Source organism: Liolophura sinensis, chromosome 11 (assembly GCF_032854445.1).
Source record: "Liolophura sinensis isolate JHLJ2023 chromosome 11, CUHK_Ljap_v2, whole genome shotgun sequence".
Classification (NCBI taxonomy): Eukaryota; Metazoa; Mollusca; class Polyplacophora; order Chitonida; family Chitonidae; genus Liolophura; species Liolophura sinensis.
In genome coordinates this window covers 9,315,634-9,387,722 of record NC_088305.1, presented here as the reverse complement: position 1 = coordinate 9,387,722, position 72,089 = coordinate 9,315,634, and the positions used below count along the sequence as shown (strand labels likewise).

General features: G+C 40.1%; 1 protein-coding gene across 1 annotated transcript; it reads right to left on the bottom strand.

The window, feature by feature from the left end:
* Positions 1 to 17,566: 17,566 nt before the first annotated feature.
* Positions 17,567 to 65,456, bottom strand: LOC135477840 (G-protein coupled receptor 54-like). The gene is made up of 4 exons (XM_064758045.1): positions 65,121 to 65,456; positions 26,718 to 26,853; positions 22,546 to 22,778; positions 17,567 to 18,067 (listed from the first exon to the last, which is right to left on the bottom strand). Exons 1-4 carry the CDS (start codon positions 65,454 to 65,456, stop codon positions 17,567 to 17,569), a joined length of 1,206 nt encoding a protein of 401 aa, XP_064614115.1.
* Between the last annotated feature and the right edge of the window lie 6,633 nt (positions 65,457 to 72,089).

The following is a 72,089-nucleotide window of genomic DNA, read 5'->3' as shown; positions in this document are numbered from 1 at the left end:
GCCTATATTCAGCTGTCTGTAAAATTAGTCATACTCGCTACCAAGATTACCTCGCCCTAGTGACACATAAGCACACAGGCCCTACGTTGGACGTTTTTATTATGGTAAGGAAAATGGATTAAACTCCAGGAAGTCATTGTCTCGGGTGATGTCATAATTAGTCAAGCTGGGCCTTGGGCAAGAAAAGTAATTTGTTTTACAATAGCTGTACCAACACGCGGTTAGCACAATCTCCACGCAGTAACTTAGCTACATGTACACTACTGTCTCAGCTAATAGAATACATGCGACTCTAAAACCTCACTACTGTGGGTTCATATACTACAAGAGATAAAATAAGACTCGTTTACGAATGTTATATCATACTAAAACGTATGATAGAAACAAGGTTTAAATTAAAGTCGACAGCAACTTAGGTAATTGACAAGTGATTTGGGTTAAGCTTATATGGTTTTGTTCGCCTACAGAGGGTCTGAATCTTGGACAAAACCTGACTAATGATTTTCACATAAAAATCCATTACCAACCTCTAGGAACTTGTGGCACGTTTGAAACGCCTTCATAGAATATTCTGTGGTGAAATAGGCATCGTTGGCTCTTCATTTGTATTTATACTCTTCCTGTGATAGGAAGTGAAGATAGGGGTAAGATTAGAGCGGTTGAGGGGTGGTAGGAGAACCCCAGCGACGCTTATGGCAAGAAGTAACTGTCACACTTTCGTCGCTGTTCTGGATTTACTCTCTGTGGTTCGTCTTTAATTATATTGATGTCAGTCATATCCGGTCTCCGCCCGAACTCCCGCAAGTGTAACAGGTGCGTGACATCTCACTAGACACCGACGCGACGTCTCACGGGCAGACAGAGTGTCGTGGCACCCTCAAGCCAAATGACCTGCCCTCAAACGGCGGATACTAAAGGTCACTGAACTATAGTATATCTACATCATAATGATGACACTGCATTTGCTGATCCTAAATAGCAATCAATGCCAACGAAGTCACAGTGGCAAGGCAGAAATGTCCGAAAATATGCCTTGTCTCAGCTATTCTTTCTGTTAGTAATTGATGCAGGTGCATTCTCTGCATCTAAAGAATGCATAACATGAATCCATAGATCACCCAAAAAATTTTGTTTTATTAATGAATGTTGATTATATGCCCACGCACGGACATTAACGGTGAGTCTTAGCCTACACAATATAATAATTACAGCAAAGAGAGAAAACCCAGAGCAGTGACGACAGTGTGATCGTAGACTCAGTAACGAGGATATTCGCCATTACTGATACAGATACTAGTAGTCTTTGTTTTGGTGCCCACTGATATAGATATATTTACACCATCCTTTTATCTTGGACTACAGTCCAATACGAATCAGTAGTTTCTGTATCAATATCCAAGTCAGTATTGGTGTCAGACTGACTGAGAGCAAAAAATAACATAAATTTTAGAATTAACCAGCAACCTGCTTTACAGTTCAGTAATTCACATAGAGATACCTCCCAATTGTTTGGCCACAGACCCCCATTAATTTTCCATCAGCGACAATGTTAACGTTTAGCGCTGTAGCTCACCCCCAAACATTCTATAGCCAATAAGCTTTGTTGCATACCTGGCCCAGCCTGTGGGAAAAAAGCCATAAAAATCATGACATATGTTGGCCGTCAAAATCTGGACCTTTTTATGTCGGCAGCTGAGAGGGGTGCCTAGCAACGCCAAGGGGACGTCACTCGAAGCCTCATCACCACCTGTCTCCTTGTGTCCTCTTGCCAAGAATTTCAAACTTTCATCACTAAAGCTCATACCTGTCCAAAGCTTGGACAATTTCCATCATTTTGATACCATGCATGCACCTGTACACCAAAAACGACAGGCTGGCAGTATTACATTCGTCCTTCCCGAAAAACCGAAGTTCTAATGGGGGTCTGTGTCCCTATCGATGTCAGAGTACATTTCCGCCTTTAAATTTGACACACAAACGTCATAAGAATATTCATAGATAGAGGTAAATTTAGCCACAAAATATAGTGGAAAGCATTACTTTGTTACGCATCGGTATCAGAAAAAACATACTTAGAGACGTCTGGCACACAGTTGCATGTCTGGGCTATCTGGATCCAGCCAAACGCCAAGGAGATATCTATGTCGAAAATGAACTAATATACACGAGACCAGAACAGGTAGCAAAGTTTGGTCACTACATACACCGGCCCTCTAAATGTGACTAGGACGGAGGCACAATTGCATCACCATGACTAAACCGGTCAAACTTATATAACGAATAACTTACCTGTTGAGATAAAAAAAAAGAAATACAATGTTAAAGGCTTAAATCTCATTCATCGCTTGGTCACAGGGCAATGAACAACCGCAGTTTGCGTCTTCACCTTGGCAATTCTCACCAAGCCTTTCTTGTCCTTAGTCACGTCTAGGACTCGTCCCAAACACCTTGGTTGTCGCAGAGAACTGTCAGTCATCAGTATCATGTCTTCAATGGCAATGTTATGTTGAGGACTGACGCATTTCTGCAAGAGTGGCAAGTAGTCTTTGACCCAGCGTCCCCAAAGCAGAGCTGCTAAATAATGTACCTGACGCCACCTCCTGTGCGTGTACATGTCCTTCTCGTCAAATGTTCCTGGGGGGAAATATTCTCCTGTACTTAAAAGAAGTAAGTGATTAGGAGTGAAAACCTGCAGGTCATGCGGGCTACTTGGTAATTCTGTTAACCCAGGAAAGTGCAGTATCGCCTCTACTTCACAAAATGGAGTCTGAAGTCCCTCATCATCCAGTTTAATTACCTGCTCGTGCGCTACCCAGTAGCGGATTTTTCGCACGGATCTAATCAACCTTTCCCACAATCCTCCGAAATGGGATGCCGCTGGTAATTTGAAATTTCCTCTGGACGGCCCGCTGAATGCGACCAGCATTCCATTTCTTCTATTTCTTCCCTGAGTTCGCGCTCAGCGCTTAACAAATTGGTACCGTTGTCTGAGAGAATAGACTTGACTAGCCCTCGTCGTAATATAAAGCGACGGATCGCGTTTATACATGAGTCAGTGTTCAGCAAACAAGCTACTTCTAGATGCACAGCTCCCACCGTAAGACAGGTAAATAGAAATCCATATCTCTTCACCACGCTTCTGCCTCGCTTGAGTTCAAATGGGCCAAAGTAATCCGTACCTATGAATGTTCATCAGGTGTCAATCGATCTCTTGGTAAGTTCACCATCTTCTGTTGTGCACATGGAGCCGGATACTTTCGGCACGTTACACACTGATGAACCATGTTCTTGATCGTTGATGTTGCGCCATTCATCTAATATTTCTGTCTCATCACAGCCAAGATAGAGTTTTTGCCCAGATGTTGGACATCTGAGCAAGATATGTATATATGGATATGTTCAAGTAGGCATGTTGATACTGGAGACCTTCTCGGCAAAATAACTGGATGCTTAGTGTCGTGTGGAATCTCTGCACGCTACAAACGCCCACCCTCACACGTGTTAGGCCATCTTCCAGTACTGGGTCCAGTTTGTACAACACAGACGACTTCTTTACCTTATTGCCCAAGCCTGTGTTTCGCTAGCGTCTCAAGCTCCTTTTTGAAGCATTGCCTCTGTGCATATCCTAGAAGCGGTTTCTCGGCTCTAACCAGCACGCCTTCCGAGAGAAAGATTGTACTCACTTTCTGCATTGCATCCCACGATCGGGTTTCTTTAGATCTGGCAATTTCTGATTCACCTGTTACTTTCTGACGAACTGGGTCAGGCTCTTGCGGTCCAGTTCTCTCAGACACTTCAATTCGAGAAGCAAGTGGACTCTTCAAGTTATCTATCCCAACTAGTAACCACGCAGTAGTTCTCTTTCATCTTTCCCAGTCAGAATAATAACAAAAAAAACCTGTCAATGGGTTCCTGATCTGCTGCACTGACCTGTGATTTCACCTCCATGTCTTCCTCAGGAATTTTATGAACATGAGTTGTCGGCTGTTGGCATTCTAACTCACTCTGCCAAAGAAATTTTGGTAGACCTCTGTTATCCCCGAAATTACACTGAAAATCTTAGAGGCCGGCAGCGTGCGTTTCGAACACAGTCTGTTCTATCTGGGTCCAACTAAACGCCGAAGAGAAAATATATCGAAAACGGACTAATATACACCAGACCAGTACAGGCATCAAAGTTTTGCCACTACAGTGATAGTTGGGCAACCGTTGAAATTCTTGTTTAAAGTGTATTCTGACCGTTCACATATACGCTTAAATAGTAGCACAGTGACCTAAGCAGGATTATGCGACTCATGCGACTCAACTGTAAATTAATAATTTTGGCTATGTATTGGTTGTCTGCGAAAAAATACGGCTCATGACGAATAAGTTTTTCAGCCAATGTAAGCTGGTCAAGTGAACTTGCGAGCGCCATAGACTGTTTACGGTCACCAAGGCACAGGGATGACCCAAAGAGAATGGATCTGCAAATTGCCCACGATCGGAACTGAACCCACGCTTCGTATGCATCGAGGCGAGGAGTCGCCCAGCTTACAATCCTGCGTAGTTATCAAAGACTCTGGATTATTGATGCAGTGTCGTTGACTCTGTGTCGAGTAGAATATATTTGTGTTTACTGAGGTATATTGAGTTTAGGTCAGAGCGGGAAGGCGAATTGACGAGTTGAGTGAATTGCAACATTCCCAGTACATAAATAGAAGGCTGAGAAACCCTTACAAGATATTACTCCTTCAAGCGACATTTTCCATAACAATGAATACAATTCCGGGCCATTACTCCCTTCCACATGTTCTCTAGTCCTACTTGTTATTGACCCTCAGATGATCTGCTTCCTGGAAACAGGGAGACAGGTTCGTTCACATATTAAAACACTCTAGAGTTTCAAAAGCAGAGTTTTTGTCCGAACATTTGGGTAAAGGCACACCATTTCCTCCAATCAGTTAAAAGCGCGCCTGGACGGTATGTCTATTTATTCATGCGGAATACAAACAGGGATAATGGTCATAATGTAACAAGTAATATGCAAGGATCGTCTAGTTTAATTATATAAAGGACATACAGTATAGAGAGTAAGAATGGTGCAAAGAGTCATGTACAGTGTAATGCAAATGGTCACGTATAACTGGTGAAATACGGCCTCTTTCAATTACCGGAAGTTATGTTTTCATATTTTCAAGTCATGAAAAACCTTGAATAGTGCCAAATTACACGACCAATTAGACCTAAGGTTAAGCAGAATCAGTTTAAAATCTGATCTCCTGATGTAACTGACCGACTTTTTGTTTTGACGTTGTCTACGTTTTGGTTTTCTTTTCCCATGGTGTTTACATGAACAGTTACAAGAAAATTCTCACTGGATAAAATCCTATCTGAGGTAAATATAAAAGAGGCTGTTTTCTACCGGTGACGTGTGACCATTTGCCAGCTATGACACTGTCGTCGCTGTTCTGTTTTTACTCTCTATGCTGTAGCCATATTTCACCGGTTACGCGTGACCATTTGCCAGCTGTCACACTGTCGTCGCTGCTTAGCTTTTACTTCAACCTGTAGGTGTTTGATTATATTAATAGTGTACCGAATATGATATCTATCGTCTGTTTCATCATTATGTCTAATTTAGAGTAACCCCGGACTAGGGAATGTATATACCTTCGTTGTGTTGAATTAGATTGCAAGTGAGTTACATATTTTATTATCGACAACTGATATACTAGCATGGTACACGATTTGAACACTGATTTCACTTATTCACCGAGAACATTCGTTGCGTATTTCCAACATCACTGAAAACTGTTGACTGCATGTCGTAATTTAAATACTTTCTTAGTTCTTTGCTGGTTTGTGCTGTGCGTCGTTTTGGGAAGTCGCCTTGTAATTATTGGCCGGAAACATCTTTTTTGGTTGACAGCTGATATACAAATGTCTGTCTCGACGCGTATACTTTTATTACCCGTGGTTCCAGACGAAAATAGTGCGAATACCTAAAACGACGCAACATTTTCAGGTTTCTGCGCAAACTTGAATCTGTTATTCTCGTGTTGCAGACAAGAACACGAGAAGAGAAGCGACGAAATAACTGCAAGTATGGAGGAGTAGAAATAATATGAGGATATTGTTCTTACACTTTTCATCTTGTAAGATACACGCTAGTAAAGCGATTTGTTTCTTACCGGCCAGTTACAGAAAAGTGTTGAGATCACAATCAATAGGCCCCAAATTACTATTCCATTCTCCTAGCATTACTGTAGCTGTAACTTTGTTAATTTCTTGGCATGTCGCTACGGTGCTATGTCAGCTTCCTTCCCTCCGGGAACAGCCAGCCTGTATCAGCATATACAGAGATAGTTGGTAATTATCCAGGAGAATCGATTGCTTGCAAAATCACTGTCTTCCTATTTCTCTAGTTCGTTCAGTTCCATTTCCAGACAGACAGACTAAATATCAGGTGGACGTCTAGATAGCTTAGCGTGACTGTGAAAGTAAGTGTGATTTACACCATCTACTCCAGTATACACTCACTGAAGTAGTGTGGCAATTACAAACTGTCTGATCGCTATATCCTGATATACGCTATGGTCAGTTTCGTCTGACCATAGCGTATTATGCCCCTTGGCGTATCAAGTTAGATTTTTTTAAAAATTAGATGGTTTTCTGGCGCCTGCACGGATACGTGATTCTGACAAAAAGCTATGGTCTAACCTATACATTTAACTCAGCGGAAATGACTCTAAACCTAGGCTTATGTGTAGGGCGTCGTTGGATCCGACTATCCGGCCCTGGTTCAAATCCAGGTCTTATTGTATCGGTTTTCAGTAACGATGTCTGTCGGGTATCTGGGCACATGGTTGGTTCCGGACATTCGGATTTTTTCTAACCATAATGTATACCGCCGCAAAGTATGTGAAAATCATTGAACTATAGCTTTAAATATCGATTGAGTAAGTAAATGTGTACTGGCAACGATTTGCAGATCTCTTTATATTCTTATTTTATGTTAAGAGTGATGACAACACAACATTTTCAGTAATTATAGATCAGTGAAGAGTAATAAATTGAAATTAAAAACACTCCATTTACACGAACAGTTAAAATAAAATCATAATTGAGATAATTTGACAAGAGACCGTATTTCACCGGTTACGTGTGACCATTTGACAGCTGTTCTGGTTTTCTCTCTGTGGTGTAGATCTACGTCTTAATTATGTTGCATTAATTAATTAAACCAGTGGCCGATTTCTCACAACCCTTTTTAACTTAAGTGAACATCCAGAAAAATCTGTACGATGCTTAGTTTTCTTTTTTTTTTTGGTACTGGAAGTTGAAATTTTGATGCATTTGTCTTAAGACACTATTGATGAAAAGGACAAAATTTTAATTTCTAAAGCCAAACATAAATTTTTAAGATCGTATTTCAAATTTTGACTTAGATTAGAACTAGCTTTAAGGAATCGGGGCAAGAATTCTGCTGGTGGACTAAGCATCCCAGAAGCCGGGTACCTTTACATTGTTTTAATGCTACTGTATGTTAAGCGTGATGACAACACAGCGTTCTGAGTAATTCTAGGCCAATGAATTCCAATTAAGCTCACCGCATTTTTTTACGTAAATCTGCTTAATCCATGGGGTTTGGGGTCGTGTAATTTGCCACTGTTGATGCATTTTCATGAACAGTTAGAATAAAACAGTAACTGAGGTAAACTGACAAAGGGCCGGTTTTCACAGGTGGCCTGTGAGCATTTGTCAGGTATCACACCGTCGTCGCTGCTCTAGTTTTTTCTCTATGCTGTAAGTCTTAATTGTATTCTTAATTGCCCTTTAATTGTTGTAGGTCAACTGATCCGAGCCTTCAGCCTCATTCTAGAAAATGGCGGCTTTAAGAACTGTGTTTTATCGTTGTTCCTAGGAATCGAGTGTTATTCCATTTTGCGTTGATTTCCAGATAGCCTACGGTTACCTTGTAATTCGGTTCGTATCCAATATCATGGACGAGAATGTTAGTGTTGAAAAGAACATCTGATCTGGCCGTTTCAGGTCGCATAATGGGTAAATAGGGTTTCCATCAAGATTCTGAAAAAAAAAAGAATCGTAATTTTGTTTGCTTGCCCTGCCTAGTTTACCTTGCCATAATTAGCTGTCCTGGGATCACGCCGTTCGCAAAAACTTCTTGTATAAGGGACGCAACCCACACATGTGTGCGATGGAAATGGCTCTTAGCGATTATTTCCCTTGTTCTCCATATAAAGTATACTTCGGTCGGATGGTCGAAACCTGGATAAAGCAGGATAATTACCACCTCTTCCATGCCTTGTTATTGTAATTTAATTTTGCCACAATATCCCAAAATAAACTCTACACAGGATTCATTCAACCCTTTATAGCTAGACTATTAGGGTTCGTCAAAAGTCAACAAGCACATATACCTCAACTCCCAGCACTTAACAAACCGTTACTAAATACATTTTAGAGAGAACGATATTGCCGTCTTCCAAACCGGGTTAGGGATGGTACACGTCAAATCTTTGCATATTCCAAATAGGTACATAATTAGGCTTTATAGCCATTCAAATACCCTAATTCTTCTAATTTTTCAGACACATGGTCTGCTCTTTTTAGCAAATATACGTATGATTGTAGCAGGAATGTTTAGTTAAAACGAACATAGTAGAGAGAAAAAGCAGGACAACGACGACAGTGTGATAGCTGGTAAATGGTCACACATAACCGGTGAACTACGGCTTCTTGTCAGCTTACCTCAGTTAGAGTTTTATTCTAACTGTTTATGTAAACCCATAAATAGTATCAAATTACATGTCCCCTGGCACCATCGCTTAAGCAGTTTTCGAAATAACGGAGAGAAATGGAATTCATAAATGGCTTTCAGGACTACTAAGATCTGTCCTTAAAATAATGAGGGTTAAATTACCAAAAACATCCCTGCCCAGGAAAAAAATTAGAATCTTCTAGTATTTGCTACAAAGCTTGCTATTTCACTGAACACTTTTATTCTGTGTTGGTGTATCATTTTACGTTTGCTGCCGTCTTACAAACAACTGTATTCTAACAACAGCGTATGGCGGGGGCGGGATACATTTTTTTAACGTACATACCTCAGTGCCGCTACCTATCGCCATCCAGCCACCACAAAACCGTGTGGGATGCATACTTCGTTTATGGCTTTGAGCAAATATACGAATTAAGGCTAATTCTTATATTTTTCCGGAGACAGTTAATCACAATATATTATCCAATCGAAATGAGAATTTGCAGTTTAAAGCCCTATGGAACTAGGTGCAGTAAAAATGACCCAGTAGCCTATCACCAATACGTTCTACGTGAGTTCAAATCCAGCTCATGCTGGCGACCTCTCCGGTCATATATAGTAATTTTTCCAGCAACTAGTTGACGGTCAAGCTTTTGTCCAGACTCTGCGTGGTTTCCTGACGCCTTAATGCTAACCGTAGTCGTATAAGTGAAATATAAATGAGTACGACATAAAGCACGGACCAAATAAAAATTCATTAAAAAAAAAATTTAAAAAAATATTATCATGATCATATTATATTATATTATATTACATATATAGGGATGCCAGTTATATATCAAGTGACCCCTAAACATAACCCATTGACCCAAACCAGTTTTATGTCCATGCCCGGCCATACGAAGCCAAATAAAATCATAATTGCTCTGTGCGTCGAAACAGAAATCCGGCTACCGCCCGTCAACCGAAATGGTCGTCCAGTTGAAAAAAACACACGACTAAGTCCAAAAACGACGTTAAGCACAAACCACCAAACAACTAAAAAAAAGTATATAAATTAAATGTTAAAATTAGCACGGAGGCATGCAAAGAGAAACAGTCAAAAGTTTCCGGTGATGTTGAAAAGACTATGATCAAGACTAATGAGTAAACTCAGTACTCAAATCGTGTACCTTCCTGTTCTAGGTGACTGAGTGAAATCAGTATTCAAACCGTGTACCATCCTAGCATACAAGTTGTCGATAATGAAATATGTATCTGTATGAAACACTGTACAGATAAATGCGTAGATGGTGACCATTTATCGAGCGAGGTGTTGTTTGCAGCAAGGAAGAACAATAAGTGGCCAATTCAGTCAAACCTTTGTCCTTCGAGATTTCGGAAATTGCCTCTCACAAATTTGATCATGTGAGCGTGACATAAATGAATGGCAGTGCTGTGGAACCATCTCGATCGTTGTATTTTCCTTGCACGATATTCCAAGATTGGTTCAAATATGCTTCAATGCACGCTTTTATTACAGCCCAAAAAATAGCGGTTGCTATTCGATATGTGGACGTTTGACTTGCAGTCTCAGGAGGTAATAGCATTTTTTCAAAATGTGTGATATTGAAACTGTTAGAAACCATTTTTTGCGCCTGGGATGGAGACTGACCTTTCCTGGTGTCTTTAAGGACAAGGGTCGTTTTTTGTGCCTGGTAATTTTACTTATTGAAGAGGCTGTAAAATATAATACATTCTAAGGCGTTGTCCCATTATATCCAATTGCTCATGATTGTAGAGATTAATGTCAAATTGAGGCACTGACATATGTTGCATGTATCCGCGTATAACCTGCGAGGTTTCGTCCTCACTTTCCCACACATCTCTATGTACAATGAGATCAACAAAGTAATCGGATGAGGCCTTGTACAGCACAATTTTCTTCGGACAGGTTAATAGGTTTCGCCTCTCTATTGCACTGTCGCGTGCTGCTAAGAATTTTTTTAGCACACATTCCCCAGGCTGTAGTGACTTTTTTGTCTTTAGCCGAAACCCTGTTACTGTCCTGTAGATGTCGTCTTTTAACAGTTCCCTTCATATAATTTACATCTCCGTACTGTGACCTTGACTTTTACCCTTCTGTTGGCTTTTTAAAAAAATACAAAACAGTTGTTTACGCTCAGTGTAGATTTGCATTCTGCTTTCCCTCTAAAGAAAATGGAATTTCTCTTAAGACAGAACCCTAACTGGTCACACGATTGTAAGTAAGTTTTTGAACATAAGTCTCATTGTATTGATTTATGTCACTTTGAAATACTTACGGCCATTCCTTCACCAGCTTCCTCCTACAATCTGCAAGTGCCATCGGGCAGAGTTCAATCCACCTCCTTCAATGGTAGTTTCATTGCGAATGTTTCTGATATACATGGATTTCTTTAGGTCTTCTCCTGTCTCTGTGTCGGATAATAATAACCTGTCGTCTTAGGGGAGTTTCGCAAAGAAGAATAAGTATATTTTTTCCAAACTAAGTGATGTTTTGGGCCTATTTTGACAAATCAAAACTCTTAAAAATATTGGTCCTTATTGTTGTTTTCCTAACAAGAAGAAACTAAGAGTTGATTGAGCTAGTCTCATCTTTCCTAACTGAGTCCAGTAAATAAGTTTAAAACGTATTGGTTAGGTATATCTTCCCTACCCCCCACACAAATATGTGACGCTTGGGGGGACTCCTGAAGAGCGTAGTTCCATAGGGCAGTTTTACAAAGGAGAACATCTCATTTTGCCTTGTTATATCGGGGATACGGGGATATTGGCAGTAACACTCTTAAAAGATAAGTGTTTAGTATGCCTTTTCCTAACGAGTGATGTTTGTTGGCCTATTGACTAAGGAGGACTCTTAATAATGTAGTTTCTTAGGCCAGGCTGTTTTGCGGACGAAATGAGGACGAATTTGAGAGTTAACTGGACTTAGCTTTATTGGGACAGAATGGGGCCAAAAATCCCACCATCCCATTAAATCAGTTTAAAATGCATTGATTAAATTTTCTACCAGTGGGGCCTGTTCACTATAGAAGACCCCTAGTAATGTAGTTGCTTGGGGATGTGTTGCAAAGAATAAAAGTATAGGAGCTGATTTTGCCTGGTTATACAGAGAGGGAATATAGCCATCAATTCTGTCAAAACATCATGATTCAGTGTGTATTATCCCACTGAGTGGTGTATGGGGCCTATTCATCCTCGAACACCCATGCAAATCCAATTCGTTAAAGCCGTTTTGGTAAGAATAGTATAACGGCTGACTGGACATGTGTAACTGGTGGCAGAATGACAGTATGGCCACTAAATCTATTTAAAGCGTATTCGTGTAGTTTAACGTTTTATATATTAGTCAGTGATGTTGGGGGATTGTTGATCCCTGCCCGTTCGCCTCCCGATCATCTAGCTATAACTGATTGAATGAGTCAGAGAAGTGGATGTAGTGTGTATTCCTGGTAGTTTATTGCCTCAGAATGAAGGTAGAAAACCGGAAGAGGGAATAAGAACCATTTCAGCGAATACAAGAAACGGGTGATTCCGGCCTTTCCCTACAATGCAACACACATAAAGCATTTACCGGTAGATAATGTTTGCATCTTGAATGTAATAATATAGTTCCTGATTGTCGCTTTGCAGTCAGTAAACTAGTTGGTACCTAAAGACGATTTAACTATGGACAAGGGAGCATAGCTTGTCTCAGTGAAAGAAGCGCGGATCGAACCATGACAAAAATGTTCAATTCCGGTCCTTGAATTGTTCATTGAGCTGTGATGGCAATAAGCTGTCAAAGACGCCAGTGTGGCTGTTTGCAAAGTCTAACGTCTACCCCTTGTAAGGTAATTTGCCACAGTTAGTTTGCTCTCTAACCACCCACAAAACTGACCGCCATTGTATAAGTGATACATTTATTTTGGTGGTATCAGGTAACATCCAAATTTGATCACGCATCGACATGTCAATATCTGTAGAGAGCCCAAAGTGGTTCAGGTTTGCAGAGTTGTCCCCCTTATATCGCAGATATGTGGGTGCCTCACCGGACAAAATAGTTATCGTCTTAGCGCTGCACGGTAATTGAGCAGCCTCTCACCATTGCGGTTCCTGTGGGTTCAAGTCCAGCTAATGGAGGGTCTTAGGTTTAGCCCGGCCTCTGGCCTGCTTCCTCCTCAAAATAATGCTGAAGGGTGCCTTATTAGAGAATTACTCTTGAGCACGCCGTAAAACAACAATCAGATAAATAATAAAATAACCAAAATGCTAACATCAGTTTATACTGGATTTTGGATTTCGATTTGCATGAATGAATAATTATGGCTTGATATTCAGCAATTTTGCAGCAATACTGGGACATGTTTAATGTTTTACATTAAATTTACATGTGGAGGGGGTGTTTAATGTTTTGCCAGTGTTTTACATTAAACACTGGCAACGTATACAGGTAGAAAGTTTTCGCTCTAAAAGGTATTTCCCTGAACAAATTTCACATCTAATGACGTCAATAAGTCTATGACGTTTGTGCCAAATAAGTCCTTGGCACGTTGGATATGTGAACAGTTGCATTCAAAGCGGAACCGAGGAGCACATTTTATCATGGGTACAGGATACCAATACTGATTTCAATCACTCTCCTAAAACCTATCATGCGCCTTTCCAACATCATTGACAACTCTTGACTGCTTCTCTCTGCATGATTCCGTCCTATTTTCGTTCTTCATATACTTTTTCAGTTCTTTGGTAGACTGTGAAACGTCATTTTGGGAACTGGCTTTGCAATTATTGACCTGGAACGTCCTTATTGGTTGATGTCTGGTATACTTATGTCTGTTCGAAGGCCAAAACTCTACCTCAGACGACAATGCCTGTGTCCCTCAAACACAAACACAATAACATTAGATTTGTCTGGATTAGATTTGTTATTGCAATCAGGTCCTTGCGGAAGCGCCGTGTGTCACTACAACGACTACCGCCACTTCAGTCTATAATATAACGACTCATATTGTGGAGGGACCATTTCAAAAACAGAAGTCCTTTCTCAAACAAAGGAGTGTACACGTACTGTACCATCACACCAATATACCGCAACATTACTGGATTCCAAAACTACATAATCCCTCGCACAAAGCTCGCTGTATTGCAGGGTCAAGGAGCCGTAAAACCAAATTTGTCTCTACTCTTGAAACGATGGTACTACAAGAAATAGTGAGTGAGTGTGTGCTTGGGGTTTAAAGTCGTACTTATCAATTTTTCAGTCATATGACGACGAAGGAATCCTTAGGGTGCATGTACATGTAATGTGCCTCCTTGTTACAGGATGGATTTCCACCGCTCTTTAATCTAGTGCCGCTTCACTGAGACGCCTTACCGAAGGCAAGTAAGCCGCCCCGACCGAGCCATTATACTGATACGGGTCAACCAGTCGTTGCACTATCGCCTTCATTAAAAGAAATAGAGACAATTTGTAAAAGCACTGTTGCGCAATTGAAAAACTTCAAGTGTCAGTCGTATGTGGACTCTTTAAACCCCAAGGATCCCACTCAAATACACATTCCGTATTAATGACATCTCCAAGTGTGAATTCTCTTCTCTCTACACTACGTTTTCTCACATAGATTTATTTCATAAAATTTCACCACTAATTGTATCGGTATTTAATAAAATTGATCAGCGCCACATTACCGTCCAAGACAACAAATCCCTCTTCAGTTGCACTACATGCAAGAGTTACTATTCATTAGATGTTTCGTTGTTTATCGAACTGCTCGAATTTCTCTTCCATGACATCTATGTCTATTCGGGAACACCATATATCAACAGTGTATAGGTATTCAGACGGGTACGAAATGTGTCCCCCTTTTAGCTGACCTATTCTGTTCTCGTAGAAATTATCAAGGTATAATCATCACCAACAGATATATTTATGATGGGCAAGATAACAATCCAAAGACTCTTAATAATATGTATCCACCTTCGCAGGATTTAAAGGAAATTTCTGCGAATACCAATACGATTTCCTCTCTCGCAGACTATACAAGAGGGGTAGTTTCAATTTTGACATAGTAAATTATCATTATTTGGATAGCAATATACTGAAGGTCCTGCATATGGCTTGTACATATCTCGCCATGTAGCATATGTTATGTGTGGTGTGAAGATTTCGACGTCCCAAATTTTTACTGCCAAGAGCTAGTGTGTCAAGGTTATTCAATCAAACGCCTTTATTGGAAGAAAAGTTCTTGGGTTTTACAATGAGTATAACTTGTAAATAAAGGCAGATAGAAACTCAAGGATTTTGCTGCTCTCTGTTTCATTAATTCTTCTAATTTCGATTAACCCGAGGCGAGGGGTTAGATATTCATCGTGCTGAATTAGATCACTGAATTAGAGAGTTGGATATATGAACAGTTGCAATCAGAGAGCAACTGAGAGACATATTTTATTTTCAACAGCTTATATACTGGCATGGTTCAAGGTGTGAAATCTGACTTCATTTCACATTTTCCCCCAGAAGATTCATTGCGTCTTCATAACTGAAAACTTCTGACTACTTCTCTTTGCACGATTCCGTCTTAGTTTTGTAATTTATACATTTTCTTAGTGCTTTGGTGGTTAGTGTTAAGTGTCGTTTGAGAATTGACCTTGTGACTTTTGACCTGCAACATCAATTTTTGTCCACATGTCGATTCCCACGCCTAGATTCAGTAGTAAAAAAAAATGGCTGGATTTCTGAATTGAATGCATGTGTAGTACATGGAATTTGCAGTCGTGCACGCTCTTCGTTCACAGAGCCTTGGTGTTAAAATCGATCAACAACGCGTTTGGCTGCTTGCCTGGTCTAGTGTTTGTTGAAGATCACTTGTCTTCGAACAGTATAACATCCAGATTTGTCCGTTGCAGGTGGGAAAGTTCGTCAGTAACTTGCCAATTGTCGAGTGTTTACCCCAGACAATTTTCGGTTTCCTCGGCCCATAAACCTTACCGAAATGTTATTAAATATATAAACGAGGACTTCGAGGGAATAAAGAATGGGCACGAAAACTTCCTTAAGGAATTAGGTTTCGTGTATGCTTCCCGTAGTCTGCGAGTCTGGTGAATGGTAAATTAATGTCAAGATAAGTTGTCTAGCATTCACGTCACAAGATAAAATAGGTCTATTTTTACCTTTAGCGACAAAATAGTTCAATATCCGCTTCTGTTTTCCCTTTTATTTTGCTCTAATCCCAGTGTACACTCTGGTAAAACCATGTTTTATATTTTTATTGATTTGATTGTCGCGTAACGTCATACTCCAAAATTGTTCACCCTTACGATCGGTTTCAGTTTTATGGGTGGAAGAAACGGGAGTGCATTTGTCTCAAACAGCATGTAAGTAAACATAGATGGATAGAATTTTTCACTTATACAACAACACAGTGGTTTATTGATGTAGAATACCGGATTGCAGGAGGTAAACCAACGAATCTATACCGTGGACAGATTTGATGTAACAACGCGAAAAACAAGTATGCAACATAAATTTTCAAACAGCGTAAACCATTGTTTAATTATATCCACTAATACCTGCTTGTACAGAAATAACCCATAACATTAGTACCCGTTTAAAAAAAATATTCATACTTACAACATTATCTAATGTTCGAGGCAAAAGCAGAATGACCAAAACAAAACTGACCACACATAGAATATGCATGAATATGGTTATGTATACCGTGTTTCCCATAACAACAAGAACACAATGGAAAAGAGGGCATGGGACGGGAAGTCTCACACAACCTCACACAGTCTCACACAGCCTCACGATATTTACAGTTTTGAGACAGGCAACCAAAAGGAGACTGTGGCAAGATATGACTGGTCTTTTAGTAAGTCCCAGTGTGTTAGCTTCGCATCATATGCTTCGCGTATGATGTTATATTATCTGAACTCCGCTGTTGTGTATTATGTCATGTCGTATCGATAACCCTTTGCAATATGACAACATACCACGTTTGCAACGTCACAAAGACGTCACGAATGTTGACGTCAAATGGATCCGCCTGCAGTTAATGACGCTGTACATGTATATGCAGTGTATCCATTTACATTACGTTTTGTATTCCATGTTTATTTATGTCCCATTCGTCCTGTATAAGCAAATATTTTTTCTATCAGACGTTTCGACATTACAACCGAAACGCTAGGTGTTAAAAAGGCATTGAGTCATGCGGTTTCATGTTTAACTTTATAACCCGGCACAAAAATATCTTTTAACTCATCAAAATCCGGTAAAGGCAGCAAACTGAGGAGAGCTGGGGTGTAAGTTTGCCAAACATCATATGTTTCGATCGGACAAAAGGCGCCGGTTGAAATTTAGCGTTCCTCGCCAAAGCAGTCTAATTCTAGACACACCTGTTCAGCCCATGGTCCAATACAGAACAAAACATCCAATGTTTAGCGAAGCTTTTCGAACAAAAATCTCAACAGCACGGCTCTTTTCAATTGTTCACAGCATGTGGCAAATTCCGTAGGACGGACGAAAAGTCCAATGTTTAATGCAAACCAATTATAGCCATTCAGTCACGTCAATGGCCAACGAAGCAAATCACAATTATGTTATATGATTCACTGGAAATTGACGTTTTGTCTGTGTGTGACTGCTCTCCCTTAGCCAGTGAAGTATAATTCCAGGCTGGCTGACAGGTACAAAGTCTTTACATGACTCCTCTGCAAACTGGCACCTTCACTCTTTGATGGAAATGGTGTATTTTTGTCATAGACTTAGGTATGGCAACCGATGTGACGTTCCCAAGGTCACACCCTGGACTGAGACACTGCCCTCGGAATGTGATCGTGAGAGTTCCCTACACTGCCCGATCGGATGAGAAGACCACTGGACCTACGGGAAACCTCGCCGTTGTCATCTGTCAAAAGAGACCTCGTCACTCTAGGGTCACACTCCATCGACCCGGTAGCACGGGTTCCCAAGGTCACACTCACCACACGATTCATGCCCAACAGATTTGAAAAGGTTTTCCTCAGTGCTCTTCGGAAACCGTCCCCCATGAAGGCGTAGACAATGGGGTTGACACAGGAGTTGGCGTAGGACAAAGTATGGGCAAACACTTTGAAGTCGTACAATTCGTTGGTTGCCGGGAAATCCGGCGCAAAAGCGAAGCAGAGGTTGAGAACGTGGATTGGCATCCAGAATGTGGCGAAAAGCAGGACAACAACGGCAACCATCTTGGCAACTTTACGCCGTCTTTTAGCCTGCATTGACCGGAGCATCAAGGAAGCGCGATGAGAGCTAGCGTTCTGTAAGAAAAAAAACAGTCAAGATTCAGTGTGATTGGTTCAAGTTGATCAATATTTTGCGGAGTATAGATGCAGAGGTCCACAAGAATATACCTATAAAGGATAGTGTCTGCAGATTTATATAGAAGTAAGTAATAACAGGTGCGTAAAAGAAAGAAAAAGATAGCAATGTCCGATTTCTTGAATTGAAAGGTATATAATGGATTCGTGTAAGTACAGATAAAGTAGTAAACGCAAAAGGTGAGAACAAACTAATATACAGCCTACTGAGTATTGATTCTTAACATATCGTACCATTATGACGTTAGTATTCTGAGTAACTGTTACATTGTTCTGTTCTAAACTAATGTGTGGACGGGGCCCTACGTGACGGAGTTGGGTAGCACGCCAGCAGGGCACAATGACGCAAAAGCCTGCCATCAATGTGGTCGCTGTGAATCCTATCAGCAACCTGCGGATGGTCGTGGGTTTCCCCCGGGCTCTGTCCGGTTTCCTCCCACCATAATGCTGGCCGCCGTGAAATATTCTTGAGTACGATGTCAAACATCAATCGAATAAATAAAACAATGTGTGGTCGTTAATAATTTGGATCAAATCTTCTCTTCAAAAATGTCTTCATTGGATGCTATTTTTTAGATAGCCTTTTTTTTTCCAGATTTTAGGTCAACAGTTAGCGAATATTTGAAACACCTTAAAGTAATAAAAGAGAGTATATAGTTTACATTTCTCTCAACTGATACATGATTTTGCTTACAAAAATCTCGTGGAAAAGCAAAAACGAATTCTGGCTAAAATTCATTTTTATAGAAATAACAACGTCCAGTAAAAAAGAACTGTAGCAGTGACGTATTAAATTGTTTGTTCAATGGGATAACTACACAGAATTTGCAGTAATCCTAGACCAGTGACGTCTAATAAATGCAGTTAACATCAGTGCATTCTTTGACCGTATAGTGCTTAAGCTATTTATGCATTTACATGAACAATGAACAGAATAAAACCCTAACTGAGTAAATTGACAAGAAGCCGTAGTTCACCGGTAACGTAAGCTCTGCAGGGCTGTAAATTACGTATACTTTGGCCGCCTATAGCCCAATCGGCACAAATCTAGCACTAAGCGATGAGATCTAAAGTTTGAATTTAAGGTATCTAGGTATGGGCATCATGACAACGCAGTATTTTGAGTAATTCTAGACCAGTGACGCCTGGTGAGTTGTAATCAACATCACTGCATTTTTTTACCTAATTCTGCTTAAGCCATGGTGCTAAGAGGAAGGGGGTGTAAAGTGTTACTACGGATGCTTTTACATGAACAGTTAGAATAAAATCCTGAGTGAGGTTAACTGACCAGAGGCCGTGTTTCACCAGTTACGTTTGACCATTTGACAGTTGTGACACCGTCCACGCTGCTGTGGTTTTGCTCTCTGTGTTGTACGTCTTTAATTATGTTTGTTCATTTAGGTCAAGTGAATTTCCGCGTTCAATGCCTGGATTGAACCGGTGTGCATCATGTACTAGCGGTCGGCATTCGACAAGAACGCAATGTACCACTCATTATTACCAATGTCACGATTCATAATGACGTGTATATAATAGTATGTATAATACTGCTGGTGAAATAGTCACAGCTGGTGAAAAAGTCACAGCAGTGAAAATGATATGCTGCTTTTTTTATTTCTCTCTGGTCATCACCATCAAATGGCAACAATACTGCGTGAGGCCAAAATCATTAATCTTTTTCGTTATACATCAAAAAAATTAATAAATCGGATACCCTTTGACGGTAAAGAAATTAAAGATTATCTGACCGACACATAAAACAAAAGATTGACCGCATAATCCGTCTGAATAGACAGCTTTGGGTGAAAACATGAGAACAATTCGACAGTTACCCCAGGCGGTGAACTAATCGTGAGATAAAGAAAGACGATTTAGACGTTGTAGTTCAGTGAGATCAGAACTGACCACCCAATAAGCTATTTGTGGGATGGATCCCTGCTTAACACGGCATATGCCTAATGTCTTAAATGATGTGTGGTCAGCGGAGCACACACCGGGACGTAGTCTGAGCGATGTCTGAGCTACAAATGCCTGTGATCCACACATCTGTCATATGAACAGGAGAATTAAATCGTCTGATTGGAGAGTAAAGCTCTTGGGGAGCCACTTATGAGGTTATATGTTGATTAATTTCGGATGTGCGCAAGACAGTGTCCATCATGTACTGTAGCAAAAAGCACGCCAAAGGCGCTGATTGGGAGAAACTTGTGTCTGTGCTTAATTGCCAATATATGTACTCGTCGTTACGACTGATAGACGCCGAAGAATACGTTCCGGATGCAGAGTGGGAGTATGCCAAGAATGGCCCTCTTGGGATGTCTTCTAGTCGAAGCCTTATCAGCTGAAGGCTATAAAGGGCATATCCAGGTTGCCTTCTTCAAAATTACAGCGTTACACTACATGACAGCTAAAGAATTTTGTCCATATATTACTGAAGAAAACGGCAAAAGTATAGATGGATATGCGTAGTTCTATACTGTTGTCCTGTGTAGAGTAGAATAATTGTGCTCAACATGAGGGTGGCTACAAGCTTTTTACGAGAGACCACTAAAACATCATCCTTCCAACTAACCTAACTAAGACATGCCAGGCAATTAACGATTGCCAATGAGACGCGTGTAATAAACCCTGTTTAATTGCACCCTAAATAATGCATTACAAGCGTATAGTCTCCTGAGTCGAATGACTTTTGCTATGACTATTCTGGGCACATTCCTAGACAATTGGAGATATGCAGCGTAAAGCCTGACGTATTTCTTTGTAGCTGAAGTAGGAATTCAAATGGCTGACTGTTCAGTGAAGAGGAACATTTCGGATTTTTTCATCCCTGTATTACCAGATGGTTTAGACACGTTAAATTGATGTAAAGCTGAAAGAAAACATGAAAAAGACTTTGATATATGGAATAGATCTTCTAACCACTATATGTAACGGAAAGCTTAGGTGTGCTAGAAGAACTACAACTCCCCTGGCAAGTGCACAGAAAAAACATTTTCCCTAAAATCTTTACCGCTTATCTTTTTGTCTTCGGACAAAAAGGATGAATGTGGTTTTATTAGAATCACAGAATACCTTACACGCTTTTGGTGGATACAGAATTCCCTTTTTATCTGAAGAGACTGTTTACATATAGTTCTAGCTTGCAGAATTTCCCTTGTTATATTATAACCTATTTGTTATGAAGCCAGCCACAAAGCTTACGGCTATCGTACAACTATTTATTTATTTGTTTTACTGGCCCTACCCACGCTGTAATACATGAGTCTACACCAAGCCTGTCAATCGTCATCGGTAAGCCAGGAATGAACAACGAAGTCCGTTCTATTTGCTCGTATTATTTTCATCACTGGTACTGGTGAGCAGCCATGATATTTTACGTATCAGGCTACGTGATATTAGGACAAGAGTTATACGCAGAATTTCTGTGATTGACTGCGCCCTTACCGTTAAAATCAGAATATTACAAATCCCATCGCCCGATGAATCGTCTAACTCTAAGTACAGGACCATGTAACATATACAATCTTGAAAATCTCCCCATCCAAACCTTTAACTGTGGATTCAAGCATGAACCTGGTGTTCGGGAATGCCAAGAGATTCCGTAGCTTGAGGCGTACACAAACTGACAGTTACATATGACGCATATTGCGGTCAATGGCAGTGTTTGTGACCTTTTGATCACCCTTACACCAAACGTTCAAGGTTGAAGAATAAACATTGACGCCATCTACTGGCACAAATTGCTGGGTGTGTTAATGACATCGAAATGAATCATCGAATAGAGGTCGAATTAACAGTGCTTCCCAGCGGTCTCCTGTTGTTTAGTCTAACACAAATATACATAATTTGACAAATAAAACGAATCTTCATTCATCAATAGATATAGGATAAGTGTACAGATTAAGCGGTTTTCATGGATACGTTATACTTACACAAATTGTAAAATAAAGATTACGACTTAGTCTGTTGATAGAACTCAAAACCAAGGATGTTCGTGTCTTAATCTTATTGATCTAAGACTATCCCTAAATATTCGGGATACGCTGCCATCATATTAGTACGGAAACTTTTTTTTGGGCCGTTGAAAAATAGTAATAACAAAACTACTCTGATTTGAAATAATTCATTGGTTTTTTCATATTCGGGTGAAAGTTAACCCCGTCACTTGACCGTCTGCATGTCCAGCCAACATGAGCTGGACCTGAACTCACAGCAGGAACATTGTGAGAGGCTCTTGGGTCATTGTGCAACGCTAGCACACTGGCTACATGTACCAAATATAGGCTGGCCGCTGTCGCATAAGTGACATGCATATAATAAGAGCACGGGGTAAAAAAAATATCAAATAAATAAATGAAACCAAATGTAGGCCATGGATGCCCTGAAGAACTGCTGTTGCTGTATATACAAATACCTACCTCAGTCAGAGCGGCACCCATCGTTTCCGCTTTCCACATATCCCTTAACATTAAGGAGTAGCACAACAGAATGATGGTTAAAGGAATGAGGTAAGTGACTATAACCACGTAGAGAATGGAGCCTCGTTTCCAGGCTAGGTTGTCGACGGGATGACACCAGACACGAGGTCCGTACCACACTTTTTCCACGATTCCATGGTTCATAGCGAACGGGATAGAGAGGCAAAATGAAGCTGAAACAACAAGAGATAGATTACTTATGTTCAGAGTCGTTATATATTTCATTGCTCTTTTGTGTGATTTACTCCGGGATGTTTCACTTAAAATAAGAAATTCCTGATCTAAAGAAACAGCTGAACAATTATGACTTGGATTCGAACCTGCGACCTTAGCGGTCGATAGATTGGGGACATCCAGTAGGATCGCACCCAGGTCTCAGGCACGTGTGTCTTTGATTATTACCATCATAAAATACATGTAATTGGGATCCCGCTGCTTTCGTTGAGATGATAATCCTGTTTCTACGTAAAAAGAAAACCAGTTTCTCCATTGAAATGGACACTAACCTTTTTCACTGTATTTTCTCTGTCACTGCATTGTGATAAAACAAAGCGTGTTTTTATTGCTGAATTTATGGTATAGAAGGCAAAATGAATCTATCTGCGCGTTTCTGCACGTTTAATCAGCTTGAACTCTCCCACCAAAAATTTCGCTCAAATGGTCGTTAAAATGGCACAAGTAGGTAATAATTCGTTCTGACAGGAAGGCAGGCAACAATGGTTACAACTGCATGGCGTACGTGCATAAAGTACCGTTAGTTATCTCCTATTCATTTAGAACTCTTCTGTGTTCCTTTACAAAAACCTGGTTAGAAATAAATGAGGTAATTTAGGGTGTTTAAATGCACCTAGCCATACTTCTGTCATTTACAACGCCTTCAGGATCAGACCAAGTCTGTACATGCCAGTTCCAAATATTTATGAACAAAGAAGAAGAAAACTATTTCTAAAAAAGGTCCACGCTAGCTCAGTGTATAAATATGCGTAAAATAACACAAAGGTCTGCTGGTGGACTCATGATGCCGAAGCCGTGTGCATTGTCTTCATGTAATTGTTCACGAAAAGTGAAGACAAGACAGCAATCTGAGTAAATCTGAATCGTGACGTCTAATACACTGCAATTAGCATTGTTTGTACCAAATTCTGCTTATACCATTGTGTTGTTAGGGTTTTAAGTTGCTAGCATTTAAGCATTTACATCAACAGTTAGAATAAAACCCTTACGAAGGTAAATTAAAAAGAAATCTTATTTCACCAGTTACATGTGACCATTGGAAAACAAATTCACTGTCGTCGCTGCTTTTCTGTTACTCTCTATGGCGTAGTCTTTTACATTGTGAAAAGTTCCTCACTGTAGCACAGAAATTTCTTTGATCCAGATTGGACAGGTTGGGGTGTATAAAATTTCAGTCCAAGAAAAAAGGGCTTAATGAAAAGCACTAAAAAGGTCAGAATTCTACCATAAGTTGTCATTTCTCCTTGTCTATTAATCCAGAAAGACAACAATTATAATTATATATTTATTGGCGGGACAGGGTATTTTGGTAAAGGCAAACAGCCCATCTGCTACCCTTGACTAATAAGCTCCTTGCTACAGGGTCTTAATGAGCTATGGGTAATTGCTCGTGCCTTCTCGTTGTCAGATATGATACTCTGAGATTTCTGCCCTACTCATTATATGGTAGGAAATCACAGGGATATCCTAGTCCATAATTAGCCCAATCTGAGAATCATACAGACTCCTTTAAAGCTCCGAGAGACGCGGAAACCCATGCATACTTACACCGTGTTTAAAAGGGCTTATGAGGTATACTGAAGGTTACTGGAAGACCAATTTGCCTTGGGCAGGCGCTAGGGAATACGCTGATTCCCCCCCGTACCACTGAGTGCATCTCCCAATGGCTCGTGGGCATAAAGAACAGCTAAAAGGCGCTAAGAGTGCGCAGAGTGGTATAGTGGTTAGAAATGCCTGCCTTTTACGGGCCAGGATACACGACGTACGCGTTCAAACCTCGTGTTCCACCAACAATGTAATTTTTCTGAGGGCTCCCATATTTCTTCTTCCCACAACACTGACCGTCGTCGTATAAACGAAAAATCTTTGCGTATGGCGTTAATCAACAAATAAATGAATGAATAAATAGAAAACTAGATGGTGAAGATTACTGGGATGAGTGAATTGAGTGTGTGTGGGGTGGGGGGTGGGGGAGGAGGCTTCCTTCCGGTTTTCGTTAGGGTTTGGGCTGATTCACTGCGCTATTATAACGACATGAATATTGTTAGATGGCTGTTACGTTAAAATGTCAGCCAAGGTAACATAACTCGTAAAGAGTTGGTTACGGTACAGGTATTAAATTGTCTGTGAATTCCAGGCGAGTCAGTCTAGATCTTTAAAAGAAAGTGGAGAGGCAGATATTTCATTCTCACCCAGTGAAATTACACGTCTATCATTCTTACTAGTCGCTGTTACTTTGTTGATTTTCATGTGGTAAATCCTGTGAATCAGTTCATCTGACATGCATTTTCTCAAAAAAAGACGCGGTATGTAAAGGCGTGGACGTTTTACTTAAATGGCCGTTGTTCAACGCCATACTAAGGAAGATTTCCCCTCTGCGATGCGGGTTAGATTTATCGGAGGATGAAACCCGAAGGCGATATGCACACCATATTGACATTTGAATGCTTATTGTTACTAAGGGCTCACTAGCAATAAAAGAGAAATGACAAAATCCTTGCCTAGGCTGGATTAGAACTCTCACCTCGTGTGCATCCAAGATTTGAAAATAAGCATCATTGGCAATGGGTGTAGACTTAGCTGTCGGAGTGATGATGTTGGATGTAGACTGAGTTGTTGGTATGATCGTGCTGACTTACCTGTCGGTGTGATGGGCTGGTTGTACACTTATATGTCTGTGTGATGGGGTTGGGAGTAGACTTAACTGTCGGTGTGATGGGACTGGGTGTACACTTATCTGTCAGTGTGATGGGACTGGGTGTACACTTAGCTGTCGGTGAGATGGGGCTGGGTGTAAACTTATATGTCAGTGTGATGGGACTGGGTGTACACTTAGCTGTCGGTGTGATGGGGTTGGGTGTAGACTTATATGTCGGTGTGATGGGGTTGGGAGTAGACTTAACTGTCGGTGTGATGGGACTGGGCGTACACTTAGCTGTCGGTGTGATGGGACTGGATGTACACTTAGCTGTCGGTGAGATGGGGCTGGGTGTAAACTTATCTGTCAGTGTGATGGGACTGGGTGTACACTTAGCTGTCGGTGTGATGGGGCTGGGTGTACACTTAGCTGTCGGTGAGATTGGGCTGGGTGTAGACTTATATGTCGGTGTGATGGGGTTGGGAGTAGACTGAACTGTCGGTGCGATGGGTTGGGAGTAGACTTAACTGTCGGTGTGATGGGACTGGATGTACACTTAGCTGTCGGTGAGATGGGGCTGGTGTACACTTATATGTCGGTGTGATGGGGTTGGGAGTAGACTTAACTGTTGGTGTGATGGGACTGCGTGTACACTTAGTTGTCGGTGACATGGGGCTGGGAGTAGACTTAACTGTCGGTGTGATGGGACTGGGTGTACACTTAGCTGTCGGTGTGATGGAGCTGGGTGTACACTTATATGTCGGTGAGATGGGGTTGGGTGTAAACTTATATGTCGGTTGGATGGGGTTGGGAGTAGACTTAACTGTCGGTGTGATGGGACTGCGTGTACACTTAGTTGTCGGTGACATGGGGCTGGGAGTAGACTTATATGTCAGTGTGATGGTGTTGGGAGTAGACTTAACTGTCGGTGTGATGGGACTGGGTGTACACTTAACTGTCGGTGAGATGGGGTTGGGGGTAGACTTAACTGTCGGTGTGATGGGGTTGGGAGTAGACTTAACTGTCGGTGTGATGGGACTGGGTGTACATTTAGCTGTCGGTGAGATGGGGCTGGGTGTAGACTTAGCTGTCGGGGAGATGAGGCTAGGTATAGACTTATCTGCCATTGTGATGGGGCTGGTGTAAGCTTAACTGTTGGTGTGATGTGGCTGGTTGTAGACTAAGCTGAAGGTGTGATGGGACTGGATACATATACTTAAGAGTGCTGCGTGTTACTTACCTGCCCATGTCAGAGTGTTGGCGATCAAAGCTGCCTTGAGAGTTCGCCTGGTGATGGAACTAAGCGGATGGACGATGGCGAAGTACCGATCTATGGTCATAGCCGTGAGCGTGAGGCACGTGGCGTGAAGGGTGACCTGGGCAAAGGTAGACAATGCATCTATTTTATACACATTGTTTTAAGCAATTTGCAAGAGACCGTATTTCACAGCGTGCTTGTAACCATTTGTCACCGTTTTACAGTGGCACCACTTGCTCTGGTTTCACTTACCATGCTTTATGCTTTTACACTGTATTTCTGCATAAACCAGGATTCTGCTACATGACAAAGACCTCGTTTGCTTTGTTCGCATTGTGAATGTTTACTAAATGTAATTATAACACACAGCGTTTTGAGTTATTCTAGACCATTAACGTCTAATACATTTGTAACTGATATCACTGTAATTTTTTTACCAAATTCTACTTAGGACATGGTGCTGGAGCATGTAGATTGCTGGTGTTTAAGGGTTTACTCTAACCGTTACAGTGAAACCCTAAATGAGTCCGTAGACCTCCGATTGCGTGCGGCTGTTTTCCAACTGTCATTATCTATGGTGTACACTATTTACATCATTTACTTTGCTACAAAGATGAAGAAAGTGCAACTTTCCAGACGGGATATCCACAGTTACACATAACCAGCCAATTACTACTGTAAAAGCATTTCAGACTAACAAAAAATTGGGCGCAAAAAAAGACTAATTCGCAAAAACAACCAATACCAACACACAGAAACAGCTTAGACAAACAGATACCGGAGAAGATTCCAAACTTAATAGGTGCAAACATTTGGAGAGGTTCAATGCAAGCAAAGAACCAGTGCTACTTGGTCTTCGTGAGAGTAGTCGGTCAATAAAATTGGAAAATTGATGAACCGACAGATGTTTGTTACGTGGCGAAGAAACATCGCAAAGAATTCTCGGGGAATTGCTCAGGGGCATTGGTCAGTGTTCCAATACAGAGGGCTTCCCTAATACAAGAGAAAATGGCGCGGAAAATCAAGCGTTGCATTACTGAAATATCCTTACATATAAGGGCATAAGAAACTTCCCTTAAAATCTTGCAAAACTATGTCGGTGTATATTGCAGTGTACAAGATTTAAAGACTAGCACCAGAACAAAATCCAGTTACTTCCCCTTGTAATGATGAACGCTAGTTTATTGAACAAAGGCGTTGATCAAGTCGGATTCGAAACTTCGAATCAAGATTTCGCTGAATCGTCAAAAGTAGCTTCAGGAACATTCGTTGGTCGCTAGTTTACTTCGGGCACTGCGTTTTTGTTCCACCCATAAACGTTGGAAAAAAAATAAATTAATACATACAAATGATCATCAGGTAAAACAGAGGTCAAGTTAACATTGTGCAGAAAAAATGGGGTTGTCTGTCAGCAACCTGAGGATGGTCGTGAATTTCCCCCGGGCTCTGCCTAGTTTCCTCTCAACATAATGCTGGCCGCCGTCGTATAAGTGAAATATTCTTGAGTACAGCGTAAAACACCAAATAAATAAATAAATATATTCTATTAGGCGAAAAGAATACACCAGTCGTAAAGAAAAAATCAATATCTCATGAAGCACTACAACGAGGTACTCCGACTCCAAGGAACCATCGCTTTTCCTTATTCCTGGGGCGTGCAGGTATTCGAATCGTTGTTCTCGATTTGATCCTAAAAGAGAACGAGGTTTCGAATGCTAAAGTTTAACACGAGATCGCTGCTCGCGAATGAGATCTTCTCTCTACATTCACTGAGATTAGAACTGGGTGCTATAAGAACGAAGATAGCGGCCATTGGCAAGAGATCAGAGGTTGGGGAAATAAAGGATTATCTGTGCTCTTTTTTGTATTTACAAATGTAACAGTTCCTTTAGTATCAGCTGACAAGAGAACTCTGCACCCGGAGCACATGCTACCGTGGATTTGGATACATCCCTTAAAATGTACATAAGTAGGCTTGGGTGAACGGCAATTTCTCTCCTTTTCTACATTACTTCTGTACATCGTCTAACGACTTACAGATAAAAACGGTGAAACCGGCGTGTATGAATACAAAGAGCTGAGCTACAGAGTCTGACCTTTTATAAGAGTCACAATGTTTATGACTTTTTATTGAAACGTACATTGAGCATGTCGCAAGAAACCAGAACAAAATGGAAAGCGAAAGAAAGTGAAAAAAAACGACATAAAGAAAACGGATATCGCCATCTAGAATTAGCAAAGAAATAAATAATGGGTCACGCTTATACGATAAAAACCACAAATTAATCTGAAAATAGCTTCTAGTCGCTTAAAATGTTGATTTCATTTTCGTCTTGGATTTATTTCATTAATTTTATTTCTTTAGCGTCATGAAAGTAACGAATATTAAGAAGATATATGCATCCTTTCATTACTTCCTCTTTCAAAATGAAGACGGGAAAACGATAAATATTCGGCATTTTCCAGACAATCCCTTTTTTCTTGATGCAATGTTTAGATTCATTGGAAACATGATAAAAACAGACTTCAAGCCGAGGTATTATTTGCCATATAAGTTAATGTTTCTTAGACTTTATAATTTCATAATTAAGTGTAAGCCCCTGGGGTAACGCAAAACCGGATCCAGGAAGTCTTCAATCAGGAAGTTGATCTAAAGCCCATAATCTTCACAGAGGCTAATGACCGGATACGTGACATCCAAGCGATGGCTTCGAGCAAGAGTGCAGGTATGGAGTAAACACGTCCACACGGGCTTTGTGTACAGGATTATTAGTCAAACGTGGCGTCAACAGCTGTCGACATTGCAAATATGTTGGATTTACTCATCCTGCTGTGGATGTTTACAATTTATTGCATAGGGTTTTATGTTGTATTCCGGCATAAAACAGGACAGTGAGTTATCAAGCGTCTTAATATTTAAGTCTAAAACTGAAATTGTTCAATTGTTAAAATGCTATAGAAATTCAAAATTTGTACATTGCTTAATTACTACAGAACACTATACCAACCACAATTTGAATTTATTCCTGTTCATAACTTGTCTTATTAAGCCCTTTCAGAGTTTATGACTTAATTTGCTTGACAAATGCAAGCCCTGAGTTTTATAGCGCACTAAAAGTCCCCAAAGCCCAATCCCTTCTTTCCATGTGATAGTTGTTTTATTTGATAGTACAGCACTTTGAGTACTTCCATACCAGTGACATCAAATAAACTCCATTGAACATCACTACATATTTGTTCTCCTCATTCCCCTTAAGCCGTGATGTGATTGCTACTTTTTAAACATTTACATGAATTGCTAGATTTAAACCCTGGCTGAGGTAAATGGACAGGAGGCCGGTTTTCACCGGTTAAGCGTGACCATGTGTCAAGTATCACACTGTCGTCGTCCTTCTTCTTTTACTCTCTGCATTGTGGAAAATGCTAAAAGTGGCCATTTAAAATATGTCTGATGGGGATGCTTATTATTGCAGGTTATAAAAGAACATTTTATCATAAGTGAATAAATTGATGTTCAGTGCAGCAGCTGAAGATAAAATACTTGAAACAAACCAATAATTACATCAACACAATGGCGTTTTAGCAAGTAAATTAAGCATGTATAATTTAAGAAAGATTTCCTTCTTTTTCACAGATTATTAAATGCAAGCTTAATAATATGGCCCAGCCTCAGAAGACAATATGATTGCCCTCTCACAGCGAAATCAACTCAGCACAATCAGCAATAACACTTTTTTTCGTCTTTTAAAGGATACTTAAAAGACAAATACATACAGTTTATAATTACCGGAGGCTAAAAACGAGAAATGAAAACCAATGTGCAGAAGCTGCGACGTACGCGCATTTCAAACTATACATTCGGATCAAAATAGGAAAAACATCAAAAGCAACAACTCTTAGACCTGCTCTGTACAGCTAAAAACAACAAAACATAACATGTATTCAAGGAAGGCGCATTTTGCATTGTATTAGAGGATTTTTTTCGGCTCTAAACGTTTTGCTATGTCATGAAGTAATCTCCCTGTACATGCGAATATCCATCCTGACGCATAAATGAATATCACGACACTCTATCCAGTGTAAAAACACTACAACACAGAGATCGATGGTATGATGCGCTTTTTGGCCCACAAAAGCTTTATTTTACAAATGATGCTGAGAGTGGTGAACGAATTCCACTTAATGTCATGCAAACCTAACGCCGTATAGTGCTGTTCAATCTGGCCCTCGTGACGACGTTCTGTGAGAAAGCTGGTAACTGAACACTCATTCAATGCACAAGAGCAATGTTCATTTCTGCTTGGGCCTACTTGTATCACCACAATATGGCTGATACAATGCCACTGTGGTGTTAAACTAAAATTATTCATTGAATCTGGACCCCTGTCCCTGTAAAATGTGTTCCTTTAGGCGATGAAGTACGAAGATTCGGGTTGGATATTGTTTGTTAGAATAATATCCTATTTTAGCCGATCTTGAAAAAATTGATCTGTCTGTGTGTTAGTCAGTTAATCTGTTTGTCGGTCGATCGGTTTGTATGTGGGTCAAAACGTTTGACGTCTTATGTCTTAAAACATGAGCCCATCAATAAGATGTATGACTCCAAATCTTTTAAGATGGGCGATTTACTTTTCAAGGGGCCTGAGTTGAACATGACATCTAATGTTTTGCGGAATGTTGCAACTGTACAGGATGTTACGTTTGTGGGTATAAGACAAGTAATGATAAACATGAAATAGTGACGACTATGAACTTTCAGCATTATTCAAGCAATCGTCCGATATAAAAACTAGCACTGCTAAGAAATGGTACCACTTAAAAATATGTCTGTTTTCAAAACAAAGAAACTGTTCGAGTCATACTTTGCGAACCAATCGATCACATGAAAATATTTGCGCATGATTTCTTCTATTAGATTCATCTTTCCTTTATCGCAAGGCCCGGGAGGGATGAACTTATATGGCCGTTGAGAATAAGGTAAGTAGCATTCTTGCTTGTGCAAAATGGGCAACTGATATTTAATTCTCTTACATGATTGACAGTTTATGTCCTATAATTAAAACTATGTCACTCATACAAAGATAGGTTTATCGGTAATGATAAAGGGCAAAACTCTTAGGAAACAGCACATTTTGCAGCGGCTGTGGCAAGGAATGCAGTTAAGCAGGCTTGCGTCATATTGTTACTGATACGCTGATAACAAAATAAAAATACCTTGGTATACACACTGTCAACACCGTGCTGTTTAGTAAATAGTGTACTGCAAGAAGGCTTAATGCCCGTTACAGTTCGCTTCTTGGCAAAAAACGGAGAAACAAGTACATGCAGCTGGCTGCGACAAGACAATCTAGACGACATCTAGGAATAGACATCATGGCTGACATCAATCTTCCTTTACTGTACCGAACGTAAAACAAGCCACATTTCCTGTGACCCCTTATTTGCGTAGATTTTCAGAGTTTGCTTTGAAAACAGGCATCTGAGTACGGCAGAATAAAAATCATAAAGAATTTGAATACATAAAGCCGTAAACCTTAAGCACTCAGAACTCCACAGCATCACAACATCACCACATCGCTTCAAACAATCGCAGGAAAGATTCCTTGGATCATTGCGGAATGGGGCCAAATCGCGAGGATATGATAATATAATGAGTTTAACAAATATCCGTTCTCTCTGGAAGCAACTGTGTGCCAAAATTACACAAGATACGTACCACAGGCACCCATTAACTATTTAACATGTGGACATGAATAATAAATTAAATGTGTGCCTTGCATCATCATAAGTACCTACACCTGTAATTGAATACCAAATTCTTCTTTGCATCGTCAGGTACACAAACAAATGTGTACGAAACGGTACACTTTTTTATGCAAGTATACATATAGGTACACATATACATCTTAACCAGCAATGTTCTATGTAGTCGACTTAATTTTAACATCTCCGCCGCTGATATACAAATAAATTACTCTTTCCAATAAAAAATAGACTAAATATCAGCCAATCCGAGTTAAATTGAAAAAAAAAACCAAACACGAACGCTGGAGGTAAGAAGCAGAGAGTTTTATCACTCTCACATTTATCAAACCAGTCATTTCTCTGACGCCAGGCAGACCTCCTCCGTACGGCCCGTAGGCCTTTATTAAGAACTTCCCGTCAATTAAATTCATAAATATACAGATGTTTCTTTGGACAGCCAGTCCCGTACTAATGATATAAATTACAGCCCTAAGGACATCAGTTGCCATTAAAATGCACGAGTCATTTTATCTTATAATTATGCGTGATGGGTGTGATGAACAACACCTTTTTCACGAAATATAGCGACATAAAACAAGACATGTACGTTAGGGTCATCTTTCACTGCGGGAAACGAAATACGATACTTAATCCATCACAGAATCCATTTGATTCTAGGCTGTGGTGTAAATCTTCCGAGAAAAAAAGAAGCACTTTAGTCTCATACATTTCCAATACGATTTCCATTTGAAGACAAATCATAGTAAAAACGTTCTGGTTTACGCATACACTGACACTGGTCAAATGGAATTTTAGCTCCTCTTCAAGGTTCGTTTTATCTTCTTCCTTTTCTCTTTTTTTTTCTTTTTTGCCTTTTTTTTCTCTGAATGATTCTTTCCTAACAAAGGTTTTTTTTATAGTTCTATCCTGATGTACAGACACCATGGCTAATGTGGGTGAACATGGGACCAAAATTCGCTTTAATTACATCCCAAGTCTGCCGTACCTTTACAATGCCATGAAGATGTGCCATAATATATCGTATAATGAGACAATCGACCGAGTGTGAGCTTCCAGCAGGGTAACAAGTGGGCGTCACTGTTGTGATAAACACTGTTAAAATAACACGTATTCACACTGCCCATTACAAACATAGTGAAATCGGCAACATGTTAAAATAGCACATATTCAAACAGCTCTGTGAAAATATATAAAAAAAACAGTAACATACTAAAATAACACGTATTAACACAGCTCAGTACATACAAAGAAAAATGGCAACGTATTAACCGGTAATAGTTTCATCTATTATTTCTATGCCTTTTTATTCCCTAGATTTTTCTGATATCATTTTGATATAATTAGCGTTTAATGAAATATCAGTTGCTTCCATATACCCATTTAAAGTCTGACAATTCTAACTCATTGCAGAAAGCTTCTATGTGCATGGACTTCCTGTATTGACATCTCCACGTCATTAAAAATTCATCACACTAAATCGTATTTCCTTTCAGTAACGGGAAGATTGCATACAATTTTAAGATTCAATAGATCACGTTCCGATACTTTACCTGGTACGAGTTTAGACGACACATATTGTATAAACACTGCGTATGCAGATTTTGTTACAAAGCGAGCGAACTCCCGAAAAACATCTAACCGTCCGCTAATGCAAAATCCTGTTTAACTTTTAAAAGGGGGTGGTGGTGGGGTTGTTGGTGGGGGGGGGGGGGGGGGGGAGCTGTGGGGTTGTTGGTGGAGGGAAGGAGCTATGTTTCTATTTTTACATATAGATTTATTCAGTGAATCATGGAAGATGGAACTCGCATTTTATCACGGAATTTCAACATTATTTTGGTAATTTCCTGACGGTGTTCACTTCGTTTTGGGAATTGGCATTGCGACTATTGACCTGGAACGTCCTTATTGGTTAACGGCTGGTATACGAATGTCTGTTTCGACGCATAAATCCATGTGGGCTCATGTACAACTACCACAACGAGCTGAAGACATTGCTCAGTCTTCTAGAACCCGAACAATCCGTTCTTGCTGCTTAACCTAATGAGGAACTCGTAAAACTCATTCCCGCCAGTATAGAGACTGTACAAAGCTGTTCTCATCTGCTCTTTCCTTTATTAGGTCACAATTATTGGTGCTCATGTATGAAGTACACACACTGCTGTCACAGAAGAGAACGATGCGTTCTACTGTCATTTGGACGGTCTGTGTAGCTCGTCCTCGAGTCTCCCATTGGAAAAGTGCAGTATTGCCATATAATACGTATTATGCGTTTATTCGTGTTTTTTTTATATACATATTTTGTTTTTTATACATATTTTGATTATCGACACACTTATAAAATGGCTTATTTCATTCGTCTACAACATTCCTTGCGTGTTACCATCATCACTGAAAACTGTTGACTACTTCTCTTTCCATAAATCCGTCCTAATCTCTTACATAATACAACTTATTTGTTTGGTTGTGTTAGGCCATTGGTCTTGACCCGGAACTTGAATTTTAATGGAGATTTGTATAATAATATCTTTTTTTGGGGCCTAGATTCTGACCAATTAATCATCAATCAGATAACCTTCGCTATCGAAATAACATTTATTGGTCTGAATATACATGGGCGTACAATTTGAATGGAGTAAAATTCAACTTTTTATGATGTCATACATTCGACCATTGACGATCTTCAAAAGCTTTTAGCAGATTTTAATGTTTTTTTTCAATGTTTTCACATTTTATAACTATTTTTGCTCAACATTCATACGAACTTTCTGAAAGAGCCGTCCCTTTATTTCGTGGAAAAAGTTTAAAAATTTTTAAAAGTTTATATAACATGACAGCCAAACTAAGTGACAAAGAAGAACAAACTTGAAAATCGCCAAATATGACATCAATGAAACCTGTTGCTGCTTATTTCTAATAGCTGCGATTTGTAGTTTGCAGAAACGTGACATAAAGCATTGTCCAAAATGAATGTTTCAATTGTCCGAACAAAAACAATAGGCCTCCAGTTTTCGGCTTGGACATTTTGGAAGTTTAGTGAAAGCCCAAGCGCCACATTATGACTAGAATCAAGCCTTCGTTTTCATCTCCAAAGCTAAAGTCATGCAGTGTTCGCCAGACTACAAGATTGTGTCGTTCGATCCTGATCGGACTGACTATCACATCTTCGACTTTGTTATTTATTTGATCTATCTGATTGATGTTTTACACCGTGTTCTGGAATTTTTCACTTATACGACAGCGGCCAGCATTATGGTGGAAGGGCAACGAGCAGAACCCGGGGGAAGCCGACGACCATCCGAAGGCTGCTGGTAGACGAGGAGTCATTAGGTGTGTGTACATTTAAGGTTTCTTTCTTTGTCATGTCGCCGATGTGCTGGCTCAACTGAAGTATCATCCGACGACGCCAGACATGGCCACCCTACCCAGTAACATTATCCTGACACCGTGCCAACCAGTCATGTTTCCATGCTGTAGCCTCTCGGTGCTGAGATCCAAGCGATGCACCAGCGAGTACCAGAATTAATCATTGGTATGACCCGATCAGGGTTTGATCCCGAGATCCGCTGGACGCTCGAACAATTTGGTCACCGAAGCAGTGTTCTTTCATTTCGTGCGCTGAAGTTTACGTAATATGTCAAAAAACTATGGAAACACTATGGTAACAAGAAGAACTTCTAAAAGCCGCAATACTTCGAAACGTTGCACCGTCTCTTGTAGCATCACGAAATCGCGAAATAACTTAACACTATCAAGAATTCTTAACATCATTCTCAGACGGAACCCGGCTACGATCATGTCAAGAGCTCAACAAACTCCCCTAAAAGCATGTTGATATCAACGTTTTAAGCAGTCTTCTCAAATTCAAGATTCAACCAGGGAGTTCCAAAATAAAGTACCCAACTAAATAAAATGTATCCGAACTTTTTTTGTAAATCAATCAGCCAATCAGGCGAGAGAGATTTAGAAACAAGAACGCACGAGGAAAGAAACGAAAAGTTTTATCTGCGCAGTCTCGTAATATGTCAAAAAACTATGGAAACACTATGGTAACAAGAAGAACTTCTAAAAGCCGCAATACTTCGAAACGTTGCACCGTCTCTTGTAGCATCACGAAATCGCGAAATAACTTAACACTATCAAGAATTCTTAACATCATTCTCAGACGGAACCCGGCTACGATCATGTCAAGAGCTCAACAAACTCCCCTAACAGCATGTTGCTATCAACGTTTTAAGCAGTCTTCTCAAATTCAAGATTCAACCAGGGAGTTCCAAAATAAAGTACCCAACTAAATAAGATGTGTCCGAACTTTTTTTGTAAATCAATCAGCCAATCAGGCGAGAGAGATTTAGAAACAAGAACGCACGAGGAAAGAAAAGAAAAGTTTTATCTGCGCAGTCTCGTATTTATAAAGCCAGACGCATCTTTCACACCAGGCAGTTCCTAACCGCGAATGGCCTGTAGACTTTTATCAAGAGCTTACTCATCAATTAAGATCACAAATACATAGATGTCTCTTTGGACAGCCAACGCTTTGTCAATGATATGAATCACAACCCCAGGGATATCCATTCCCATTAAAATGTACGAGTCATTTTGTCTTATAATTATACCTGAAGAGTCTTCAACAACACTTTTTCCTAAAATAGTGCGACATAAAACAAGACTTAAGAGTTAGGGTCATCTTCTACTGCGAGAAACGAAATTCGATGCCGAGTTCATTACGGACTCCATTTGATTACAGGCTATGGTGTAAATCTTCAGACAAAAAAATGAAATGGGCCAAATCTCCTGCTTTACCTGCCTCCTGCACCTGCTGTTATCTTTCCTTTCCCCTGGAGATGTGCCATACTGGGCCATGTATAGTGTGGTCAAGGCAGTTAGAATACATGCAACATCTAAGGACACAAAATTTTATAGTGAAGGCAAAAAATCTCCCACAATTTTCTCCATAATACTTAATGATTTATTTATATGATTGATACGAAGTACTCTGCAGGCATTGTAAATGAAAATGACTTCGCATTTCGTATGGCCACGACCAAAAGTCTGCTGGTTATGTATGTATGTTTCAGGTTTTACGTCGTACTTTGTCAATCACGTGACGACAAAAAGTCATAGAATGCATGTACAATGCATACTCTGTCTTCATATGTTAGGGCAACTCCATGCCGCCAAGTACTGCCGTCACATGCCGAAGACACCAGCCATGACACCCCATACAGTCACATTATACTGACAACATCTCAACCGGTCACGTTTCCTTGCTGTAACCTCTCATTGATGTGAACCAAGGAAGGCAGCTACAAGTATCACTTTTAGTCTTAGGTATGGTCCGACCCGGGTTTGATTCCAGGGCCTCCCGACTTCGAAGTGGACGCTCCGAACAGGGCGTCTTTGGCCAAGGTGACTTTTGTCAAAAAAAAACTGAACCTACCCAATTCTACCCACAAACAAACATCCGCTAAGTATTTTCTTTTCTCTCAAGGTCTGTTGTCTGCAAAGCATTGCCATTATTCAGCTAAAAGAAATACACTCGAGTCAGTAATATAGCATGAACCCAGAAATTGCCTGTCCTGTCCAGTTTTCAAGAGGCAACAGCAAATCGGAGGTTATCTCCAATATTTTCATTAATTACTTTTGAAACTCACTTAGGCTATTCGCTTGTAGCTAGGATTCCTGCCAAAAAATGTCACGGGCATAAACGTTAGCTGAAAACAACCGAAAATCTGGTGCGGCCTTCTCCTGAGACAAACACGTCGCCAACTTTACGTGTAAGCACGGGACGTTCGTGATTCACGGTGCGTAACAGAACAATATATGCTCCCTCTGTGTTCCCCCAGAGGAACATTAGTGCGGTGTCTATGTCCTCTGCCGGAGACACGTGCTGACTGAGACGGCCTAATAAGGAGTGCTTGTTACAGTAGAGAAAAGAAAAAAACAATACCAAATACATGCATTGATATTAAAGTGAGTTTAAATGAAAAAAACTGTGTTCTATGTCATTATGATTTAACGGAGCCCCGATGCATGGAGCCCCGAGAGGGCGATGCAGAATACGTCTCAGAAAAAAACTGCTAATTGCCCGGGGTATGGTACCCTATCATGGCCCACGTTTCCCTTAGATCACAGTTTGCATGTATGACTAACGAGCACGCTTCCTACTTTTATGTCCTCTGTGTTACGTCATGATTCCGGGAACAGAGGCAGACTTACACGGTTTAATGAAGAATATATGTTTAGAAAATAAATAAATGAATAAATAAATAAATATCAAAGTGACTTGGATAAAATATGGTGGTTGTAGATAAGTTCTGGAAATAAAATTGATGATTGCTGGCGATATAGTTTTATCCATAGTAGATGGCATGAAGATTTCCCCATGGCTCTTAAACGTAAAACCAGTCCAGGCCTCCATATTGTCTTTATGGCTTTTGTCTTCAGATTCAGATCTGGCACACAAGTATATCTCCGACTTCATGCGATAAAGTGTATCTAGTATATCAGAGAGTACTGCAACTGAGAGTACAGCGCTTCAAGGTATCGTGTTAAGCAATCGTAGACTTATCGGATAGATGCGATGCTAAAGGCAGGCAGCGATGATGCAATAGTATTGTGGCGTTATAGGAATTCGAAAGAAACATGTCGAGCTTAAAATATATATAGAATCAAAATCACCCCAACGTTGTTGTCAATGAGGAAATCAGAACTGGCATATTGAAAATAGGAACCCTCAACGCAAAGAGCGGATGTTTTTTTACTGCTCAGTCTTATATTTATTAACCAAATTCCATCACTCGCCATAGCCAGACCTCCTCAGTGCTGCCCGTATGCCTTTATGGAAAACTTACCTGTCAATTAATTTTATAAATCCATACACGTCTCTTTTGACAAACCGTACCTGTGATAATGATAAAAAAATCGCCGTCTGGGGATATCAATTTCCATGAAATTGTACCCCTAAAAAAAATCTTCCGTTAAATCCGTTTTTCTGGAGGATGACGGATTACATTTTCGTTGATCTAACAGGTTAATCCGTTTCTAATAACAAATTAATCCGTAATCGGGAACGGATTAATGTATCAAATAGACAGAAAAAAAAAACGCGTCGTCCCTCAGGTAACAGACTTAAGAGAAAATTTTAACGGTGTCAGTCATTTTGTCTATGTGAACGCTTCCAACAACATTTTTGTCTCAAAATAGCGCGACATTAAGCAAGTCTTAAGGTTTAGGGTCATCTTTTACTGCTGGACATGATATTCGATTCGGAGTCCATAATAGTCTCAATTTGATTATAGACGGGGACGTATATCTTCAGAGAGAACAAAAGAACCGCATTGGTCTCGAACATTTACAATACGTTGTCCGCCTTCCGAAGAATAATTGTAAAAATGTGTTGGGTGACGATCACTGACAGTAGCCGAATGGAATTTTAGCACACCTTCCAGCTTTTTTTCCACTGGTTTTCTCCTGATGTACAGAGATAAGGGTCCATGAGGTTGACAAATGGCACAGGGCAGAGGCCACTTTAATTACGTCCCGTGTCTGACATTATCTTTGCGGTGCCCTGGAGACGTGTAGTAATCGGCAGTGAATTAAACAGCCAAATGTGGCTTTCCAGCATTGCCGTATGTCCATTGTTTCAACTGTTGTGGTGGAGACACATAGAATTGCACGCACTTAACTATAAAAACAAGAAGAAAAGACCCCAACATATCGTCGTTTACTGTATTACCTGTTAGCTCCATCAATTTAAATGACATGAAAGTTTCATAACATTTTGCTGTTGTTACCGTTTAATCAAGTATCAACCGCTTGTATATAAATATAGAAAGACTGACGGACTATGCAAATAAAATATACATCTGTGGAAAAACATAGGGAATTCGCTTTGGATTGTTTGGATAGTTCTAACCTTTGTAAATACATGTACACGTAGCTTCTTCGCCTGTGGGCTTTGTGTCTTAAAATTTCATATCATTAACATGGCAAAACACTAAAAAGTCAGATTTCCATGCAGTGACGGAAAGATGGTCTGCCATTTCAGGACTCAATATATCACATGCCGGTACCCGACATTTTAAATGTTAGAAAGACACACATGAGCATTAAGTAATCTATGTTATAAAGTCAACATTTTCACATTTCCTATAAAAAAGCACTAAGTGTCAGCTGATGTACACGGAGTAACTTATTGTTTTGGACAGGGAAGAAGGGGAGGGAAAAAGCGGGGAAAGGGAGGTAGCCAGGGGCAGGGATGGGTTGGTGACTAGCCAGGGCAGACGAAGGATTAGGAGATGAAGGGCCGTCGTGCATGAAGTAAGATCCTCACATTGTTGTAACAACTGAACAACACTGTGCGGAAGTTTGTCTTTAATTAATAGCATTGTGTAATAGTTAACAGCAGCGTAGTTATTTTTTCTTTTGGTTCTACGGCGTAGTTCATGGCTTGTCTGAGGCCTGAAGTCAAGTTTAACGGCTTTATTTACATTATTTGTAGTAGAGGATTATACGCTTGTGGAACGCTTACTCTAAAAAACGCTAAGTGAAGATACGGTAAAAACCGATGACGCCCGCTCGTGGGAGCTGCAAGGCGCAAATTACTCGTGGAAGAGCGGGAGTTTCGTGATTGACGAAGCGTAATAAGACAGCTGATGTTTCCTCTGTAAACGCTAGAGGAATATTAGTCAAGGTTCATTGTCCACGGGGTTTCATGATGTGTCCGGAGACATGGCCTGACTTATAGACGCCCTAATGAGGAATGCTTGTTTTAGTCCCAACTGGCGTCAAGTGGCTGTCTGTACGGCAAGACCCAGAGCAACGCGTCTTTTATCAAGCTCGGAGGCAAAAGGATACCTAAAAGCTAGTGAACACGAAGGCGTGGAATTCAGATCGTCTACAGTGCAACTTGCGGTTCGTTTTGCGGGGCAGAAAACGACGGATGCTCTGACCACCCAAAGTGACCTAAGTACCTCCCTTATTATGTACTAACGCGAAGGCCATGCAATGCGTTCAGATATATTGTCACAAATGGGATTAATTGATTTCATTACGTACAAATTAAGTTAATCATTGACAGCGAATGTCAGCGGGTGTCTCAATAAAGATTAGATCCAGTTTTAATAGAATTCTGGACGAGCTGTCAAACGTTGGCACTTGGGAGTAATGATGAATTAGCGCACACAGATTAAGGCACATAATGACGGCTGAAGGGGTTGGTATGTGGGATGCGAGAGGGCGGTGGGTTGGGGTGATTGGAGAGGGTCACGGGATCAATATGGTATTGAGTGATACGGCAATATCATAGTACGGCAGAATTATGGATACTTTGAACCGAAAACTTACAGAAGGGAATGCTACTTCCAGCCAACAACAATGTGCCACATATGTATTTGTAGTTAAATACTTTAAAAGACTTTTATCAAGTTAACAAGGCTGTGTTAATTAAAAGAGATGTGCTAATTTACCGTTTATTAATATAATTAGATGGTTAGCTTGTAATGGAATCATAACAACTAAAGGTTTCATCAATCTGCTATTCCACAGGTTGAATCCACACTGGTCCTACCAATGGCCGTATTTTGTTACTTCTAGAATAAACACTGCAAATTGATTTATGTGCAAGATACGTGTATGACGGGGCTGTGAAAGGCCCTAGGCACAACCAGTAAAACAGAATAACGTAATAATTAAGTAGGAAATAAATACTCTGAAATAAGACATAATGTTTTGTTTGTGTAAAGTATTTTTCGGTGAAGTGTATGTATGTTGACATCATTCACTGACCGTTTTCCATTTGTCTTACTTACAGTTTTACGGAGCATACCGTCCTCTTTTGAAGCCTCTACGAGGATCTTCTGCACCCATTAAAGTTTCGGTATAAAATATCCATGCCCTCTTTAGATCCTTCATCGTTTTACACTGTAAAAACGTTGCGATCACTGCAATATTTGGTATTTGTTCATCTGCCTTCATTGAACATTCATTACCACGTGACAAGTATCATGTGACTTGTGAAAAAAATGTTAGGCAGCCTTTGTTAACATTAACTTACTGATCTCCTGTCACATCGTATTTCAGAGGCACAAATGACACATCTTCCCTTATTAAACTTCTACAGTCACAAGCGTTCAGCTCCTCAAGTGTCTTAGTCGTTCGTCACCACGAAATTACTTCTTGTAAAGCCCTTTTTTCAGATGCCGATGTTACAGAAAATGAGATCAAAAATAGTTACAAAATATTTTGAGAGGTCAAATGATACAGTAAGACTTTTTACCTTTGGCAATGAAAGAGTTCGAACTCGAAACTCGCCTGTTGGGAGGTCAGTAAATATAGCTATATGTGTTGTCGTTCAGCTGGACAGGAATGCTAATTGTACCGGACACGATAGGCAATATTAAGAGAAACTTTCAACGTGCAATGTTTTGTTGGAGCAACAGTGGTTCCATTAACCTCAGATTACTGATTCCATTAACCTTAGATTACTAAGACTCAAATAGCAGATGGGACACCGAAATACAGGGTGGAATATATCAAGCTCCGCTCAGATAGAGGTAACCAGACATTCGGCATTATTTCGTGTGGGTGACGGAACGGCATGAGCAGAACAATACGCAGATTCCCAAAATACATTTTAGCGTTGCAACAAAGTGAAAACTCTGCTGCTCGGCAGCACGATGAATAACGATTTGCATATATTGTCATTCTGCAACATCACGTGACTCCAACTAAATTATTCTGACAAGTTTGTTCACCGACAATCCCTGTGGATACGAATGGAAAAGCAGATTGAAATATGGAACTGTGACCCGAGATTAAATGAAGAAGAAGAAGAATTCAAATGTCGTCCAATTTATGTTGAGAGCAGCCACATTATCGGGAAGTAGCGGTAATAGTGTTGTACTTACCAGTTACCACATTCATAATGGTGGGTGGGGAAGGGGAGGCTGGTATTGTCTTGTGAACAGTCATATAGGCCTACATGTACCACAGAAACATCACATATATTCATTGTAAACCAGTTTAGGCAAACGCAGCCGGAGGAGGGAGGTAGTAGACTTGGGAGCTGTAAGTAATTGTCTTCGGGGTTTAACTTGACAGTGGTTGGGTCTGGAACATGCCCATGCGTGTTGAGATTCTCGAAGATCGCTGGACTTTGAATTGCGTGCCACTCCAGAGAGATTATTTGATTTGTGGCCTATTTGAAATCGGAAAATTACTAGGTCCAAGAACCAATCTGATATCGTTAGGAAAAAACCTTTTTATTCCCCCAAGGAAAGGAGAGCATCGACTGAGCTCCACTTATAATCCGATGGACATTAAACATTCAGACCAAAGTTTTAGATTGTGCCTTTTCATTGCTAACGATTTTCACCGAACTCAAAATAGCCGACAGTCAAATATTGAATTTCCAGTGGAACCGATGTCTCTGCAGGCTACTTTCTTAATATTATGTTCAACTCTTCTGACCCAGACATGCAGATAAGCGATCGAAGTGTTTGCATGGCTTCAAAAATCTCTCAGTGAAATCGACATATCCCTCCGACAACATAACCGTCTCGCTTCATGTTTAGATTTAAAAAAATCGCATTCCATATATTGGGGACTCCGTGGCCGAAGTGGCTAGGGCGTCAGTGTGGCGTAATGACCCAGAGGCCTCCCATCAATGTGATCGCTGTGAGTTCAAGCCCAGCACCTGATGACTTCCTCTTCGGCCGTACGCGTACCAAAAACCCTCGGATGGTGGTAGGTTTGCCACCCCCCCCCCCCCCGGAATATTGTTGGCCGACGTCGTGAAGTGAATTAAATGTGTACAGTTTAAAACACAAATCAAACAGATAAATAAAATAAATAAACTGGCGGCCTAAAGAAACTTTACGACTCCGTGAGTTAAATTTAAACAGCCTTTTCAGCAAATTAATACCAAATTATTGTAGGAAAACATTGTACGAAGCATATTCCTATGTGCGACAAGCGTCATATACGCCCACACGAATTTGTTTTGAGACAACGAAGAAAGTTGAAAAATCAGGTAATCAGGCCAAACTCCATACAGCTCGAGCTGTGCAGAACTTCCTGGACGCCGTCAACGTCTTGCCGTGGCCTGCACGTTTCCCAGATATGTGCCTCATAGAACACTTTTGGGATATCATGGGTTGTCGAGTAAGACAACGGCAACACCTTGCAACCAACCGACAAGAACTGGCGTTCGCTCTCCAAAATGAATGGCAACGAATCTCACGTCATCTCATCAGACGACTGACTTTTTCTATGAGTTTTAGCACGCAATAAAGCAAGGGGTGGTCACACGCGATATTGATTGGTTTTGATATTGACTGATTTTAAAAATAATCAACTTGTTGTATACGCTGCCCACTGTTAACCAACATGGAATGGCTATTTTTCTACCCCTGCTGTGTTTGTTCACTTGTAAAATGATTTGAGGGCTACTTTGTCCGTTCTTACTCATTTTAATATATTAAACTTCAGTCATCCTGTTTTTTGCTTTGCCCAAATCATTTGATTTGAACTCTCAGTTATATCTAAATCTTATTAAATAGTTGGCATGCCATATATTTGTCTGACGGCCTCTGCTCGGTTTCATCCACCATAACGCTGGACGCTGTCTTGTAAGTGAAATATTCTTGATATTTCCTTGAGTCTCACTCATATTATAAAATTTAGTTTGATGATGACTTTGACTATTTGGGGGGTTCTACCTGTTATTGCATACAGATATTTGCAAAAAAGCGTTTGATTTGATTGTTGGTCTGATGATGGCGGTCAGAATTATAGGCTATGGAACCTGGAATGCTCGGGGTAAGCCACCGACTTTTGGCATGTCACTGACAAGCTTTCCTAAGTGAGACGTACAGATATGCACATCAAAATGTTGGAAGACATGTCCGTATCTCCATGGCCCTAAAAAGAGCAAAGGTGGAGGAATCTACAAAATCAGTGTTCAGGACACGCTCCTTGTATATCCCAGCGATTTGAAGTTATAGTTAAAATGACACGAACCAAAATTGGTAGTCATAGACACGGAGCCTCCTAGCACAACTGAAAGCGAAGATTAATTCAACGCCAGGTATTTATCTATTTATTGTTGCATAACGCCATAATCAATACATTTACCCCTACACAACGACGGTCAGTTGTACAGGTGGACCCAGCTTGCCAGCGAACTCTCTTATATCTCAAATTTCGCACAGGTGCACGCCAAATGGTCGCAAGCGAACATCACGCGGGATTATTACGACGAAGGCCACTCGAACTCTACAAGCAAGAGAATATCGCAAAATTTTCTGTCTAAGAACAGTACCTTTGTGATCTGGAGATTGAAAGGCCAATTCCAAAAAGTTTACAGTGCTACTGATACGGTTTCCATAATATAAAAGAACATAATGTGATCAAAATTAAAACTGGCAGAGTGTACATTTATTGTTTTATAACGGGTTTCTTGTATCTGGGTTATTTAGCTAAGCAAATGGGGCACTCGCCAGATTCCATTTAAACATGGATACTTCAGGCTTTGAAATCAGTCCTCACTGTCAGAAGTTCAGCTCTTTACATTTAGAGCTATTTAGAAGTTCTCCATTTTTTCTTCGCCTAGCGCTAGGATACTGACTCCTTTACACGCCTTCCCTGTCCCAAAACACACTCCTCTCCACTCCATTGACACACTGTTCACAGACCCACGCTTAATTCTTGGAAGCTTCACATCAAGAGACTTGGAAAGGGCGGTAGTTTACTTACGGTACATAGTTTTCTCCTAGCTATACCGGACTGATACCACATCAACTATCTACTGATTTATCTTTATGTCATATTGTCTGACTCCATACTCAAGAACTGTTCAAATATACGATAGCAGTCAACTTTAATTTTGGAGGAAAACAGATGTACGGCGTCAACCATCGGCCTTGTGAAACTAACTGATGAACGTTTCCCAGGTCTGCCAGATGTACACATCATACTGGTGGGAAGAAACGTTAGACACAAACGGCTACACTAGCGTCTTTCTCCCCTTATTGTCACCAAGGTTCCTCAATCAATGAAAGCGGGCTAAATAAAATAACAGTAATAAATAAATCAGTCAAACATAAGGATATCATCAAATAACGCTCTAAGTTTAACCATAACTTTAGAGCGTAAAAGGCAATGCCAATAAACATGTGCAGCACGGCTTACAAGTGCACGTCAAACTAGAATAAACAATGGAAAAAAATAATTTTTATTGAAAAATTTTTATCTTTCAAACAGCTACAAACATATTTACTGCAATATTTATGAATTCTAGAAATTACTAAATTTTCTAGAAATTGTCTGTTACCGTTCAATACCGTGCCCCTATAATCTCTGGAAATTTTACGCTTTGGAACTCAATTCAAAATTGGGCTTCAACATGGGAATACTTTGGAGAAATTTATGTGAGAAATAAGTTCAGTACCTTTCACCGTTGACACGACATTTTATGGATTACAGGGCTCTAGGGCCATTAATCTCCCTCTTCCATCTGCCAAATCCCATCATGCTTCACCCATCTTTGACATGCGTACACAATCTGATATGAACAGCTCCACATTAGTGGGGTACATTTTTGTGTCCTTCCATAAAATACTCTGAAATTCCCCGACATATATTTTACGTTCCCAGCTGCTCGGAGCATTTTTTTGTATCTTCCAGTAGTGGAACCGGATCATTTAAGATTCACAGGCTACACGGGTTAAAAGGTATTAGAATTTACAATCTTCCTGTGTAAAGTTATCAAAACTGATCGGCCTCAAGCAAACTAGGGTTAATTTTGGAATTGAATATTGCATTCTTGCATTCCTCCATATCAGACATAGGAGAGCGTTCCTAGACAAGAAACTAGATTTTTTGCAGTCAATTTTAGTTATACAAACATTTGTCATCCATTCGCGCTGACATTGTACGCTGTTTCTGTGCGTCGTAAAGCAGGCATTTCTTTGGCACATTTTCTATAACGTAGCAAGGATGTCCTTCCTATGGCCTGTCTACAGGCTGATTGTCCATATCATATGGAATTTAAATCACATTGAAATGTTGTATTTCAAACAATGATTTTGTTTTTTGCCTTTTACGCAGTTCCTTCTCAATTATAAAGCTGAGAGGCTTGAGCTCAATGATGCCAGTTATGCACTCAGTTGGAAAACAATATACAGAGTTTAAAATAACAAAACATATAATATAGCCAAAGGCTATAGGCTAGCAAATGACCATGCTGTCGTGAATTTGTTTCCAGTCACATTGGTTCACGTTTGTCATTATTATCAAAAGCAAAATGTCCACAGTAACATTTTCAATGTTATTTTAAATGAATGTAGGAACAGGATACAAACTCATGACATGAATCGGTCCCTGAAGGGTCTCGCCCATAGATAACGAAGCAATCTTAGGTTTTAGTCAAATATCTTTAAAATGTACTTAAAAATTCTGAATTCTTTGGAGACAAGGTCAAAATATTGCTTGACAACACAAATTGAGGGTAAATTATTCAGTCTAAGATCGTTTCGTTATTCCAGCACCAGACCTTTACACTTAGGTCAATCTAGGCTTAGTATATTAAAACTTTGTCTAATTATGCAGCAAGATGTAATATTCACACTTGGGGCTTCTTGTGACTATTGACCAGAACATTAATTGGGGTTGACGGCTGGCGTACGAATGTCGGCTTGGATGACTACAGTCTTCGTGTTGGGACTAACATTTAGTGAAGCTTACAGATAATGATTGATGCGAATATAACATCATCAAATGAATACATTAAGAGGAGTAGTAAATTAAGCCCAGCGCACACGAACAACATTTCTTGTTGAAAAACAGATTTCTGTGACAGAACTTTTCCGAGTCACCTGACCTTACACGTACCATGTCGTCTTTCGCCGCTGGAATGGATAGCAAATCATGCTCGTGTGCGGGTAACCGATATTCCGGATCATTTGACTGGGATCTGAAAATCCCATTTTCAACAGCAAGCGTTGTTCGTGTGCGCTACGCCTAACAAAACAGGGGCTGAACTCACCTCCTGCTTGTTAAGCCGTTTCAAATTTAACCAAAATAATATTTCAAGTTGCAGAAAGCCACCCCCCCCCCCTTCCCCAACCAAAAAAAGAATAATAGTGGCAAAGATTGCTGATCGGGCATGCGTTCTGGTAGTATGGAGCTCGTACGTGCTGTATTTATGTTGGATTCGGAATTTGATCATATGGCTAGTTTCTTCTCCATATAAATAATTTATGGTTGTTGTCCGGGGAAATTTGATTTAATAGCAGACAGGATATAATTCAGCAAATATATGCAACGATTGCATGATAAATTATATAAAACTATCAATCGATTTAACTTTCTCTATTGTAACTGTCACATCCACTTTCTGCAGTTACGTATTTCTTGCATATGTTTACTACTGAGGTAATCATAATGGTGAATTTCGGGTATTGTCAGAACATTCGGAAGAAAGTATGGTAAGATCTGAGTTTACATGTCCCTCTTTCTGTTAAGTGAAATAGTTAAATACAGACACAGGCTTTCGGTTAGTTAAGTTCCACAGCTTTAGGTAATTCCGGCTACCGCTAGAATAATGTCGTATTGGCATCAAGACGTTTACACAGACTTGGTGTTTACAGCAAAAGCATCCAATTAAATCGATACTGAAAACAATATCCATTTGTGTTAAACTTAGCTAACTTTAATTATGTGCGTCAAATTCGCGGCTCCATTTGGATTACGCGCCAGAGAAACAGACTTCAATGAAAATTATGGCGAACATTTTGACATTTTTATCAATGGACCATACCTTACCTTTTACATTGTATGAAACTTGGTATCGCATAAAAATCGGAATCGGACGGTGTGGTTTTCGATTGCTTAATTCTTGATCAGGATCCACGGATATAAGATAGATCTTTATTGCGTTGAACCAATCGGTTCAGGAGCACATACATGTAAAGACATGGCGAACAGCAAATGGGGGGAAAACAATCAGATGAAATATATAGATATATTGTAATATGAATAAACCCGCTAATATACGAGAGATACTTCTCCGTGAAAGATTAGCGGTAACCGATGAGGATTGGCATTTAGTTCGACTATTTAATGAAGTGGCCAAGTTAAACATTCCGTGCGAGCCACAGAATTAATATTTCATCTCTTAGACTGTTGGTGATGCCACACAAGTCGCAAGAACCGCGGGTCTCTGGGCTTACTGTGAGTGCTAGTGTGCTCTTAAAGAGACGATGGATTTCATTTGGGAGCAGTGTAACGGAAAAAGCTTTCCAGTGCTCACACAGGGAGCAGCCACTATGATTTCTCTCTTCCGCCGTTACCAGCAACAGAAAATTGGCTCTTCCTTTTAGCCTAGATGGTAGGCTGCTTGACTTCGGATGAGGAGATCCGAGATCAAATCGGGAGGAAAACAAGGAATAAATCCTTTTTCTCTGATTCATGGATAAGTTCTAGTGGTGGGAATTTAGTCTTCCTGTTCATCACATGGTATCTACTTGCTTCTTTGGCGTTTAAGGTATCTTGTAACACTGGGTACTTGCAATTCAAAATAAACAGAGGACACAGAAATTCATACTGACTGTATACATAATCTTAAGGAGAGATGTTTAAAAGGCATTTCAATGCTAAACTTCTTAACTGGCAGCCAAACAAAGAAAGAATAAAACAAACTGTTAATCGGCTTTTTGAAGTCATGTTTCACGGGTATATTGCAGCAAGAAATTTTTTCCGAGCAAATATGCAGAAACAATTTAAGAAAATAAATCAAAGGTAAATTAAGAAAAATTTCTGACCATAAGTGCAAATGACTTTCGGAACAATTGCTACCACAAAATGTCATTTATGCTACAGATTATTGTAATGCAACAAATGAGAAAAGCGTTCAATTCCGTTCTATGATACAAATCGTACAAAACCGAGTTTGTCGTGTTTTCATTCAAATGCAGTCGCATTATTCAAAACAATAGTTAATAATACCACAGGTACGGATGATGTTTTTCCGCAAATGGCCATAGTTTAAATGTATTGTTTCCTAGTGAACGCATTACAGTAAAAGTCTTTGTGATGTGAGTAGCAAAGTCAAAAAGTATATGCTTAGTATATGTAACGCAACTTTTTTAAAACCCTAAAGTCTCCAGATGTAGTATTAAGTCTAATTATGCGTGGGGCTTACCGAATATCCATTACAACAGTACGCTGTCCTCCTATTAGGGCGTCAAGGTTCGTCCGTCCTTTCATCCGTTAACACCAATGAATTCTATCCCATGGAGCATAGGTAAATACTAACTTGACTTTGATTAAGGCAGATGGCAACGGTACACATATTTAGTTAGGCCTGTGTCTGATGCATTGGTAATGGCGGAAGAGGGGGTTTTTGCTTTTTATTTGTGAATTTTCTCCACAAAGTTCAAAATTTGTTTTTCGGGCAATTCCGAATCAAGAAATTCTCCCTTAAGACTTTAAATGCTGAAAGCATTACAATTTATGTGTGCCTATTTATAAAGTGTCCTGAAAAAAGAACAGCGCCTAGTCAAACTCCATTGCAAACCGGTGATGCAAATGATTGTGGATGCCTATGAAATTGATATATCACATCAGGCAGTCCACAAGACTTTTTCGCAGCTGTATTAAAGTGATACATCTCGGAAAGGCCAATGCTATTTCTCTATACCTTTTTTTTACAGTTCGAGGTTGACTACAAATAAGCCTATACACATGCACGTCATGGTGAGAATGTTTTCTAATTTCCTTTAGTTTTTTTTTTCTTATGACAATTTGATTAACCGTTTCGTCAGCTCTGTGGCCTGTTATTAACTTACAGTTTATAAATTTATCAAGAATGTTACGTACGACTAAAACTTTCTCCAACTGTGTGAATGAAACAAAAAGGTTTTTGATTGATTGCGAATCAGATTAATCACGAAGTGGGTCCGACCTTTTCAGGACAGTCCGCAGCATGAATTTGGTTTACCAACATTGGATTTTTGTACATTGTACCACAACTATTTCAGGGTCGATAAGAGAAAGGCAAAAGCTGTGATACATGAAATATTGAAGGTTATAGGCAGGATGTATTTATTTATTTATTTATTTATTTGATTGGTGTTTTACGCCGTTCTCAAGAATACTTCACTTATACAACACCGGCCAGCGTTATCATGGAAGGAACCGAGTGTAGCCCGGGTGTAACCCTCAACCATCCGCACGTTGCTGGAAGACCTTCCCATGGAGAGATAGGCAGCATAACCTGGACATGAACTCTGGGCCGCCGTAGTGGTGAAAAGCATCTGGGTCATTGCACAGCGACCGCACGCTAGTCACCTCGGTCACTTCAGAAAATGAGGTCTGAAGTCACTAGCCTATATACTAAATCCATTTTAAACAACTTAATGTAAAATCCCAAAATTCAATCCACAAGGAAAAAGGGAAAGACGGCCTAAAGTTTAATATGTACAGGCCAACTTATTAATGAAACGACCAGCATAGCGAATAACCTCTGAACGCAAAGGAAATTTGAACAAAAAGTAAGTGAACTAACAATTGAAGTTTATATGAATAATATGACAAAGAACTATGCTACATAAACAGCAACCAAATGTTTTACATGATGACGAAGACAAACGTTTTATTTAGATATTGCATAATCCAAATCCCTTCCTATGGTATTCTCTGTCATAAAATAGATGATTATAGCTTTCCTGTTTAAAATAGCCTGGCCAAGATTGTTTTTGGAATTCGTGGGCGTCGCGGGTCTAATCGTGCTCTGGCTTGGTCTTTTTGATGTGTCATCAGCTATCTGTGTGATGAAATCTATGCGTTGAAAAAGATATTCGTATACCAACCAGTAAGGACGTTCCGGATCAATAATCACAAGAACAATTCCCAAAACGAAGTATAGCACAAACCACCAAAGAACTAAGAAAGTATATGAGTCCGAAAACAGAACATCATGCAAAGAGAAGGAGTGTCAACACTTTTCAGTCATTTTGGAAAGAATATGTGAACATGTTCATACTGTCACCACGATATATGTCGCATACTGTAACTTGTTGTGGCCATGTCCGGAAAAAATCGTGTGAGTACTGTGTTAATTCTTGACGGTCATGTCCTTAGTTGTGTTGTGTTAGAGAATGGTTATTTGTAATAGGATTATTTGTCAAGAATACCCAAGAAATGAACAAATGTAGTCCTGAAGATCTGCGCTAACATAAACATGAGGCTTAGTACATTATCCCGCATTGGACAGAATACTCCGCTTGTCATTGGATCACATCAATCACGTGCGGGACATGTGTATTACCGCATCCTGCTGACGACGTCAAATGTGTCTGCCTTTGTTTCGGTTGCGATAACAATGGTCACGTCGCTGAAGCGACTTGCCTATACATCTCCTACACATAAATCTTTTGCAGGATAAATCAGTTACATGGTTACTGAATGACAGGATAAGGACATATATCGTGTTGGTAAACTTCAAATAAGAAGATTACTGACACCATATATTTCCGTATCCTGTCACTGAGTAACTTTATCTAAGAATACAAGCATGTAAAGTACAGCCGGATCCTAACCATCAACTCTACGCCCATTGCGACCGGAGGGTACGCTGACGTTCGGCTTACAATGGGCCTCAGGGCACAAAATCCGAACTGCTGACACGTATAAACGCCATTATGTTAATATTTTCCCTTTAAAATCTTAAATGTTGCATAAAGACATCAAAGATGATTTTTGGTATTGGTGAAAAAGTCGCGCGAATAATACAAGGCCTACAGTGTACGTGTACTGTCCGTTATATCAAACTCCAGCAAGTGAATGAATGTCGCCAAAATGACGCTGACAATGACGCCACCATGAGCGGATTGTTGGGGAACGGTGGGCCGATCACACGCCGATGGTAGGCGGAGGATGACGGCCTGTTTGATCAGGGTTCGGCAATGTCGCCGTATTGTGGGCGTATGATCAACTGTGACGATCGCGTCTTGTCCATCGAAAGCCGTTTCCACCCTGTTAACCACTGTTGCCACCAGTCAACCAGCACCGCTTTTTCCAAACGCTATATCTACAATGGGTCAGTCCATGTATTCATACAGGGGGTTGTTCAACAAGATCAATAAAAAAGACGTGCCGGGTTCTTGATCGGTTTTTAGGACAGACTCTTCCCCTTCTGTGACGCTAAAACATTTCAGAAAGACTCAAAAGCGGTTTTTATATTCTCCTCTTAAACAGCATTTTCTTCGGCGAACACGTAATCCACAAATAACACAACATGGGTTTATGCTCAGTGGTCATCTGAAAATTGGTATCGTGGTTTATCTTATATACATCGTTACACATCTTTTCACATCGCTTTAATGTCTGATTACTCGTAGTATACCGTATTGATGTCTTGGCGCAGCTGTCTGAAATCTGGCCAGTTGTATCTCACGGTACCAGTGTCATTACCTGGTCTTAGTGTAATCATCGATTATCATTATATATTTCTGTTTGCTTGCTAACAACTTGTAGTATTTCAATACTTGCTTACTTCGCACCGCATCGGAGTAAGCCTTGTCAACTTCTTGTCCCCGAAGACAACTTCACCCGGGTGCACGCTGTTCAGCGATCTTAACGTAAATGACGTATCTGCTTGCATCTTGGCATCAGTGCTGAAGGCGGCGAATTTGCTTTATAATCTCAACCACGCCTCTAATTTGACTGTTCATATAGGACTCTTCCGTTTTCCCCTTTTTCACTAACGGCGCTGCCCATTCGTAAACATTAGGCCAGAATGGTATGTCTATCAGCTACCATTTGACAGTGTGTGAAAAGTAAAATGCAGATGTACACATGATTAAATAACATCCATGTACATTATCTAAAGAAGAAATATTGCGGTACCACCGCTGCTATGAATCTATGCGTCGAAACAGACATTCATATACCAGCCGTCAACCAATATGAGTCCTGCAATCACCCTAAGTGGTAGCAGTGTTTCTTAACATCTCTCACTCGACCAGTTTGTGCCTATACCCCTAATGAGGTAGGCATGTCCGTGTTTCTGTGTGTATCGACCGCCTCACCTATAAAATTCTACCACCGCAAAATGTTATCTTACATAGTCTTGAGTAGGGCATAAAATACGCATGAAAATAAATAAATCACAGTGCAGAGACGAATTGGATCTGTTTTCCTAGCACGCAACAAGGGTATTGGAGAAATCTAGGTTACACGATTGGTTTAGTTGCAGTTTGCGTGACATCTTCCAATTACAAGCTTATGTGGTTCATCACGGTGGCTTTAGGTCTGTCGACTTGGCACTAGTGTTAACATCGAGGATATGGTCAACAGACAGAGAGTTCCAAAATCGGTAAATAGGAATAGGAAGTTTGTTTTATGTTCTGACTGGTTCATAGCTGGTTATAACCAGAAATAAAGCACGATTTGAACACTCACGCAACAGTTATCCGGTATTATTGTCATGTTACAAACTGGAATGACAAGTCAGCAGGCAATTGGGTAGTATGTAAGCATGACAAGGCAGAGCATACAACTCCATTCTAACGTTTAAGTTAGAATTGAAAATTGATAATTGAAAGAATATAAGAATGCACCAGCATAGGTCATAGATCTGTCAGACCATTTCATGCTAATGAACACTTTCTCTAAGAATAACAATATTTTGCTATGTTCTTTTCACTACATTTTCCTGCTAATCTATTATTACGAGCTAATTCAAATCCATGGGGACTATGACTACCACCTTCACTAGATTTAGTGTCTCTAGTCTGGGAATACAATAGTTACGAAAAATAATGAATTGAGGAAGTACACACGCACTAGCGGCACCTTAGCGGTACCTGATATGTTTGCCCGAAGGACTTTTCCGAATAGCGATGGCAATTAGCGCAAGTCAGAGCATTGAGGACAACATAAAGTGGTCAGGAATAGTAGGTGAAGAGTTCAAATCTGAGACCACACGGTAAGGACGACAATCTCCAAGGAGGTACGTCAGGGACTTAATGGGATGCCGTTTCGAGCCTAATGACTATTCGTCCCCAAAGCTGCAATCGTTGTTGTTGCCATACATAAGACATCGTGATATTAGTCTATATAGTGGTCACCCTACCTACCCAAAGAAACGTGATAAAATCTTTTTAAAGGAGTTCCTCCCATCGCCACGGGCTTGCAAGAGAAAGACACCTAATTTGTGTCCCGCATTGCCATTTAGTTTTCTCTTTGGGAAAGCCAATATTTCTCCACCCAGTGCATAACGTATGAAAGGGGGGTTTAATTGACTCTGGATCAAGATAGTTTATCATATTGTGTGCGGGACTGGAACTTTGTCCAATAGATCGGCAGCTAATATACCAGGGCCTCTTCGTTTATCGGACAGCCATTACGGTTGAATGAAACGCCAGAGATGATGAACTACTACGTGTACGTGCGTACCATATCGATATGTACTCCGCTACATCTGGCATGATTAATCACTTACGCTACAAGGATGCTTAATCTCAGCTGCCAAAGACAAGGGTTTCCTTAACCACGACCATTGTACCAAAATTTTGTTTTCACCACTGGTCTCCTTCCCTCCCATAAATCAGAACATTTGCATTCCCGACGTATGGGCACAAATGATTTTTCATTATCTATCCTTACCTTATGAAATTTTAACATACCGGCTTATTTCATACAGTGAGTAAATAAATGAGAAAGAATCTGTGTACAAGCAATGATTTTACCGTTCAGGAAACTCTCTGTTTGGCAGTTTCCTTCCAGGACATACAACTTATGCCATTCTAACTGACAATACGATTTATCGCAATTCTGAATAATAAATAACCCTCTCCACGTAACAACGTTAAAGTGACCATTTTTATGCAACACACATGCTTTTTGGGTGGTAAGTTAAATGCCGCTTGTCATCAGTCGCTGAAATTTTAGCAGAGTTATTCTTCCTTGTATTTGTCCTGTATGTATGCTATATATACTTGTCCTTTAACGGCCGTACGTGGGAAGGCCTGCCAGCAACTAGTGGATGTCGTGGGTTTTCCCCGGGCTCTGCCCGGTTTCCACCCACTATAATGCTGGCCGCCGTCTTATAAGTGAAATATTTTTGAGTACGGCGTAAAACACCGATCAAATAAATAAATAAATCCCCACCACGACTACGATAAAAAAATGTATATTTCATATATCAGCTGTGGTTTATGCACTGTGGGTAAAATATCTTGCCAAACACGGCATGTAAAATCTGCTTCAATTGAGCAATATATCAGCTGTGGTTTATGCACTGTGGGTAAAATATCTTGCCAAACACGGCATGTAAAATCTGCTTCAATTGAGCAATATATCAGCTGTGGTTTATGCACTGTGGGTAAAATATCTTGCCAAACACGGCATGTAAAATCTGCTTCAATTGAGCAATATATCAGCTGTGGTTTATGCACTGTGGGTAAAATATCTTGCCAAACACGGCATGTAAAATCTGCTTCAATTGAGCAATATATCAGCTGTGGTTTATGCACTGTGGGTAAAATATCTTGCCAAACACGGCATGTAAAATCTGCTTCAATTGAGCAATATTCTTCATCATTCAATCGTTATGGTTGTTCAACATGACCTTGACAACGGTTGTATCATGTTTGTCGTGTACATTCACTGCAATAATACTATATTCTCCCTTATTCAACGGTGACTCAGCGTTTGAAGATATTCAACAGTTGTGATTTGCTACGCGCCTAGACTTGATTCTTTCATTTCTCTTTAAGCTAATCACACTTAATGCTAATGCTCACCCGGAAACCTACCGAAACATGGTTCAGTGAGTCAAGGAATGGGCTAAAGACGGTTTAACCGAAACAGTGTCAAGGAATGGGCTAAAGACGGTTTAACCGAAACCGTAATTCGATCCATACATTGCACTCCAACATCTCTGCACAGTTAAATTAGACTTTCTATTTACTATGATGAAAGCTTGTCTCAAAGCCAGTCAATAAGACAGTCTTCTACAGTGCCCTTTTCCGGAATCGAGGGCGTCGTGGATTGTGTAGCCAACCTTGTCTTTGTCGTTTACGAAATGTCAGCCTGAATGATTATTGGGATCGAAATAGCCAGCGCAGACTTCGTGGGAATTTAGTGGAAAGAAACTAGGATAGCTTTTCCGATCCGCATGTTCCAGCTAAATGTGATGACAACACAACATGAGTAATTCTAGACCAGTGACGGCTAATAAATTGCATTGAACATGAACAATGAATGAGCGCATTTCTGGACCTGATTCTGCTGGAACAATGGTGCTAGGGGAGCGTGTAATTTGCTGCTATTTATGCATTTACATGAACAGATAGAATGAAACCATAACTAAGGTAAATTGACAAGAGACCGTATTTCACCGGTTAAGTGTGATCATTTGCCAGCTATCACACTGTCTTACTCTTTAATCTGTACGTCTTTACATTAATTACATTTTGAATGATTTACGATCAAATAACTCCACTCACAGCCATGATTTCCGTTATAAATCTTGCAATTTACAGTAATTTTCTTATTGTTTTTCGAAGAGTTTATAATTTAAACACGGTTTATTCGCCCATCTATGCCAAAGCATAAACTGCAATCTTAATGGTATGTGTATCAGATCTCAGTGAGAGCACTAGTATAGATCCCGCTCTTTTATGGATACTTATACCATCGATACACCGTATAAACGCTAGTGTCCATTTATTTATTTATTTATGTACCTGATTGGTGTTTTACGCCGTACTCAAGAATATTTAACTTATACGACTTTTTTTGCTGTTTTTGACGGTGTGGCATCAGTGATAGTAAGCCGTCGGCTGTGCTGGGGTCTTCTGGATAGTTTTACAAAGACATTATTGCAGATATTATTATCTTATATTTATCAAGAACATTTTTTCCTTCAACAGTATACTTGTAAGTTATGGGTCATGCGTTGGGTCAGGAGATAACCAGTCAGGGGTGGCTGGTTTATCTCGGGCAATCCGATTTTCTCAATAGGACACGGAAAAGATTATTAAATAGGGCATTTACCAATACTGTAATAAAGAAAATGAGGAGAAATATTAACATAAAAACCGTTCAAAGTGACGGCAAGAGGCGATACTCACGTCACACAAAGACAGAAAATCTATCTGTCCATTCTGGTCTGTACTTGAATTTCAGACGCAGTTTCATAATCCTTTTTGTAATACAATCCTATCTTTGTAATACAATCCTATCTCATTTGGAAATCGCATTAATCTGTAATGTTCAATTCCCAAGCCACGTTATTCAGATTTCAGAACGCCTGTGGTACAATAGATAAGATGTCTGTGATTACCAAGGTGGTGATAAAATGGCAGAATGAATTGTTCGTGTAAAATCGGAAAATCACGGACGATGTCCTGGGTAGACGGAACTCAGCTAGGAGTTAATGACCATGAAGTTGCCCGCTTACACTAGTTTATTTATTTATTTATTTGATTGGTGTTTTACGACGTACCCAAGAGTATTTCACTTATACGACGGCGGCCAACATTATGGTGGGTGGAAACCGGGCACAGCCCGGGGGAAACCCACGACAATCTGCGGATTGCTGGCAGACCTTCCCAGACCTGGCAGAGGAAGCCAGCATGAGCTGGACTTGAACTCACAGCGACCGCATTGGTGAGAGGCATCTGGGTCTTACCCTAGTTTAGACAGCCAAATGACACAGTATATCTCTGCTTTTGTTTTTTTGGGGCCCCCTTTGTATAGTAACGGCCATCGTCGCGACTTCACATGAACCATCTATTGACTATAACGACCGTACGATTTCATGTGTCTAATCATACACGTCGTCATACATATTCCTCCAGAATGGTCCTGGCGTCTTTGCAACGTCATAGAATCTGTGCTTCAACACAGACATTTGTACCCCAGCCGTCAACAAATATGGTTGCTTCAGGTCAATAGCCGCAAGGCAAATTCCCCAAAACTGTTGACGGCTTCTCCATGCATTATTGCATCCTAATTTTGTACTGTATATTATTTCTTAGGTCTTTGGTGTTTTGTGTTTAACCTTGTTTTAGGAGTTGATCATGCGATGACAGGCCTGGAACGTCAATTTTGGTTAATGGCTGGTGTACGAATCTTGTTTCAACGAATAGGCGTTCAATCTAGTTGTAAAAACATTCGTATACCAGCCATCAACCAACACGGACGTTCCACCTCAGCAGTGACAAGATCAACTCCCAACCAAGATTCAACGGAAACAACCAAAGAAAGTATATAAAGTACGACGCTAAGCTGGATTCAAGCAAAGAGATGCAGCGAACAGTTTTCAATGATGTTGGAAAGACACAAGGAATGTTCTAGGTTAATAAATGAAATCAGTATTCAAAGCGTTTTAAGTTTCGCGAGGTGTAGGTACAGAAGGCTCCAAATTTTCAACCTTCGCATGTCCATAGCCGAATACTTAACGCGTGGATTTTAACAACAGTGTAAGAGAAACCATTTGAGTGAGTGAGTGCTTTGGGTTTAACGTCGTACTCAACAATTTTTCAGTCATATGACGACGAAGGAATCATAAGGGTGTATGTACGTGTAATGTGCCTCCTTGTTGCAGGACGGATTTCCACCGCTCTTTTATTTAGTGCTGCTTCACTGAGACGACTTACCGAAGGCAAGTAAGCCGCCCCGCCTGAGCCATTATACTGATACGGGTCAACCAGTCGTTGCACTATCCCCTTCATGCTGAACGCCAGGCGAGGAAGTTACAACTTCCTCTTTTAAAGTCTTAGGTGTGACTCGATCAAGGATTGATCCTGGATATACCGGTCCCGAAGCGGAGGCTCTACCAACTGTGCTATCCGGGCCGTTGAGAAACCATTCGAGCAACAGGGGATTTCCCTGTTGATAAACAGCAAACTTCTCAACATAAATCTACATCCACTTGTGTATTTGCGTAACACAGGCTCTGTAAATGAACTACATTCTAAGCAAAGAACTGGAAATTAATTTTTTTATTTATTTGATTGGTGTTTTACGCCGTACTCAAGAATATTTCACTTATACGAAGGCCGCAAACATTATGTTGGGAGGAAACCGGACAGGGCGCTTGGGAAACCCACGACCATCCGAGGGTTGCTGCTAACCTTCTCACGTACGGCCAAAGAAGAGATGGAAATTAACAGACACTAATCAACTGTATACCAGCATGGCGTACCGTTGTGGCCAAAAGTGTATGTAACTTGAAGGTGTTTCATAACTTACGTAAATCCTTAGTTGGTGAAATATATTTTGTAAAGCATTTTATTAATTCTAAATCGGTGACGCCCAACAAAATGTAATAAACATCATTGCAGTTTCTTTACCTAATTCTCCTCCAGCCGTGATGTTTGTTATGTTTCTAGGGGACGTGTTGCTATTGAGGCATTTATATAAACCGTTAGATTAAGTAAGCTATTCGATCAATTCGGTGACCTAACGGTTAAAGCGTCCGCCTCGATGTAGGGGGACCCGGGGTCAAAATCAGGTCGATGCATACCAAAAACATTAAAAATATTACTTGTAACTAAGAGCAAAGAAAAAGGACTGGTTGGCCCAGTAATGTAACTGGGTGGGTGTGTGTCATGTGTCGTGTCTTCGGCATGATAATACTCGCCACGATATGGATGCAAAAATGCCGATGTGGCGTTTAACTATAATCATTCATTCGCTCGGCATGATATTACAGTGGTGGCAGCTTTTTGGACTCGCCACGCCACAAGAAGACACAGACTATGTACACACATCTAATGTCTCCTCCTCATGATACAAATTATTAAGTACGACATTACACCTAAATGAGATAAAACTGACCCGAGGCCAGATTTTATGGAGTATGTGTAACCCTTTGACAACTATTGTCGCTGTTGTAGGTTTACTCTGCGTGATGTTGTCTTTTATATTAAAGAGTTGTTTCTGTAACTGTAGAGATTTCCTGAGATCACGGATTTCAAAACTGGGCGTCATGGTTCTTAATCTCACCATCGCAATACAATGTCACTCACTCTAGTTAAAGTGCTTCACGTTAGAGAGGGAAAAAAGCAAACTAAAGTCCAGACGACAGACTGTATTAAGTGGCCTGCTCAAACACTGTCTGTTGATATAAAAACCACATAGGCCAATTTCCTGCGCTGTACTGTAGTGCTAACTTTACCCTGTGGGTTAAGCACATATTAAGCCCCTGAGGAGAAAAACGTCAGTCGTTCTAACAGCCAATATATTATCTAGTGATATGTGGTCCACTCCTGAATAACAATTTTTTCCGCATAACCATCTTGTCATGGGTTCGTTACATTAAATCCTCGACATATATCTACTCACGAAATCATATCTCTTGTTTTTATATTCATATTTGTCAGTTCTTATGGGGTAAGTTAGTTTGCAGAATCTGGAGTTCGTTATATGTTAGTCTATATAGATTAGCACTCCTACCACTGAGTTGTAATTTACTGAAAAGTTCTTTTAGCGCCTTGGCTCTGTCATATGTCGGAATATGTCTGTCATATGCCAGCAAGCTGGAGATGACCGTGGGCTTCCCCTGGGGTTTGCCCGGTTTCCTCCCACCATAATACTAACCACCTTCGTATAAGTGATATATTCTTAAGTAAGACGTAAAGAAGGAATCAAACAAATTAAAAAGCCTTAGTTCTGTTATTTACTATGTCATATGTATATCCCTGTGTGCTGTATTCCTGACATTCCTGAATTTATAACATTTTCCTCCAACGAGATGGCGTACGTGGGAAGGCCTGACAGCAACCTGTGGATGGTCGTGGGTTTCCCCCGGTCTCTACCCGGTTTCCTTCTAACATAATGCGTCGTATAAGTGAAAGTCGTATAAGTGAAAGATTCTTGAGTACGGCGTAAAACACCAATCAAATAAATAAATAAATAAATCCAACGAGATGGTTGGGATAGACGTGTAGTCATGTTCACAACAGTTAATTTAAACATGATGTGAACCAGCCTCACTGGAAACGGCAGCGTACAGCTACGTGTACCACATAGCGTACCAACCATGCCAAAAATGGTTACATTTTTTTGTATATATGTATAACATGTTAAGCGTTTAATACGTTCAGCAAGGGAACATATGCTATTCACACAACAATGTGCTTAAAACAACATGACATAGGAAGACATTACATATGGATGAGTTTATCCAGTAGGGGAGTCATCGGAGCAAAGGTGAGGAAAACATGTACTGAAGGGAAATTTTTAGAAGCCCATTTATGGTATTTTTGGAAATCCCGGCAACTTTGCGGGATTTGGGATAAGCGAAAGTGGATCAGTGTATGTTAAAAATTGTTAAGTACGACGTCAAACACTAAGCATACATGGCATATAATCACACATCACACACTGGTAAGAGGGGAAAAGCATCCGCTTCACAGAAATGCACAAATCTCGATCGCGCGCGTGATAGCCAAGACCATACCTTGACTTGTCGGGGTCTGTGTGTTTCTAAATGTGAAACTCGTTCTGATTCGTGCATCTTTAAACCAGGTGATGTAATGACGTCTATACCCAGAAAATAACACTTGGATTTTACGAAACGTTAACAACGCCGATGTTTTGGTGATGACTTTTTCTTTGAGCGAAGCATGGAAGTAGTTAGTATGCCCGATGCTATAAAGTGCAGTTTTTTTTTTAAAGATTTGATTTGAGGAATTGGGGTAATTTTAGAAACATTCTTTGTAGAAGAAACTAATTCTGCCTTTTTAATCAAGTTTCTTTGCACGTTTATATAAATATATCCTGCATCGTCTCTTAAGCTTTAAGCTTCGTTGTTACCGATGCATGCATTCCCATTCAGCCAGTTTATGTATCATCTGGATATATACAACGGCCATTTCGACTGGATGCTTTTCCACTAAAATAACATCTATAACCTTAGCTGTTAACGAGGTAATGTTTTAGCGTGTATTCAATGTGATATTTGAGGCATTGATTTTTCAGGCAAAGGTCACAAATATTCGTGACAATTCCAATTTGGGTACTGGGAGTAAAATTATTACGACACAGAGGCGCTCCGTCTGGATTCTGAATGGCCAAATGGCTTCAAATGAGGCTATTTACCGAGGTACAGTGGAAAATTAACTTCGTTCCAGACTGCTTTTCACACAAAACACGCCCAGCACTCGACAAAAAATAAGATCCCAAACCGTTCACAAAAGCCTGCTTAAAAGAAGATTCCGGTGAAAGTTGATAAACTGCCATCCCAGAGAGACCAGCGTTTCGGAGATTCAAAATGGCCAGTGACTAAAGTTTGCGAATTTTCAACAAGGTAGTTATTTACATAGCCTTTAGTCCAATCGGAATAATCAAAAATGGTTTGTTTCGGCTTTTTGTTTTTTGACGGAGGTGTCGTGAGAAATTCATGACCTTTTTTTTCAAAGAGCTAATACAGTTTGAAAACGGCAGGGCTCTTACCAAGATGTAGAAATCTCCTATAGGAGCCACATGGCCCATAAGGCATCAGAAAGCCCCGTGTTTTGTAAACTTTGTTGCGGAGCGGACTATTTGACGTTCACAGTGTATAACCCCGACTAAAGGACACCTTCTCTTTCTTCTTATCAGTCGATTACAGTAAATGTGAAAGGGTACATTTTTGGTGGGTAAGAATGGAGGTTGTTAGACATCTAAGACAGCAAAAAAAAAATTAATTAAAATCTGGTCTAGTGGATAAACTTAAATAATCACTAAATGACTTTGCGGTATCAACCAATGGCCTTCAACAAACCGCAGTAGACTGGATACCACATGGGGATAAGAGTTCTACGGAAATTTATACTTTCTGTTCCGTAGCTAATTATCGGTGGATTTTAAACCTTGCCGATGTAAATCCATCATCTATTGACTGAACGTGGAGTCCGACTGGTCGGTCGCCAAATTCTGCAACGTTATCTATCGGAACAAAATTCTTTGTCTACCGTACAGCAGGACACGCATGCGTACTGATGTGCACTTGAACCCGTTGTCTGGTTTATTATTATTCTAGCGGAGAAAGGATAACGAAGATTGTCAATCATCGAATCTTAGTTACACAACCATGTATAAAGCAGTTGACTAAAACGTGCTAGCTTGAAAGGGAAGTGAAATATATGTAACACTGTAACACTGTTTAGATGATATGCGTATAGCAATAACTACTACATTTCTATACGCACCCATATATGTTGCACCTTAATTTCAGAAAGACAGGATGTGGTACCTCACAAACATGGCAAGGAAAAATTATTATCAAATGTAGTTCTAGTAGTAGATCGAAATTTGACTTAATGGAAAATCTCAATGGAGGAAAGAGGTGGATAAGCGCCACCGGAAGCTAAGTAAACCCTTAAAACAGATTTATGAATGTTGATTAATACTCAATTACCTTCAAGATTGCCTAAAACTTAGAGGCTTATTAAGGTTTTAAGGATTCGGCAAAGTCAGGTCATATGCATTTACTGCAGTGTTATACTTCTTCACTGTGTGTTGACGTTACACCAGGCGCCAAGTTGCGACAGTTTCGTGAATGGACTCCCACTCCACGCTCCCCCTCCCCTTCCCTGGTAGAGCAATAAAAATACTTACGTAAACCATGTAGTTGATGAACTTACACATGTGTTCACCAAATACCCAGTCCGGGAGCGCGTATAAGGTGCACGTGAAGGGCACGACAACGGCAATGAAAGCAAAGTCGGCTATGGCCAAGTTGATGATATAGTACGTTGTAGCAGTTCTGTCCCCTTGCTTCAACAACGTGAATATAACGAGGCCATTCCCAACGACGCCCACCAAAATCAGGACAGCCCAGACAGTCGGTACGACGATGGAATGCACTTTGAAAGGTATTGTTTCCGACTGGTTTGTGGAGTTCGCAGTAAAATAAGTAAAATCCAAATACATTCCTGTGGTATTGCCGTCCATTCTGTTATCGTATCTGTGGAAAAGAAATAAATGACTGTTTCAATGGAGTTGTACAGAAATATAATGTATATCTGATAAAACAGGAACCGTTTTACTCGGATGGATCCGATTATTATATATTGGAGATGAACACAGTGAACAATACTTCACAATAACAACCGCGTACAGTGTTACAACCACGCACAGTGTTACAACCGCGTACAGTGTTCTTCTTCATCTGAAAAACAGATGAATGCATGGAGTAAACCATTAACATTTGAAAAGTTGTTAACAAACCACCCCACCTTCTAGCAGCGTTTTTTCAACATTAGAACGACAACAATATGAATGCTACATTAGTGAAAGCCTCGGTCTATGTAATTCATGCAAGACCACATGGATGTTGTCATGAATTTTGGGGACAGCTTATTGCCACCTTGCCTCTGAGAACGGTGGACACCCTGGACACGAGACGACGTTTAAATTTGGTTCAAGGAATGAGAGTGCTACAACCCTATACAAGAGGAAGGAAATCCAGTAATCTAATGGAACGGAAGTGCCTGTACCTGTTTTAAGGGCCTCCTGATGTCGGATAGCAACAAAACTGTTTTCCACCATATTTTGGTATATACTTAACATAGCTCAACAATAAAATGCTCAAAATAATCGTTATCAAACGGTGAATGTATACAACATATATAAAGCTGCAGAAATTAAGATTAAGTTAGTTATGTTCAAAGACAAATGACAGGGACTAAAACATGCCCATCTGTTTGTATTTCTCATATATATGTATAAACTATCATGTAAAAAAAAACACTCATGTGCTAATGTACAGCAAGCAACGTGCGATTTTTGAAACAATCATATTTAATATCATTTAACAGTTACAGAAGTGTAACAAACATACACCGTAAACTTTGGTTTCCACTTAGAAATTTCCAAAAATCTGGGTATGATGCCCTAGAGGGATGCGCAAGGCTTGTTTTGTGCCATAGTCTGCGTCGTTGAGGTTTAAATGTAGAACGTTCTGCACGCTCTCGTCATGCCATTTTCTTACAATGCCGTGTAATTGGAAAAGATTTAATTAGAATATAGTCTTGGTATGGTATGTATAGGGCCTACTCTATGTGTTACTGAGGAGTATTTTCATGAATTGATTGTTGTGCTGGGTAAAGTGGGGACAAAGATAGGGTCAAACAGGGGTATGCATATTTTCTCACAAATGCCACATCGGGACACGTGTGCTCTCGATTATACTTCCAGTGACTTCAAGAACAGTGGAACTGAACTTAATGTCAGATGTTATTCATTTATTTATATTATTTCAGCTGAGAAAGCTGTAGTCCCATGGGTTGCACTATTGCCTTCCCTTTTTGGCCGGTACGCCCCTGCTGGCACCTGAATGTATCCTTTATGATTTCTCTGTATTTTTCTGCATGTTATTCTCTTTTTGCCCTGAGGACGACGATTGTGTGATGGTTGGCAAATGGTTACACGTAACGGGTGAAATACGGCCTCTTGTCAGTTTTATTCTAACTCTTCATGTAAATGCATAAATAGTAGCAAACTACACGCACTTGCTCAATTGCCTGTACTAGGACAGGCGGTAGATTCACACTTCACAATTTAACTGTCTTTTTTAGTAGATTTGTTTACATTCGTGGATCTTTAGCAGGATGCGCTCATTCAGCTTAACCTACTGACAGGGAAAGGCACTCTAAATCTTGCGGTAGAGGAAACCCCTACGGACCTCTATCGGACAAGATCAAGAATTATTCCAATTCTTTCGTTTTGAGATATCAGATTTCATCGTCCATCCGTCTCCTTGGCCATTGACATGACTTTCACTCTGACCGTGACAGTAACAAATACTGTCATTACACATGTTATGGAGTGTACTGATTGCGCTTACTTGATGGTACATCTGCTCTTCAAGACTGCTTCGCCATCTGCAGAGCTGCACGTACGCATACCCTCAAAAAAACTTTGTCTCTTAAAAGTCTCTTGAACTGACAGAGCGCAAGAGTTTCTTTGAGAATTTGACTGTTGATATTGCTTTCCGGTGAACTGGGAATTATACGCTTGGCTTAATGTTCTTAGTGATGGCACATGCAGATTAAACAATATTTTATTACTACCGATTTTATGTCATGTGTTACGACTTTTGCTCTGTTGGTGTAACGTGCTACTGTTTAGTTCCTACTTCCATACTATTAACAGATCTTACTCTGTGTGCTGTATGTCTTTAATTATAATAACCTATTTTAACAAACTTCTAAAAAATAAGGAGTCGCTGTGAGTTCAAGTCCAGCTTATGCTGGCTTCCTCTCCGGTTGTACGTGCGAAGATGTGTCAGCAAACTGCGGATGGTCGTGGTTTCCTCCCATCATAATGCTGGCCGCCGTCGTATAAGTGAATTATTCTTGAGTACTGCGTAATACGCCAATCAAACAAATAAATAAATAACAAGTAATGCTAAATTTAACAGATTAGTTTTAGAGTGTATTGCAACATAATACATCATGAAACATGATATGTACCACATGGTTGGTAAAACAGGCGTCTTCCTAAGTAAACCTGTATTACATGAGCCCTGATCCTGTTACAATCTTTTCAAGCCATTGTTTTTTAAATGTGATGACAACAAAGTAATTTTAGACCAGAAACTTTGTGAGTGATTTTAGACCAATTATGAGTGAGTGATTTTAGACCAATGACATCCAGATCAGTATGTGGCAACATCACTGTAGTTTTACTTGATCTAATTTTGCCTAATCTGTTGTTGCTAGTGGATGTATAAGTTGGCATATGAACAGTTGAAATGAAACCCTACATAGGTTAACCCACCAACTAACACATTGTGTTTGCTTCTCTGGTTTGCTGCAGTGTTTTGTGGCACGGATTTGTTCAAGTGACTTAGAGAGCCCCTGTAAAAGTTAAATAATCCAACTAGGCTTTATTTTTAAGCCAAAAAAACCAGGTGATCGATCTTCGAATTGATTTATTTAATTTGCATCTAAAGTTGAGGAACCAAATTAGAATAAAAGGTGAAAAAGTAAGCATGCCCTATTGACACCAAAACTGAAAAAGGTTTTACATTTGTTTTTTTTTCTTATGGCGAACATGGCTTAAGGCGGTATTATAAATTCACCATAATTAGCAACTTAAGCAGATTTAAAAAGATTTGAATGCTCGTTACGAGGAATCTTGCGGGTGCTTGCAAAATGTTATTGTTAAATGACAGAACAGAGAACAACTATGCTTGATGACTTGGACCTTATTGATGTGGGTAATAAAAAAACATAAGTGTGCGATTGCATTGTTTGCTATCTGAGTCAGTTCAACGCTTTCTTAAGACATGTAAATAAATGAAGCATTCAGACGTGCCAGTGGAATTGCCAAAAGGGCTATGTAGGCGGAGCGCTGAGTTCTCCACATTTTTAAAGACATGCGGCCACATATGCTTCTGAGTTTTTTTAATCTCCAAATCACATGAACATTTAATTGACCCAGTTAAAAGTTAAACGTTAGTGGTATTCCGGTATAAGTAGGGCTTCGAGCAGAAATAAAAAAGAAAACAAAAGATCAAATGTTAAATGATTTCTAAAGTAAGTTGCCGCTCATTTCAGGTTTTGGTAGGTGGCGTGATATTTAGCACTAGCAAGATTTTTTCACTACATGTATTATGTAGTGAAATTATGCTGAAGTATTTACGACAAACTGGACATTGCTGAGATGGTGTCTCTTTCCAAATATTTCAACGGTTATTCCTTTTAGCGGTCACAGAAAGATGCGTAAACGCAATGTTGCTCTCCCTTTTTACAGATGATCTTCGCCTTGAGTGCATATTTAAAGTGCGCATGCGTCGCAGCTTGTGATCGCACATTCGTCATTTTCCTTTCCTCGTTGGAAATATGTTCTTGAACACTCATAGGACTGGACATGAAAAATACTTGTTAGTTAGGTGTCCAAGCAATAAAATAGATCCGTAAAATACAATGGCTTTCCTGAGGATCTGAGCAGTCGACCGGCTTCAATTATGTACCCCATCATTGTCCGAGCTCAATATAACTGTCGATAGTGTGACGCAAAACACCAATCAAATTAGAGTCACGTTTGTTTTATGAGATTGTTGTTCAGTAGAACAAACAAAAAATGCATTCAGACCCAAGTGCCCCATCCGGTTCATGAAAGCTATAGTTTGAGAGTTTGAATCGATTCATTTGCAAGAATGTCATTTTTTCCTTGCAAATCAAGATGATGTTGACTTGGTACTGTACAGAAAAGAATGAAGACAGAACAGTTAAGAAGGACAACTTGCATTCCATGACAGTTTCAAGGATATCACAAAAAAATCTCACAAGGCATTGCGAATTATTGACGTGAGGGGTTTGAGTAAAGAAAAAGGCGCCGCGATATTCTGTGCATAGAATGTTGTCGGCCTTCTTTGTGGCGAGTAACAGCAGAAAGAGGGGGCAGATACTATGAGAATATTAAATGGCCTGAACGCATAAAAAGGTAAACGCCCTAGAGATGTTAGCCAAGAGGACCACAAACCATTTCGATTATCGACACTTCACCACAGGTTGAATGTTTCATTTAAATCACAATAGCTTTATCACAATGTGTCATGACCAGATGGATGCACTACAGTGTGGTCCAAGAGGCCGTCGCAGAAAAACCGCCATCAGCGCGGCCACTTGGGTAATCTCTATATTCCATACACAAAGTGAGAAAATTAACAAGGATTGGATTGCTTCGAAGAATCAAGACGGTGAGAAAAATTTTCACCCTATTTTCATTCATCGCTTTTTTGTAAATGAATTCCTAAAATGCCACCTTCAATCAGGGAGATTCTTTAAAATAAGAATGGCATGAGGCATTCGTGATGTATACAGTTATTACTATATGTGTAATTTATGTGAAGTACATGTAGTGATAACCTCGAGGGGCTTCGTGACCGAGGTAGTTAGTGTGCCAGCTCATGCTGACTTTCTCTCCGGCCGTAGGTCTGCCAGCAATCTGCGGATAGCCGTGAGTTTGCCACCGGTTCTGCCCACTTTCCTCCCGCAACAATGCTGGCCGCCGTCCTATAAGTGAAATATTCTTGAGTACGGCGTAAAACACCAGTCATATGAATAAACAAATAAGTCATGTATTTGCATTAGTTTATGCTGATAAACTGTTTCAGTGATATTTTCTTGGACACTTCTTGTGAACAACGCTGGGTAGAAAGTAATCATCTGTTTGATTTGAATTAATGGCAAACCTACTCAAGATGATACTATTAAAAATCAGATTTATTGTTCATTTACTAGTATTTGTAGCCAGTGTACTTTTAGTTATTAAGCAATGTAGTGATTGTATAACAATTATAAAATATAACTTAATATGACTTTTCTATGATACGAAATTTAATACATTATAAGTCCTTCAAGCCCCACTTTACTGTTCCAAGAACAGGGGGAAATCGGCCCGCCGATAGAAACACACATTGAGGACCTGCCAAACGCTCGGCAGCAGGACCTTGAGTTAATTTTATTGACGTTAAATGTTCCTTTCCCAGCTGATCATGATGACGTCACATTAAAGACTGTAAGACGTTACAATAGAAACTGATGCATTGTAACATTGTAGACGTTGCGCTACAATTCATTTTTGACGTAGCGATGGCTCACGGTCCTGCTTCACTCTACCGCCACCTCACGGATTTTACATTTGCAGTATTTGGTTAGTACTCGCTATATGGTACCTGGCTGTGTTTCCCGCCTTATATAACGAATAGGATATTTATTGTGTGGGCATTTCTGCTATGGATATGACACCAACCGGGTGCGTTCACCATTCAGTTGACGCTGTTGTTTCGTCCGTATTTTAATGGTCACCTCGCGTGAATATAACGCAAAACAATTAACCACATGTCTGATTCAAGGTGACGTCAAGGTACTGGCAAAGACATGTTCTTCTAATATTTTAGACATGTGTGTAATTCTGGGTTCTCCAGTTTGACTTGTAACATGTCAGTAAGTTGTTTTATTTTTTTCTTCTGAAATCACCCCTGTTTTACATTCCTTGTGAACAAGAGATCCTAGCTTGTATAGAAGCTGTATCAACCTATATTTTTTGATTTGGCAATATGACTCAAGGCTGTGGAAGCTCTACCTTAAATCTCAGTACACTGACTGCCTATTGACAACGTGAGCTTACTATAACACTTTTGAATATTGGCGTGTTTGCTAGCTCTAAGATCAGTATGGTTGTCTGGATTTGTTTGACAAGTGTTTTAAACGGATAGCTGCAAAAGTCTCACTGACAATGTAAGAAGTGCTTCGAGGAGTTCCCAGCTGTCAGGGTAATGGAGTTTGGCTGTTGCACTTCTAAATTTCTGTCCGCAATCAAATTAATGGTAACATCTTGCGTTATTGGGAAATCACCATGTGTTGGTGACAGGTACTCAGTCAGTCAGACACATAGAGTAGGCTATTTAATCAACACGATGAGTTCCAAGTTACACAATTACCAATAGTTCATAACGTATTGCTCTGAAAAATATCTGTCGGTACTCATTCAACAGATGTTAAAGCTAATTACAGATATTGCGCACTTCCGTCATACTGCATTGTGACCATTATTAGAAAACAGCTGGCTGCT

Bases quoted from the DNA above. Each gene is read 5' to 3' on its own strand.
- LOC135477840 (XM_064758045.1), bottom strand. From the start codon at position 65,456: ATGGACGGCAATACCACAGGAATGTATTTGGATTTTACTTATTTTACT. The intron at 26,854-65,120 runs GTAAGTATTTTT...ACCTTTGCCCAG, and splicing joins TCATCAACTACATGGTTTAC to GTCACCCTTCACGCCACGTG. The intron at 18,068-22,545 runs GTAGGTATTTGT...TTTTTCTTACAG, and splicing joins TGGGTGCCGCTCTGACTGAG to AACGCTAGCTCTCATCGCGC.